Source organism: Eucyclogobius newberryi, unplaced genomic scaffold, assembly GCF_026437365.1.
Source record: "Eucyclogobius newberryi isolate DKJ021-1_F unplaced genomic scaffold, fEucNew1.0.hap1 SCAF_16, whole genome shotgun sequence".
NCBI classification, from domain to species: Eukaryota; Metazoa; Chordata; class Actinopteri; order Gobiiformes; family Gobiidae; genus Eucyclogobius; species Eucyclogobius newberryi.
In genome coordinates this window covers 26368209-26440297 of record NW_027315790.1, presented here as the reverse complement: position 1 = coordinate 26440297, position 72089 = coordinate 26368209, and the positions used below count along the sequence as shown (strand labels likewise).

Genomic DNA, 72089 nt, shown 5'->3' with positions numbered 1-72089 from the left:
CTAATCATATTCTCATTGATTTTATTTTTCAATGGAAAATAAATCATCATTAAAATTAAAATTGCATTAATTGTGTTTATATTGGCATCCATATAAACAGCTGATGATGGTAGAAGTATTTTTGACTGACATAAATGTCTCTGGTCAGACTTTTTCTACAGGAGGGACTTCAGCCCGGCCCCCCTGCCGCTCCTGCACATCCCGATGCCCTCTCCGTTCGTACACTTCCTGTACGAGGGCCGACTGTTCCCACTGATGATGCCACCTTACGTCACTGTACCGCTGTACCCCCCTCACCCTGAACAAGAACCTGCGGTGAGTCCTGCACATCCCACACGACCTAATGATCAAACACTTTCTCTGTCGCTGGTCCCAGACTCTGAGACCCCCGACACGCTCCACAGACTTTAGACTTTTAAATCTCGGCTCAAATCATATTATTCAGACTGACTGTTAACACTCAGTAATGTAACAAGTTTGTTTTTACAGTCACATATTTTCTCCTTATCAGTTCATTGTGTTTGTGATCAATATTTTGTAAACTGGTTTAAGAATGGCCATGAGTCCTTATCTTTAGTTGTGCATCCTAGGCAAGGCAAATGTATTTATTTACTTATTTCATTTCATACACAAGGCAATTCAAAGTGCTTCACACAACAGGAAAAAAATATTAAAATCACAAAGAAATTACAGACCACATACATAGCATTCCAGACACTCTTTCCCATATTTATTTGACATTGCCGGCATGACATGTGTCTCCGGGATGGACACATCTAATACACTATATGTTGTTCTGCTCTCTAACATTTATGTCTTTATCAGTATTATACAATGGACAACATTGACCTGATAAAAGAGATGATCATCCTTGTGGAGGAATAATATGAGTCAGGTTACATGGGCAACAGGAGAGTGATGGAAACCAATGTTTTGACTGTTTTGTAGTCCCAAATTGTGATAAATGGTTTTATATTTATTTTTTGCAGAACTCAAGACGTGTTTTTCGGCCTCCTGCATCTCCAGAGTCCCACCACCAGGAGGCGCCACACGCACAGGAGGATTCAGACGTTTAATTAAAAAGCATCTTCAGATACTTTAAAACTTGAATTTGTGTTTGTGTTTATCTCCATGTTTATTTACACCAAGTTCAGTGGCTGTTTTATTAAATATGAACATTTAAAGTTTATTTCTAGATAAAACTGTCTAGAAATATTGTTGTTGTTTTATGCATTTAATTATCTGCACAATAAAAATCTTAGTTGAGAATATCTGTAGTGGAATAAGAGTTGTCATTTGCCTTGAACCAGTTTGTCCACCAGGGGGAGTAAAAAAGCCAGACTTATTTACAAAACATGGCTAGTCACAAACAAAGCTTTCTAAATATAGCACATTTTTTGGTCTAAACCTATTGCTCAGAAAAAAAAAATAGAAGTAAATTAGCATGTATGGTTTACAGTTTTACAGTCATTACAACTTTATAATTGACTGATTTAGTGTTTTCAGTGTTGTCAATAGGTGGGCAATGTGTAAAATGGAGATATTATCGTTTATGTTGTTTTGAACAAATGCAAAAAGAGTGTCATACAAAAAAAGATGATTAAAAATTATGAAAAATTGCACTTTTGTGATTAATTTGACAGACATTTCTCATTTATCTGATGATCAAACCTGAACTAATGTGTTTGAGGACATGTTTGAACACATTTTGGTTGGTTTGACATAATATCGTCTGGAGAGAATGACTGTCTTACTGTGGAAGAGTGATATGTTGCATCTCCATGTCCGTCCGACTTCCCTCTGACCTCACTCTGACTTCCCTCTGACCTCCCTCTGACTTCCCTCTGACCTCCCTCTGACCTCCCTCTGACTTCCCTCTGACCTCCGTCCAACCTCCCTCTGACCTCAATCTGACCTCCCTCTGACCTCCGTCTGACCTCCGTCTGACCTCCGTCTGACCTCCCTCTGACTTCCCTCTGACCTCACTCTGACCTCCCTCTGACTTCCCTCTGACCTCCCTCTGACCTCCGTCCGACCTCCCTCTGACCTCCCTCTGACCTCCCTCTGACCTCCCTCTGACCTCCGTCCAACCTCCTTCTGACCTCCGTCTGACCTCTGACACTGAGGTGGTCCAGTTTTGGAAAAGCCCGGCCTAAACAAGAGGGGATAAGAGAAGAAAAAGTGGTGACACAAAGAGGGAAAAGTGTGAACACAGAATTAATCATTCTCAAATTAAATTAACACGAGCAATAATAAAAATTAAAAACAAAAAAGCAATTATATGAACTAACTGTTTTATTAATTGTATTTATTTTAAGCCCCTTATAGTTCTATTCTAAAATTGACCCCAATAAAAATGGAAAGTGTTTCTAAACTCTTTGAGTCCAAACAAATGGTTTGACTCTTTGTGAAGCTGACATTTTTTACAATGCCTGACGTGCATTTATGGATTTATCCATGTGAAATCTAATTTGTACAGATATATTTGTGAATAATACATATTTGAGTTTTTTTAATCTGTGCTTTTGCATGCCAGGATTTGAATCTTGTACAATTGTATTTGTGGGTCATAAAATGTTTCATTCGTCACCTCTGTGGATGTGGATATTTATGAGACAAACGTTACACATTTAGTGAAAAATCTTTGCACAGTTTTGAATCACCAACATCCAGATTCATTCAGAGCGACAAAAGTGCTCTTTTATAAACATGAAGTATTTGTGCGTTACAAAACTACATTGAATCAAACTGAATTTTACAAGATTCATTCTTCAACAACGCCGCCGCCGCCGACTACTACTACTACTAATACTACTACTACTACTGTCACTACTACTACTGTCACTACAGCAACGTAACTGTTTATTGTGTGCATAGAACAAAAGGCAACAAAACGAGCGTTAGAATGTTTTGTTTCATAAACAGATCTGAAGTTGGTCAGGAGTAACAGGAGGATTAGCCTTTTGTCATGCTTTATTGAAGGTGAAAAAGGAAATAAACTCACTGACAAAGAAAGACTGACGTCCAAGAAGTGAAATCTGGACCTATCTGCTAAAAACAAGCTCCGACAAACAAACAAAGCTGTGATCTTCAGAGGTTTAAATGTGTCTTTACAAAAACAATTAGACACATTTTATCATAGTTTTGCCTTAACGAGAGGTAAATTGTTTCTCTGGAAAGTGCAGATCAAAAAATAATAAGGAAATAATGAATAATGAAAACAATGGGGTGTTTTAATACGTCTTCCAGAGAACTGCATCGTGTTACTCTTGCACATACCTGTCAAGTCAAGTTAGTTTTGTAACGCCCAAACACAGGCTCTAATAATAATAATGATAAGAGTAATAAAACCACCTAAATGTAACAATGGCCCTGCTAAATTCACACTCAACTCGTACTCGTGATGCCTCAGTCGGGTCCGGTCACTCCCTGCATGCCATTTCTGTACTTCCAATGAAATGATGCTCCTTTGACTGTAATATTATATAAATTATTCATCACCACAGAGAACGTTCCAAAGTACGGTTTTAACATTGTATTTCTACAGAATACTTACAGAAATGTACGCACTGTTGCTTTAAATTTGCATTCGACTGTCGTTTTGTGGCGTCTCGTCTCCATGGAGATGTTAAACACTTCATGCATTCATTCAATTACAGGCGCTTTCCTTGCTCAAAATCAACCAATCAAACCAAAAATGTGTTTTCAGCGTTGTAATCAGGTGGGTAATGCATAAAATGGACATGTTATCGTTTATGTTGTTTGGAACTAATGCAAAATGTCAATATTGAGTGTAATACAAAAAGAGCTGATTAAAAAGAATGAAAAATTGCACTTTTGTGATTCATTTGACAGACATTTCACATCTATCTGATAATCAAACCTCAACTAATACCATATTTTCCGGACTATAAGTCGCACCTTTTTTCATAGTTTTGGCCGGGGTGTGACTTATATTTATATTTATACTTATATTCTTATACTTACATTCCAGAGCGACTTATATGTGATATGATTTGTGATTTTCACACTTCATACTCCAGTTCTCTATTATGCATTTTTTGGCTGGTGCGACTTATAGTCGGGAAAATACGGTATGTTTAAAAACATGTTTGAACACATTTCTGTTGGTTTGACATAGTATTGTCTGTATATCGTTGTAGAAGAGTGATATGTTGCATCTCCAGGTCTGAGCAGGTCAACATGGGAGTGACACTAGTGAGTGACATCACTTCAGTCAATGCTTCAGTGAGTTTAGTTTGTTTCGTGACACATTCTATCTATGGAGCCCTCTTTATAATTTATAACAGCACAAGTGTGAACAATCAGAAATACATCTGATTCCTCACATCAGATCAGAAATCAGATTATTATCAGACCGTTGCTGTGCAGACCATCGTCTGTGTCGTGTCACGTGGACACGCTCAGGTCCTTAAATGTATCAAACATTGCAGGTGGTCGCGTCTAGAGAACTGTGAGGTTGATGGTTCTCACGGTGTCGTTGGGAAAGCCCCGCCTTCTTCACAAAAATGATACATTTGAGTGGGGCCATAAGAGGTCAGCCTGATCTCACATTTGGGGCCAGTATTTTGTCCTTGTCCCAGTTTGAGTCATGTCTTCATCCAAGGAAAATTACAAAAGGGCCAATGAAAAGAAGGCCCTATGTGACAACTTTGTGGCTATTGTTTTATTCATTTGATTTTAACTTGTTTACTCTTCCTAACTTGTAGTAGAAATCTGTGTTTTGAGTTGTTTAGTCTATAACCTCTGTCTGACTTCTGTCTGACCTCTGACACTGAGCTGCCTGAGGTGGTCCAGTTTTGGAAAAGCCCGGCCTAAACAAGAGTGGATTTGAGAAGAAGAAACACAAAGAGGGAAAAGTGTAAAAACAGAATTAATAATTTTCAAATTCTCAAATTAAATTAACACAAGGAATAAAAACAACAACGAGAAAGCAATTATATGAAGTAACGCTTTAGAATTTGAAACTTTTTCGATCATGGACTATTTCAACTACACTGAATCTTACAAAATAATTTTCGACACAAATTATTTCTTATTTTAAGCCCCTTATTGTTCTAGTCTCAAATTGACCCCAATGAAAATGGAAAGTGTTTCTAAACTCTTTGAGTCCAAACAAATGGATGCCAGGATTTGAATCTTGTACAATTGTATTTGTGGGTCATAAAATGATTAATTCGTCACCTCTGAGGATGTGGATATTTATGAGACAAACGTTGCACATTTAGTGAAAAGTCTTTGCACAGTTTTGAATCCACAACATCCAGATTCATTCAGAGCGACTTTAAAGGTTGAATGGACGAGTCTTATTTCCTCGTGGCCGATTAGTCCTGCCACGTATCAATCATAAAACGCACCTACCGCTCACCTGCAGCCGCGTGCGGCTCATTCCCACGAGCAGCACGTGTCTAAGCGTATGGATCTATCATAATATAGTTCCCTCAGTGTACGGGACAAAATGAAGACGGAGAAAGACAGTTCGAGCTGACTCAGAAGAAGACGGAAATCTACGGGAGACGAGAGATGCGATGCGATCCGTCGACCTAATAAACAAACGCACGTGTGTGTTGTATCAGTCCGCACGGGGGAGTGGCATGAGCACGGGGGAGTGGCATGAGCACGGGGGAGTGGCATGAGCACGGGGGAGTGGCATGAGCACGGGGGAGTGGCAGGAGCACGGGGGAGTGGCATGAGCACGGAGGAGTGGCATGAGCACGGGGGAGTGGCAGGAGCACGGAGGAGTGGCATGAGCACGGGGGAGTGGCAGGAGCACGGAGGAGTGGCATGAGCACGGGGGAGTGGCATGAGCACGGGGGAGTGGCATGAGCACGGGGGAGTGGCATGAGCACGGGGGAGTGGCATGAGCACGGGGGAGTGGCAGGAGCACGGGGGAGTGGCATGAGCACGGGGGAGTGGCAGGAGCACGGGGGAGTGGCATGAGCACGGGGGAGTGGCATGAGCACTTCCGCCTGAGTTCTCAAATCGCCGAAAAATCATCCATTGCGCCTTTAAGTGTTATAAAACTACATTGAATCAAACTGAATTTTACAAGATTCATTCAACAGCAACAACAACGACGACGACGACGACGACGACGACGACGACGACGACGACGACGACTGATACTACTATTGTCACTACAGCAACGTAACTCTTTTATTGTGTGCATAGAACAAAAGTCAACAAAACCTGCGTTTGAATGTTTTGTTTCATAAGGCCTTAGTTATTTTATTACTTGGTTTACAGATCCGCCGCACTTAGATTATTGATTTCTACAATATAAATAAAATAAATTATTTTCATTTTTTTTTATAAAATACTGCCGAAAACGCAAAATAGATGAATATATAAAATATAAATGAAATATAAATGAAATATAAAAAAGCGAGAATTAAGTCAAAAGACAAGAACGCTGTTCAACAATTACCTAAAAAAGGATGAAGCAGAACAGAGTTTGTCTTTCTCAAAAGGTGGATCTTCATTTACTCGTGCACAGTAAATAATCTGTCCTTAACAATGGAATCCGTCCCTAACCCCAGAACAAATGACAAGACACATGCTTTTAAAGGCAGTGGCATAAACTGCCACGTACGCACAAAACCCCATCAAATCAGCTCCAAAGGAGATAAGTGAAAGCATCACTGATGTGACGATTCCAGCTTCTTATTCAGAGGTCCATCGAAGATGTTTTCACACATCATCAAGTCCTGATGCATTAATTGGCCTTAACCTGGATGATTAAGAGGCGCCGGACCGCATTTATCACTAACTCATATTCTTATATCATGTGTACACAGGAAAACAACATAGATAGGTTTGACATGACATGTCATGACCTATTTTTCCACAAAAACGCGTGAAGCAATTTTTCGTCAAGCTCCTGTGAGAGTCTGGGACGAAGCGGCTCCGTGTCTGGGACGAAGCGGCTCCGTCCCTGCGCGGCCCCGGGAGAGCATGAGTCAGACCTCCCTCCATCTGACTTCTGTCTGAGCTCCGACACTGAGCCACAAGTGTAAAACAGAATTAATCATTTTCAAGTTCTCAAATTAAATTAACACAAGGAACGAGAAAGCAATTATAGGAAGTAACGCTTTAAAATTTGAAACTTTTTCGATCATGGACTATTTCAACTACACTGAATCTTACAAAATAATTTTAAACACAAATTATTTCTTATTTTAAGCCCCTTATTGTTCTAGTCTCAAATTGACCCCAATAAAAATTGAAAGTGTTTCTAAACTCTTTGAGTCCAAACAGATGGTTGGACTCTTTGTGACATTTTTTCAAAATACCTGACTTGCATTTATGGATTTATCCTTGTAAAATCTAATTTGTACATATCTATTTGTGAATAAAACATATATGTATTTTTTTAAATCTGTGATTTTGCATAACAGGATTTTAATATGTATTTGTGGGTCATAAAATGTTTCATTCTTCACCTCTGTGGATGTGGATATTTATGAGACAAACGTTACACATTTAGTGAAAAATCTTTGCACAGTTTTGAATCCACGCCCCTGACCCTCTTGTGAAGCTACACTCACACCAGCCCGACACGCCCCTGACCCTCTTGTGATGCCGCACTCACACCAGCCCGACACGCCCCTGACCCTCTTGTGATGCCGCACTCACACCAGCCCGACACGCCCCTGACCCTCTTGTGAAGCTACACTCACACCAGCCCGACACGCCCCTGACCCTCTTGTGATGCCGCACTCACACCAGCCCGACACGCCCCTGACCCTCTTGTGAAGCCGCACTCACACCAGCCCGACACGCCCCTGACCCTCTTGTGAAGACACTCACACCAGCCCGACACGCCCCTGACCCTCTTGTGATGCCGCACTCACACCAGCCCGACACGCCCCTGACCCTCTTGTGAAGCCGCACTCACACCAGCCCGACACGCCCCTGACCCTCTTGTGAAGCCACACTCACACCAGCCCGACACGCCCCTGACCCTCTTGTGATGCCGCACTCACACCAGCCCGACACGCCCCTGACCCTCTTGTGATGCCGCACTCACACCAGCCCGACACGCCCCTGACCCTCTTGTGATGCCGCACTCACACCAGCCCGACACGCCCCTGACCCTCTTGTGATGCCGCACTCACACCAGCCCGACACGCCCCTGACCCTCTTGTGATGCCGCACTCACACCAGCCCGACACGCCCCTGACCCTCTTGTGAAGCTACACTCACACCAGCCCGACACGCCCCTGACCCTCTTGTGATGCCGCACTCACACCAGCCCGACACGCCCCTGACCCTCTTGTGAAGCCGCACTCACACCAGCCCGACACGCCCCTGACCCTCTTGTGAAGACACTCACACCAGCCCGACACGCCCCTGACCCTCTTGTGATGCCGCACTCACACCAGCCCGACACGCCCCTGACCCTCTTGTGAAGCTACACTCACACCAGCCCGACACGCCCCTGACCCTCTTGTGAAGCCGCACTCACACCAGCCCGACACGCCCCTGACCCTCTTGTGAAGCTACACTCACACCAGCCCGACACGCCCCTGACCCTCTTGTGAAGACACTCACACCAGCCCGACACGCCCCTGACCCTCTTGTGATGCCGCACTCACACCAGCCCGACACGCCCCTGACCCTCTTGTGAAGCCGCACTCACACCAGCCCGACACGCCCCTGACCCTCTTGTGAAGACACTCACACCAGCCCGACACGCCCCTGACCCTCTTGTGATGCCGCACTCACACCAGCCCGACACGCCCCTGACCCTCTTGTGAAGCCACACTCACACCAGCCCGACACTTCCCTGACCCTCTTGTGATGCCGCACTCACACCAGCCCGACACGCCCCTGACCCTCTTGTGATGCCGCACTCACACCAGCCCGACACGCCCCTGACCCTCTTGTGATGCCGCACTCACACCAGCCCGACACGCCCCTGACCCTCTTGTGATGCCGCACTCACACCAGCCCGACACGCCCCTGACCCTCTTGTGAAGCCACACTCACACCAGCCCGACACGCCCCTGACCCTCTTGTGAAGACACTCACACCAGCCTGACACGCCCCTGACCCTCTTGTGAAGACACTCACACCAGCCTGACTCCTCCAGTTGTTGAAGTCGCGTCGAGGAAGAGAAATGGCCGGGTTGGAGTGCACCGCCAGAGGCTCCCTGTTCTCCAGGTACGCCCACTGCACCCACCAGTCTGTGATCTGACAAACATAAACGAGATTCAGTCACAGAGAAGAGATAAAGCATCGCCGATCTTTACAGATCTTCAACCAGGGTAAGAAAATTAATTGATGAAAGGGTCTACAATGACATATCATGTTATAGTTGTGGTTCTACTAATGCGGGGAATCTTTCACAACATTTAACTCCTATTTTGAATTATTAATTAATAATGAAAATGTATATTCACCCTAGTACGTATATATTCCCCGGTACCTGTGTTCCCTGGTAACTATGTTTCCCCTTTTCAATGAACGGGGAACTATACTACCATAGTCTATTGGTTCAGGTTCCACATCCCCAATAGTTGTGCATAAATGTATGGTTTTACAGCATAAAGATATGTCGGTGTAGTCCCTCATTCATCCAAGAGTGTTCCATTGTAGAAAAAGGTTCAGTTGTTTTCTATCAAGCTAGCCTCTTGTTCACTATCAGTCCTGGCCTCTCCAAGGGTTCAAAATTCCATTATAAACCACAGGAAGGTTGTAACCCTCCATTCCTGTTTAAAGAATATGCAAGACATGTGATTAATCTGCTCATTGTGACATTTGTTCGATTTATACCGCAGGGTTTTAACTGATAAAAATATGGATTTATAGTATCTTATTCCTACGGTGATACTGATATTAAAGTTTGGTTTCTTAATTTTGAAAACAGTTTTTTATTTTGCTGGTCAGTTGCATGTCTGTAACAAAACAAATATATGCAAAAGTAAATTATTAAAGTATTCTCTAGTTTCTACTTACCCAGTGTACGTGACCTCACGTGACTGTACGTGACCGCGTAGATCTTGAAGATTATTTTGTTTAGAGTTGGACGGATTACTTTAAACTCATTTCACTCTGAAATACTCGTCAAATAAACATCAAACATGTAGTTTGTCCTGTATTTATATTTATTTCTACATTTATTTCTACTACAAGTTAGGAGGAGTAAAGAAGGTAAAATAAAATAGATAAAACAATAACCACAAAGTTGTTACATAGGGCCTTCTTTTCATTTGCCCATAAACGAGAGCTATTTTAAACAGAAGCTTCAAGGTTTGGCTCTAATCTGATTACTTGGATGTATTTAAAAGACAAAATGGACCTACAATATATTTCAAACATATCCACTTTTTTCTTTGCCACATAAATTTGCCCTATTTATAATTTATAGAGGCACATGTGTGAACTATCAGAAATAAATCTGATTCCTCACATCAGATCAGAAATCAGACCGTTGCTGTGAACATCGTCTGTGTCGTGTCACGTGGACACGCTCAGGTCGTTAAATGTATCAAAAATTGCAGGTGGTCGTGTCTAGAGAACTGTGAGGTTGTTGTTGTTGTTGTTGTTTTATGGCGGTTGGCATCCGAGTGTTGCATTACCGCCAGACTTTATTCCCTAGACTTTGTCGTAGTCCTAAAAGTTCCTCTTCCAGTGCCTTGTTTCATGGCGGCTGGTATGACTTTATTCTTCTGACTTTATTCTTCAGAGTTTATTCTTCTGACTTTATTCTTCTGACTTTATTTTTCAGACTTTATTCTTCTGACTTTATTCTTCAGATTTTATTCTTCAGACTTTATTCTTCAGACTTTATTCTTCAGGTTGATGGTTCTCACGGTGTCGTTGGGAAAACCCCGCCTTCTTCACAAAAACGGTACATTTGAGTGGGGCCATAAGAGGTCAGCCTGATCTCACATTTGGGGCCAGTATTTTGTCCTTGTCCCAGTCTGAGTCATGTCTTCATCCAAGGAAAAGGCCGAGGGCCCTTATCACCTCAAGTGCTCGCGCTGCCAGAATCACGGGCTCGTGGTGCCATGGAAGGGCCACGCAAAGACGTGTCCGTTCATCAAGTGCCCCTGCTGGAAGTGTGAACACATCACGGAGCGGAGCCGCATCAGGGCGAATTGGAAGAAGCAGCTCCGGGACACCGCAGGGCCCAGCACCACGGGACAGACGCCGCACACCAGTAACATAGGGGCCCCGCAGTCAGGACGAGTGCACCCCAGGCCCTCTCACATGTCTGAGCACTGGGCCGAGAGACCGACACCCGGGCCCAGTTCTGCGTCCTCCTCCGCCTTCGTCAGGTAAGTCTGAATGACATGAAAACAAGAGGGAAAGAAGGAACCAGTCCTCTTTTTACAAGGTTACAAATGGTGCTATATATGGTGCGTCTTTTATTAATAGTTTATACCAGCAGCGGCTGGTCCATTAAGGGCGCTGGGGCGCCGCCCCCCCTGTCAATCTGCCAACTACGTCAATTTCTTTTTTGTCTAAAAACAGTATAATTTATTCAAAAATATCTTATATTCTTATTAGTGTAAATGTGTAAAATAATAATATATATCTATACATATATATCTATAAATAGATATGGTTGTATAAGATAAGATAAGATAAGATAAGATAAGATATTCCTTTATTGTCCCACATGGGGAAATTTCATTGGTGCAACGCAGGTAGATACAGAGGTAGATACAGAAGAACAGATCACTTATAGGAAGTCTGAAAAACACTTTCAGTAGAAGATCTCCTATAGATAAATAAAAACTCCCATAGACAAATAAATAAATAAATACATAAGTACCATTGCATGTGATCACGACAGTAATTGCACATGAATATGTGTCACGACAGCACATAGATTGCACATGAATTTCACAGTAATTGCACATGAATTGCTTATGAATTCCAACAGCAATTGCACATATGACAGAATTGCACATCAGTATTAAGTTAGGTCAGTATTGCGAGTGTTCAGGACTAACAGTGTTTGTTATAAAGTCTGACAGCAGCAGGAAGGAAAGACCTGCGAAACCTCGCAGGGTGGATCAGTCTCTCACAGAAGCTGCTCTCCAGAGCGGACAGAGTGTCCTGCAGGGGGTGACACTCATGGTCCAGCATAGATGTGAATCTAGCCAGGACCCTCCTGTCCCCCACCTCCTGTACCGAGTCCAGAGCACAGCCCAGGACGGAGCTGGACTTCTTGATGACTCTGTCCAGCCTCCTCCTCTCCCTCTCTGTGATGCTGCTGCTCCAGCAGGCCACACCGTACAGGAGGGCTGATGCCACCACAGAGTCGTAGAAGGTCTTCAGGAGTGGCCCTGTCACTCCAAAAGACCTGAGTCTCCTCAGGAGGTAGAGCCGACTCTGGCTCTTCCTGTACAGTGCGTCTGGTTTGTGAGTCCAGTCCAGTTTGTGGTTCAGATGAACACCCAAGTACTTGTATGAGTCCACTCTCTCAATGTCCTGTCCCTGGATGTTCATTGGTGAGGGGGCAGTGGGGGGGCGTCTGCGGAAATCCACCACCATCTCCTTGGTCTTCCCCGCGTTGATGAGGAGGTGGTTCCGCTGACACCAGTCCACAAAGTCCTGCGCCAGTCCTCTGTACTCCGCGTCATCGTCGTCCGTGATGAGTCCGATGATGGCAGAGTCATCAGAGAACTTCTGCAGGACACAGCTGTCCGTGTCATGTCTGAAGTCTGCAGTGTAAAGGGTGAAGAGAAAGGGCGCGAGGACAGTGCCCTGGGGCGCCCCCACACTGCAGGTCTGAGTGTCAGACACACAGTTCCGGGCTCTCACAAACTGGGGTCGGTCTGTGAGGTAGTCCAGGATCCACTCTGCCAGGTCATACTCCACACCAGCCGTCTCCAGCTTGTCCCTCAGGAGCAGCGGCTGGATGGTGTTGAAGGCGCTGGAAAGATCGAAGAACAGAATCCTCACAGAGCTGCCAGGCTTTTCCAGGTGAGAGAGAGAGCGGTGCAGCAGGGAGATGACGGCGTCCTCCACTCCGATGCCAGGCCGATATGCAAACTGCAGCGGGTCCATGGCTGAGCTCACGGTGGAGCGGAGGTGGTCCAGGACTAGCCGCTCCAGTGTCTTCATCAGGTGGGACGTGAGAGCCACTGGCCTGAAGCTGTTGAGGTCTTTGGGGCGCGGTGTCTTAGGCACAGGTACCAGACAGGAGGTCTTCCAGACCTGTGGTACCACCCTCAGCTTCAGCTGATGCTGTCAGGTCCTGCTGCCTTCCTCACTTTAATCCTCTTCAGCTCACTCCTCACCTGTGCTGCTGTGACAGTCAGTGGTTGGCAGGGGGACCGTGTGCTGGGAGTATGGGTGAGTCCAGGCGAAGTGGGGAGCTGATGGTCTGGGGCAGATAAGCGAAGAGGAACAGATGCAGGGCATTGTCCAGCTGTGGAAGAGGGAGCATGCAGCTGTGCAGGGGGAGGGGCGGGTGACCGATCAAACCTCAAGAAGTGAGCGTTTAAATCATTCACCCACTGTAGATCCCCCTCTGTCTGGGCAGGGGGGATTTTGAAGCCCGAGATGGTTTTCAGGCTCCTCCACACTCCTTGAATGTTCTTCTGCTGCAGCTGCTCCTCCATCCTCCTCTTGTAGCCGGCCTCAGCCTGCATGATCTTCCTCCTCAGCTCCTTTTGCACAGTCCTCAGCTCCTCCTTGTTCCCTGACCTGAAGGCTCTCTTCTTCTCCTTCAGCAGAGCCTTCAGTTCACGGTTAATCCATGGCTTGTTGTTTGGAAAACACCGCACCGTCCGGGAGGGAACAATGTTCTCAAAACAGAAGTTGATGTAGTCCGTGGTGCACTCTGTGATGGTGTTGATGTCCTCCCCATGTGGGTCATAAAGCTCAGTCCAGACAGTGGTGCTGAAGCAGTCCCTCAGAGCCTCCTCGCTCTCAGCAGACCACATCTTCACCTCACGGGACACCACAGGCTGCCTGCGCACGATGGGTTCATAGCCCAGGGGAGGGAGGGGGGAAGAGGAATAAGCCTCCTTGGTGTTGGCAAAAAACAAGTCCAATGTTCTATTGTTCCTGGTGGGGCAGGTAACGTACGTATGTTGGTAGAACAGAAGAGGGAAAAACCGTGGTTAAAGTCACCAGAGACGAGGAAGAGAGCCTGTGGGTGCTGTGTTTGCAGCCTACAAGTGCAGGAGAGCAGTGCTTCACAAGCATTTTCAGCATTGGCAGACGGGGCCACATAGACTGCGATCAAAATCACATGTGAGAACTCCCGGGGCAGATAATATGGCCTCATGCCAATAGCCAATAGATCAATATCCCTGTTACATAGCTGCTCCTTCACCGTGCAGTGTTCGGGTTTGGACCAGCTCGTGTTCACATACACCGCCATACCTCCACCTCTTTTCTTCCCACATTCTCTTGTATACTTTGTGCGCTGCGTGGTCTGCTGCGCAGCCTGCGTAACTTTTCTACGTACCCGTGGGGTGGTTTGAAAAGCGCCCCAGAGCCCCATAGAAAAGCGATGGGGATTTTTAGCCAATCAAATCACAATCAAAAGTGACTACGTCACTATGTCTTTCTCCATAGGAAAATAGACGTTGGGGCGCTCCAGAAAGCGCCCTTTTGAACGTAGTAGTTACGCCATGGAGCTACACTTTTTACGCTAGAGACTGAGGCCTGTGCGCGCGCCTAAGCGGAAGTGCCACACACGCCGTGTTTTCCGTGTTTACGTCTTAAAACTGCATCTACAGACGTCTGTGACAAAAGGTACGTCCAAAACGACTCAGAATGAGCTGCTCAACTGTTTGCTGCTTTATTCGTGTTGAAAGCGGCTGATTTCGTATCAATCCGAGCCGAGACATGTGTCTGTCAAACTCCGTGCTATAGTTTTTTTTTGTTTATTACTTGCATAAGGTTAACGCTAAGCATTAAGTATCGCTTAACTTCTAACTTATCATTAACAAAAGTGGAAATAAAGTGTGTTTACTTAATTAATTCAGATGTAAATGTGTATTTAAAATATGTATCCATACAGTTAATGTTAGAAATTTCTATTTTGGACATTCAAAAAAAACAAAAACACGGTCATGTCAAAAAGCCCCCCCTATAATTTGTACCACCAGCCGCCACTGGTTTATACATTAAACTAGTGATGGGAAAGAGCTATCGATATTAAAAGAGATTTTCTACCTTGTGAAGTGATTAAATTAACAGCACAAGCTCTGATATGATCAACCTTAGACTATTGTCCAACTGTTTGGTCTAATACTACAGCAGAAAACATAAGAAAATGACAAACTACTGAACAGGGCTGAACGGCTGGTTCTCCACTGTGACTATTATAATTATACTAAGTTCATGCGTCAGAAATTATACTTCTTATATTCACTGCTTAAATGATTGTCACAAAAATGCCAGATTATTTTGAATGACATAATGTTTAGTGCAGAAATGTTACGAGACATGTTTAAAGTAACTACATTAAAATAACTGCTAATTACAGAGGAATGTCTGAATGGAACCAGCTCCTAAGCATTAACAACAATTAACAATGATTATAAAGTCAAAGTGTCACTGAAAGACAACCAGGCTGTTGACATTAAACTGTTGAAATAATAATGTTATTGCTTTATTTGACCCCAAAAAGAACAACAGCTTTACTGGAGCTAATGGGGATCCTAATAAAAAATGCAAAATCATAAATTGTTAATTATGAGACATATTCATGTCTTCTAATCATATTCTCATTGATTTTATTTTTCAATGGAAAATAAATCATCATTAAAATTAAAATTGCATTAATTGTGTTTATATTGCCATCCATATAAACAGCTGATGATGGTGGAAGTATTTTTGACTGACATAAATGTCTCTGGTCAGACTTTTTCTACAGGAGGGACTTCAGCCCGGCCCCCCTGCCGCTCCTGCACATCCCGATGCCCTCCCCGTTCGTACACTTCCTGTACACCCACTGATGATGCCACCTAACACCACTCCACCGCCGTACCCCCCTTACCCTGAACAAGAACCTCCGGTGAGTCCTGCACATCCCACACGACCTAATGCTTCACATTATCGTCACATTATCATCACAAACCAAATATTTTAGAATAAGAGGCACAATCATGTGTCATTTATGACCAGTTCCTTGAGTAAATCCATCAGTTATTGCTCTATTTTATGACATTACCAGTTATTGGATCAAACACTTTCTCTGTCGTTGGTCCCAGACTCTGAGACCCCCGACACGCCCCAGTAACACAGGGGCCCTGCAGTCAGGACGAGTGCACCCCAGGCCCTCTCACATGTCTGAGCCCTGGGCTGAGAGACCGACACACGGGCCCAGTTCTGCGATCTCCTCCGCCTTCGTCAGGTAAGTCTGAATGACATGAAAACAAGAGGGAAAGAAGGAACCAGTCCTCTTTTTACAAGGTTACAAATGGTGCCATTCGTCTTTTATTAATAGTTTATATAATAAACTAGTGATAGTGAAGAGCTATCGATATTATAAGAGATTTTCTACCTTGTGAAGTGATTAAATTAACAGCACAAGCTCTGATATGATCAACCTTAGACTATTGTCCAACTGTTTGGTCTAATACTACAGCAGAAAACATAAGAAAATGACAAACTACTGAACAGGGCTGAACGGCTGGTTCTCCACTGTGACTATTATAATTATACTAAGTTCATGCGTCAGAAATTATACTTCTTATATTCACTGCTTAAATGATTGTCACAAAAATGCCAGATTATTTTGAATGACATAATGTTTAGTGCAGAAATGTTACGAGACATGTTTCTTTGAATAAATGCACATGTTTAAAGTAACTACATTAAAATAACTGCTAATTACAGAGGAATGTCTGAATGGAACTAGCTCCTAAGCATTAACAACAATTAACAATGATTTTAAAGTCAAAGTGTTACTCAAAGACAACCAGGCTGTTGAAATTAAACTGTTGAAATAATAATGTTATTGTATTATTTGACCCCAAGAAGAACAACAGCTTTACTGGAGCTAATGGGGATCCAAATAAAAAATACAAAATCATAAATTGTCAATTATGAGACATATTCATGTCTTCTAATCATATTCTCATTGATTTTATTTTTCAATGGAAAATAAATCATCATTAAAATTAAAATTGCATTAATTGTGTTTATATTGGCATCCATATAAACAGCTGATGATGGTTGAAGTATTTTTGACTGACATAAATGTCTCTGGTCAGTTTTTTTCTACAGGTGGGACTTCAGCCCGGCCCCCCTGCCGCTCCTGCACATCCCGATGCCCTCCCCGTTCGTACACTTCCTGTACACCCACTGATGATGCCACCTAACACCACTGCACCGCTGTACCCCCCTCACCCTGAACCAGAACCTCCGGTGAGTCCTGCACATCCCACACGACCTAATGCTTCACATTATCGTCACATTATCGTCACAAACCAAATATTTTAGAATAAGAGGCACAATCATGTGTCATTTATGACCAGTTCCTTGAGTAAATCCATCTCATTATTGGATCAAACACTTTCTCTGTCGCTGGTCCCAGACTCTGAGACCCCCGACACGCTCCACAGACTTTAGACTTTTAAATCTCGGCTCAAATCATATTATTCAGACTGACTGTTAACACTCAGTAATGTAACATGTTTGTTTTTACAGTCACATATTTTCTCCTTATCAGTTCATTGTGTTTGTGATCAATATTTTGTAAACTGGTTTAAGAATGGCCATGAGTCCTTATCTTTTATTGTGCATCCTAATAAACTATATAGTTGCTCTGCTATGTCTTTATCAGTATTATACAATCGACAACATTGACCTGATAAAAGAGATGATCATCCTTGTGGAGGAACAATATGAGTCAGGTTACATGGGCAGCAGGAGAATGATGGGAACCAATGTTTTGACTGGTTTGTGGACCCAAATTGTGATAAATGTTTTTATATTAATTTTTTCCAGAACGTTTTTTGGCCTCCTGCATCTCCTGAGTCCCACCACCAGGAGGCGCCACACGCACAGGAGGATTCAGACGTTTAATTAAAAAGCATCTTCAGATACTTTAAAACTTGAATTTGTGTTTGTGTTTATCTCCATGTTTATTTACACCAAGTTCAGTGGCTGTTTTATTAAATATGAACATTTAAAGTTTATTTCTAGATAAAACTGTCCAGAAATATTGTTTTTGTTTTATGCATTTAATTATCTGCACAATAAAAATCTTAGTTGAGAATATCTGTAGTGGAATAAGAGTTGTCATTCACCTTGAACCAGTTTGTCCACTAGGGGGAGTAAAAAAGCCAGACTTATTTACAAAACATGGCTAGTCACAAACAAAGCTTTCTAAATATAGCACATTTTTTGGTTTAAACCTATTGTTCAGAAAAAGAAAAAAAAAAGAAGTAAATTAGCATGTATGGTTTACAGTTTTACAGTCATTACAACTTTATAATTGACTGATTTAGTGTTTTCAGTGTTGTCAATAGGTGGGCAATGTGTAAAATGGAGATATTATCGTTTATGTTGTTTTGAACAAATGCAAAAAGAGTTGATTAAAAATTATGAAAAATTGCACTTTTGTGATTAATTTGACAGACATTTCTCATTTATCTGATAATCAAACCTGAACTAATGTGTTTGAAGACATGTTTGAACACATTTTGGTTGGTTTGACATAATATCGTCTGGAGAGAATGACTGTCTTACTGTAGAAGAGTGATATGTTGCATCTCCAGGTCCGTCCGACCTCCCTCTGACCTCACTCTGACCTCCTTCTGATCTCCCTCTGACCTCCCTCTAACCTCCCTCTGACTTCCCTCTGACCTCCCTCTGACCTGCCTCTAACCTCCCTCTGACCTCCCTCTGACCTCCTTCTGACCTCCCTCTGACCTCCCTCTGACCTCCCTCTGACTTCCCTCTGACCTCCCTCTGACTTCCCTCTGACCTCCCTCTGACCTCCCTCTGACCTCCCTCTGACCTCCCTCTGACTTCCCTCTGATTTCCCTCTGACCTCCCTCGGACCTCCATCTGACCTCCCCCTGACCTCCCTCTGACTTCCCTCTGACCTCCTTCTGACCTCCCTCTGACTTCCCTCTGACCTCCCTCTGACCTCCTTCTGAACTCCCTCTGACCTCCCTCTGACTTCCCTCTGACCTCCCTCTGACCTCCCTCTGACCTCCCTCTGACCTCCCTCTGACTTCCCTCTGATTTCCCTCTGACCTCCCTCGGACCTCCCTCTGACCTCCCTCTGACCTCCTTCTGACCTCCCTCTGACTTCCCTCTGACTTCCCTCTGACCTCCTTCTGACCTCCCTCTGACTTCCCTCTGACCTCCCTCTGACTTCCCTCTGACCTCCCTCTGACTTCCCTCTGACCTCCCTCTGACCTCCCTCTGACCTCCCTCTGACCTCCCTCTGACTTCCCTCTGACCTCCCTCTGACCTCCATCTGACCTCCCTCTGACCTCCCTCTGACCTCCCTCTGACTTCCCTCTGATTTCCCTCTGACCTCCCTCGAACCTCCATCTGACCTCCTTCTGACCTCCCCCTGACCTCCCTCTGACTTCCCTCTGACCTCCTTCTGACCTCCCTCTGACCTCCCTCTGACTTCCCTCTGATTTCCCTCTGACCTCCCTCTGACCTCCCTCTGACTTCCCTCTGACCTCCCTCTGACCTCCCTCTGACCTCCTTCTGAACTCCCTCTGACCTCCCTCTGACTTCCCTCTGACCTCCCTCTGACCTCCCTCTGACCTCCCTCTGACCTCCCTCTGACTTCCCTCTGATTTCCCTCTGACCTCCCTCGGACCTCCATCTGACTTCCCTCTGACCTCCCCCTGACCTCCCTCTGACTTCCCTCTGACCTCCCTCTGACCTCATTCAAACCTCCTTCTGACATCCATCTGACCTCCCTCTGACCTCCCTCTGACTTCCCTCTGACCTCCCTCTGACCTCCTTCTGACCTCCCTCTGACTTCCCTCTGATTTCCCTCTGACCTCCCTCTGACCTCCCTCTGACCTCCATCTGACCTCCCTCTGACCTCCCTCTGACCTCCCTCTGACTTCCCTCTGACCTCCCTCTGACCTCCCTCTGACTTCCCTCTGACCTCCCTCTGACCTCCTTCTGACCTCCATCTGACCTCCCTCTGACCTCCCTCTGACTTCCCTCTGACCTCCCTCTGACTTCCCTCTGATTTCCCTCTGACCTCCCTCTGACCTCCCTCTGACTTCCCTCTGACCTCCCTCTGACCTCCCTCTGACCTCCTTCTGAACTCCCTCTGACCTCCCTCTGACTTCCCTCTGACCTCCCTCTGACCTCCCTCTGACCTCCTTCTGACCTCCATCTGACCTCCCTCTGACCTCCCTCTGACTTCCCTCTGACCTCCCTCTGACCTCCCTCTGACCTCCATCTGACCTCCCTCTGACCTCCCTCTGACTTCCCTCTGACCTCCCTCTGACCTCCATCTGACCTCCCTCTGACCTCCCTCTGACCTCTCTCTGACCTCCATCTGACCTCCCTCTGACCTCCGGATAAGAGAAGAAAAAGTGGTGACACAAAGAGGGAAAAGTGTGAACACAGAATTAATCATTCTCAAATTAAATCAACACAAGCAATAATAAAAATTAAAAACAAAAAAGCAATTGTATGAACTAACACTTGAAACTTTTTCAATCATGGACTATTTCAACTACACTGAATCTTACAATATAATTTTTATAGTGTATTTATTTTAAGCCCCTTATAGTTCTATTCTAAAATTGACCCCAATAAAAATGGAAAGTGTTTCTAAACTCTTTGAGTCCAAACAAATGGTTTGACTCTTTGTGAAGCTGACATTTTTTACAATGCCTGACGTGCATTTATGGATTTATCCATGTGAAATCTAATTTGTACAGATATATTTGTGAATAATACATATTTGAGTTTTTTTAATCTGTGCTTTTGCATGCCAGGATTTGAATCTTGTACAATTGTATTTGTAGGTCATAAAATGTTTCATTCGTCACCTCTGTGGATGTGGATATTTATGAGACAAACGTTACACATTTAGTGAAAAATCTTTGCACAGTTTTGAATCACCAACATCCAGATTCATTCAGAGCGACAAAAGTGCTCTTTTATAAACATGAAGTGTTTGTGCGTTACAAAACTACATTGAATCAAACTGAATTTTACAAGATTCATTCTTCAACAACGCCGCCGCCGCCGACTACTACTACTACTAATACTACTACTACTACTGTCACTACTACTACTGTCACTACAGCAACGTAACTGTTTATTGTGTGCATAGAACAAAAGGCAACAAAACGAGCGTTAGAATGTTTTGTTTCATAAACAGATCTGAAGTTGGTCAGGAGTAACAGGAGGATTAGCCTTTTGTCATGCTTTAGCTTGAAGGTGAAAAAGGAAATAAACTCACTGACAAAGAAAGACTGACGTCCAAGAAGTGAAATCTGGACCTATTTGCTAAAAACAAGCTCCGACAAACAAACAAAGCTGTGATCTTCAGAGGTTTAAATGTGTCTTTACAAAAACAATTAGACACATTTTATCATAGTTTTGCCTTAACGAGAGGTAAATTGTTTCTCTGGAAAGTGCAGATCAAAAAATGATAAGGAAATAATGAATAATGAAAACAATGGGGTGTTTTAATTTGTCTTCCAGAGAACTGCATCGTGTTACTCTTGCACATACCTGTCAAGTCAAGTTAGTTTTGTAACGCCCAAACACAGGCTCTAATAATAATAATGATAATAATAATAATAATGATAAGAGTAATAAAACCACCTAAATGTAACAATGGCCCTGCTAAATTCACACTCAACTCGTACTCGTGATGCCTCAGTCGGGTCCGGTCACTCCCTGCATGCCATTTCTGTACTTCCAATGAAATGATGCTCCTTTGACTGTAATATTATATAAATTATTCATCACCACAGAGAACGTTCCAAAGTACGGTTTTAACATTGTATTTCTACAGAATACTTACAGAAATGTACGCACTGTTGCTTTAAATTTGCATTCGACTGTCGTTTTGTGGCGTCTCGTCTCCATGGAGATGTTAAACACTTCATGCATTCATTCAATTACAGGCGCTTTCCTTGCTCAAAATCAACCAATCAAACCAAAAATGTGTTTTCAGCGTTGTAATCAGGTGGGTAATGCATAAAATGGACATGTTATCGTTTATGTTGTTTGGAACTAATGCAAAATGTCAATATTGAGTGTAATACAAAAAGAGCTGATTAAAAAGAATGAAAAATTGCACTTTTGTGATTCATTTGACAGACATTTCACATCTATCTGATAATCAAACCTCAACTAATACCATATTTTCCGGACTATAAGTCGCACCTTTTTTCATAGTTTTGGCCGGGGTGTGACTTATATTTATATTTATACTTATATTCTTATACTTACATTCCAGAGCGACTTATATGTGATATGATTTGTGATTTTCACACTTCATACTCCAGTTCTCTATTATGCATTTTTTGGCTGGTGCGACTTATAGTCGGGAAAATACGGTATGTTTAAAAACATGTTTGAACACATTTCTGTTGGTTTGACATAGTATTGTCTGTATATCGTTGTAGAAGAGTGATATGTTGCATCTCCAGGTCTGAGCAGGTCAACATGGGAGTGACACTAGTGAGTGACATCACTTCAGTCAATGCTTCAGTGAGTTTAGTTTGTTTCGTGACACATTCTATCTATGGAGCCCTCTTTATAATTTATAACAGCACAAGTGTGAACAATCAGAAATACATCTGATTCCTCACATCAGATCAGAAATCAGATTATTATCAGACCGTTGCTGTGCAGACCATCGTCTGTGTCGTGTCACGTGGACACGCTCAGGTCCTTAAATGTATCAAACATTGCAGGTGGTCGCGTCTAGAGAACTGTGAGGTTGATGGTTCTCACGGTGTCGTTGGGAAAGCCCCGCCTTCTTCACAAAAATGATACATTTGAGTGGGGCCATAAGAGGTCAGCCTGATCTCACATTTGGGGCCAGTATTTTGTCCTTGTCCCAGTCTGAGTCATGTCTTCATCCAAGGAAAATTACAAAAGGGCCAATGAAAAGAAGGCCCTATGTGACAACTTTGTGGCTATTGTTTTATTCATTTAATTTTAACTTGTTTACTCTTCCTAACTTGTAGTAGAAATCTGTGTTTTGAGTTGTTTAGTCTATAACCTCTGTCTGACTTCTGTCTGACCTCTGACACTGAGCTGCCTGAGGTGGTCCAGTTTTGGAAAAGCCCGGCCTAAACAAGAGTGGATTTGAGAAGAAGAAACACAAAGAGGGAAAAGTGTAAAAACAGAATTAATAATTTTCAAATTCTCAAATTAAATTAACACAAGGAATAAAAACAACAACGAGAAAGCAATTATATGAAGTAACGCTTTAGAATTTGAAACTTTTTCGATCATGGACTATTTCAACTACACTGAATCTTACAAAATAATTTTCGACACAAATTATTTCTTATTTTAAGCCCCTTATTGTTCTAGTCTCAAATTGACCCCAATGAAAATGGAAAGTGTTTCTAAACTCTTTGAGTCCAAACAAATGGATGCCAGGATTTGAATCTTGTACAATTGTATTTGTGGGTCATAAAATGATTAATTCGTCACCTCTGAGGATGTGGATATTTATGAGACAAACGTTGCACATTTAGTGAAAAGTCTTTGCACAGTTTTGAATCCACAACATCCAGATTCATTCAGAGCGACTTTAAAGGTTGAATGGACGAGTCTTATTTCCTCGTCCACGTATCAATCATAAAACGCACCTACCGCTCACCTGCAGCCGCGTGCGGCTCATTCCCACGAGCAGCACGTGTCTAAGCGCATGGATCTATCATAATATAGTTCCCTCAGTGTACGGGACAAAATGAAGACGGAGAAAGACAGTTCGAGCTGACTCAGAAGAAGACGGAAATCTACGGGAGACGAGAGATGCGATGCGATCCGTCGCGCTAATAAACAAACGCACGTGTGTGTTGTATCAGTCCGCACGGGGGAGTGGCATGAGCACGGGGGAGTGGTATGAGCACGGGGGAGTGGCATGAGCACGGGGGAGTGGTATGAGCACGGGGGAGTGGCATGAGCACGGGGGAGTGGCATGAGCACGGGGGAGTGGCATGAGCACGGGGGAGTGGCATGAGCACGGGGGAGTGGCATGAGCACTTCCGCCTGAGTTCTCAAATCGCCGAAAAATCATCCATTGCGCCTTTAAGTGTTATAAAACTACATTGAATCAAACTGAATTTTACAAGATTCATTCAACAGCAACAACGACGACGACGACGACGACGACGACGACGACTGATACTACTATTGTCACTACAGCAACGTAACTCTTTTATTGTGTGCATAGAACAAAAGGCAACAAAACCTGCGTTTGAATGTTTTGTTTCATAAGGCCTTAGTTATTTTATTACTTGGTTTACAGATCCGCCGCACTTAGATTATTGATTTCTACAATATAAATAAAATAAATTATCTTTTTTTTTTTTTTTTTATAAAATACCGCCGAAAACGCAAAATAGATGAATATATAAAATATAAATGAAATATAAATGAAATATAAAAAGCGAGAATTAAGTCAAAAGACAAGAACGCTGTTCAACAATTACCTAAAAAAGGATGAAGCAGAACAGAGTTTGTCTTTCTCAAAAGGTGGATCTTCATTTACTCGTGCACAGTAAATAATCTGTCCTTAACAATGGAATCTGTCCCTAACCCCAGAACAAATGACAAGACACATGCTTTTAAAGGCAGTGGCATAAACTGCCACGTACGCACAAAACCCCATCAAATCAGCTCCAAAGGAGATAAGTGAAAGCATCACTGATGTGACGATTCCAGCTTCTTATTCAGAGGTCCATCGAAGATGTTTTCACACATCATCAAGTCCTGATGCATTAATTGGCCTTAACCTGGATGATTAAGAGGCGCCGGACCGCATTTATCACTAACTCATATTCTTATATCATGTGTACACAGGAAAACAACATAGATAGGTTTGACATGACATGTCATGACCTATTTTTCCACAAAAACGCGTGAAGCAATTTTTCGTCAAGCTCCTGTGAGAGTCTGGGACGAAGCGGCTCCGTGTCTGGGACGAAGCGGCTCCGTCCCTGCGCGGCCCCGGGAGAGCATGAGTCAGACCTCCCTCCATCTGACTTCTGTCTGAGCTCCGACACTGAGCCACAAGTGTAAAACAGAATTAATCATTTTCAAGTTCTCAAATTAAATTAACACAAGGAACGAGAAAGCAATTATGGGAAGTAACGCTTTAAAATTTGAAACTTTTTCGATCATGGACTATTTCAACTACACTGAATCTTACAAAATAATTTTAAACACAAATTATTTCTTATTTTAAGCCCCTTATAGTTCTAGTCTCAAATTGATCCCAATGGAAATTGAAAGTGTTTCTAAACTCTTTGAGTCCAAACAAATGGTTGGACTCTTTTTTTTTCAAATTACATTTATGGATTTATCCGTTTTTTAAAAATCTGTGCTTTTGCATGCCAGGATTTTAATCTTGTACAATTGTATTTGTGGGTCATAAAATGTTTCATTCTTCACCTCTGTGGATGTGGATATTTATGAGACAAACGTTACACATTTAGTGAAAAATCTTTGCACAGTTTTGAATCCACAACATCCAGATTCATTCAGAGCGAGTGTTGTGCGTTACAAAACTACCTTTTTCATTCATTTTTCAAGATTCATTCAACAAACACAACAACTACTGTCACTACAACAACATTGTACAAACGATTTTATTGTGTGCATGTCTCATTTACTCCTCAGTCTCACCTGACTATTGGGGCAGAAACACAAAACCCATCAAAACGGGCGTTTGAATGTTTTATTTCATAAACAGTGTGGCACTGATCAGACTTGCTATTGGCTGGCAGTGACGTTGTTGTCATGGGCCTGCACTTTCTGCTGTGACGCGCTGGCTGTGTGCCGCCCGTTATGCCGGCTATCGGGCGTGTTATTGTCTGCCGTCTGTCCAGTCCTCCGTCGCACTTGTTCAGCTACAAATGCAGATCTGAGCCATGGAGCTTGTGTGCACTGTCGCCTTGCCTTGCTTTGCCTGGCCGTTCTTTTACCCTGTTCCAGTCCAATAATCTGAGCTCTGGATTTTGTGAATGACATGAACTGTCTGTGAAATGAACGTCCAACAATGAACTGTGCTTAAAGGAATAATAAAGCGACTTACTTTTTGAAAAGTGCGCATGCGCGCACTCACCCTCGTGTGTAAGCCCCGCTCCTATACGTGTGTTTGTTTATTAGCGCGACAGATCGCATCTCTCGTCTCCGCAGATTTCCATCTCTTTTGAGCTCGAACACAGTCTTTCTCTGTCTCATTTTGCTTTGTTCACTGGAGGATCTCGCTAAACACACACCGGCTTATCAACCACGCATGCCCAGCCAGGGAAACATGCTGCTCTCCTGGGGACGAGCCAGAACGAGGCCTCAGGTGAGCAGTAGGTGAGTCCTATGATTGACATGTGAATGAACTACTTGGCTGTCCACGCCACGAGGAAATGAGACTCAGACAAACAAAGGTGTGATCTTCATAGGTTTAAATGTGTCTTTACAAAAACAATTAGACACATTTTATTATAGTATTTATTTAACGAGAGGTAAATTGTTTCTCTGGAAAGTGCAGATCAAAAAATAATAAGGAAATAATGAATAATGAAAACAATGGGGTGTTTTAATTTGTCTTCCAGAGAACTGCATCGTGTTACTCTTGCACATACCTGTCAAGTCAAGTTAGTTTTGTAACGCCCAAACACAGGCTCTAATAATAATAATGATAAGAGTAATAAAACCACCTAAATGTAACAATGGCCCTGCTCAATTCACACTCAACTTGTACTCGTGATGCCTCAGTCGGGTCCGGTCACTCCCTGCATGCCATTTCTGTACTTCCAATGAAATGATGCTCCTTTGACTGCAACATTATATAAATTATTCATCACCACAGAGAACGAACCTAATATTAATGTTCCAAGTCTTATTAATGGTGTGGAGGTTCATCGAAACTATGTCTAATGCAAAATTTTGAATGATTCACTTTGCATTTGACAAATTCATCATTTTCAGGTTGTTTGTGGCACTTTGCTCGAAATAAGTTTCAAAAAGTAGCCCTCAGGTAAAAGGTTTGGACAGCCCTGCCTTACATTCTTCAAACGCTCTAATGAGGAGCGCACTAAGATAATAGTTTGAATTGGACTTGCATTATTTACTTGACTTACATTCCTCTCCTTCATTCAGTCATCGCACCTTTTCATCACAGTTGATTTTGCCTGTGCCGTGTCAAAATCGAAAGCGACAGCTGTTGGCACGACGTGTGAAGTAGTGACAGTACTTTTACTTGAATATAAGTGTTTTTTCTCTTCTCGCTGTGAGTAAATGTACAAGTGACAAAAGCTTTATGTTGACAATATTTAAAACGCCAAAGGATTTTGTGTATTATCTAATGCTTTGTCCTGCAAATTACATAAACTTCAAATTATAAATCAGCCCAGACAGTTACTATCCTGCTCTCCTGGGGACGAGCCAGAACGAGGCCTCAGGCGAGCAGTGGGTGTGTCCTATGATTGACATGTGAATGAACTACTCGGCTGTCCACGCCACGAGGAAATGAGACTCAGATTTGGTGCCAAAAAATCCTCCATAATTCCTTTAAAGTTGTATTAAGACTGTCGTTTTGTGGGGTCTCGTCTCCATGGAGATGTTACACAGCCGCTCATTCATTCATTCTTTCAATTACAGGCGCTTTCCTTGCTCAAAATCATAACTTCTCACTCCACAGATCTGACCCGTGACTTGGCTGAGTGGCACCACCTGCTTGTCGACCCAAAGATATGTTATTTTATTTATTTTTTATCAGTTTTTAGTGGCTTTTTAATATCAATGGGTGAAATGGTTTCATTTGGGACGACATATAAACATTTTGAGCTACGACATATAAACGACATATAAACACTTTTCACAACAATGTCACAGTAAATGTTCCAGTCCAACACCCCGGGGCCTAACACTCCGGGGCCCAACACCCCGGGGCCCAACACCCTTGGGCCCAACACCCCGGGGCCCAACACCCCCAACGCCTAATTATTATTATCATTATTATTATTAGAGCCTGTGTTTGGGCGTTACAAAACTAACTTGACAGGTATGCGCTCTGAAGAACAGGAGTAACACGATGCAGTTCTCTGGAAGACGTATTAAAACACACCATTGTTTTCATTATTCATTATTATTTTGTGATCTGCACTTTCCAGAGAAACAATTTACCTCTCGTAAAAAAGTAAATGCTATAATAAAATGTGTCTAATTGTTTTTGTAAAGACACTTTTAAACCTCTGAAGATCACAGCTTTGTTTGTTTGTCGGAGCTTGTTTTTAGCAAAAAGGTCCAGATTTCACTTGGTGGACGTTTGTCTTTCTTTGTCAGTGAGTTTATTTCCTTTTTCACCTTCAAGCTAAAGCATGACAAAAGGCTAATCCTCCTGTTACTCCTGACCAACTTGACTTAAGATCTGGGGAAACGTTCCTCAAGCTCTGTTTATGAAATAAAATATTAAAATGCACATTTTGTTGGGTTTTGTTCAACTGTTTTTGTGTTTCTGCCCCAATAGTCAAGTGACTGAGGAGTAAATGAGATATGCACACAATAAAACAGTTAAGTTGTTGTTGCTGTAGTGACAGTAGTTGTTGTGTTTGATGTTGTTGAATTAATCTTGTAAAAGTGCTGTAATTTTAAAGTAAACCACTCAAAATCATTATTGTGTGTAGCACATTTCTTGCTTGAGACCACACAAGTATCAGCTAAATCTATTCTACAAATGTACTTGAAAAACAAGACTAGATTTAAACAGAACTAAGACTAAGAAATTCCTGCTCCAATGTAAACAGTGTTAAAGTTTATTCCACTTTGTCAATCAATCACTGATTGCAAGTGCAATAGTTTTGATCCATAAATTGCTACCCTGTGGGACGCAAGGTCCTGGGCCTTTACCACAGATTGTCCCCGGCATTTGACCCATAATATGCGGTGGAAATTGTGTCATATTAATTTATTGATACGGAAAGAACAATTAATAAAAAAAAAAAGTTTTTTTCACAATACTTGACATTTATAGATTCATCCATGTAACATCTAATTTCTACATATCTATTGGTATATAAAACACATTTTGTTCTTTTAATCTGTGCTTTTGCATGACAGGATTTGAATCTTTGCGGGTCATCAAAATGTGGCATTCTTCACCTTTGTGGATGTGGATATTTATGAGACAAACATCAAACATGTGAAAAATCATTGCACAGTTTTGAATCCTCAAACATTTAAACTGGTTGAGGCGGTTGCAACATCCCTGATCCCTCGTTACACTTGTCAAATCAAGAAAAATAGATAAATAATGATGATAATATTTGAGAATATTGATAGGTTTAATGCCATGTACTGAAAAACATTCCAGGCAGAGGCGTAACTACCCAACAGACAAGACAGGCAATTGCTGGGGGCCCCTTGATCACCAGGGAGTGTTGTTTTCTAATGCAAGCCATTTTCATATGTGATGCTAAATCCAACCTTGAATTACTAGAAAAGACGGAAATTGACAGAACATTCATTAAAACTCTTGCCAGACAACAGTAGTGAAGACAGAAAGTGCCAATAAAGTGAGCTGAGTGAACTGATATTCAGGGAAAGAAAGTGTGTTTGATGATTAAATATCAACTTTAGCCTTTTTGAAGGTGAAAGATAAAGACGACTCTTTATACAGTAGTATTTATATATTGACAAATGATGCTCACTCACCAATATAATAGAGAAGTTGAATTCTGGACATTCATCTTGTTTTTCATAACTTCTTTAGTTTATTTACTATTATCCCAAAGTCAGGTTATTTTAATATTTTTTGTTGGGTTCACACACATTTGTTTTCTGAATTGAGAATTGAGACCTGCAATGTGACCTCAGCTTTTATCCGTCCGTGTTTGTCTCTGTTTCTGGCGCTGTCTCCGTTTGCCGTAGTATTATGATCGTCACATTCAGACATCTGAGTAATGCGCGTGACATAATGATGACAAAAGCAAGTGTTTAGCTCAAAAGTGGACGATGCTTAAAGGTGCCATATCATGCTTTTTTCACGTTTCGTAGTCTATCCCAAGTGTATAATTGATAATAATAAGGGTTGTGCAACACCCTTAACATAATAGTTAAGAAATATCACAGGGTGCTTGCCCTTACGACGCGGTCTTGCCCCACCGCCCGTCAGTTTGGAGATTCGAGGAAAGGAGATAGTCTGTAATATAGCTAAACACTGCGGGAATCATTAAAAAAACACTCTGGGTACATAAATGAAGCACAAATAGCAATGTAAGAAGGTTAAAAGCTCTGAAAAGTCGATTTTGCATGTTATGGGACCTTTAAGTTTCCACTCGCGTTGATCACTTCAGAGGAAGACGAACTGGTTTTTATCACGCTCCAATTCGACTCGGATAACAAGGTGATAATAAAGCATTGTTTAAAGTATCTAATCAATACAGTTACATTCTTGAGTACTTTTAACATGTCACGCCCAATAAAAGGCAGATCAACGGTGAATCCTTGAGTCAAATTCTGCAGGTGGTTTGGGACAGAAAGTAAACTTGTGTTCAGAGTTGTCGGGTTTGGTGGATCAGTATTTTAACAAAACCAAAATTGATCTTTCAGTGAATATATTTGACAAGGAGGAGCAGTTCCAAGAAGATTTGGTTATGTACACTGTCCGAAAAAACAAGTCACCACAGGAAAGAATTGTCACACGCTCTAATATTTCATAGGAAGCCTTTGGCTTTGATTACAGCAGAGTTTCACGAAGCCTCTGCAGTATTAAAAGATTTATTTCCATCAGTGTTGTATCGTTTTTCACTAATTGATCTTGTATTGATGATGGGAGAGAGAGACCACTGCACAAAGCCTTCTCCAGCTCGTCTCAAACACTCTCACTGGGGTTCAGACTGGGTTCAAATACCGTGAAGCAGCTGAAAGATCAGCGTCAATAAAGTACAAAGTGATTCAAATATTATAAAAGCCAAATTTGTCCTGAAACATGTCAATAGTTTTTCCACTGAACCTTAGAATTTGATGTGTTACAAGCACAAACGAACAAGAGTGAGAGACTATTGCACCATTAATGTCTTTAAGTCTCTCAGGATTCAGATCAGCACGGTTAAATGAGCCATAATGTGCTTTTAATGTAGAATTAATGTTACTCATTACACTTTAAAATCAATGTGGTGTCGTGCAGTACTTTAAAATGGCTCAATATCTTGACTCTTCTTGTTTTTGCGCACAATAGACAGAAACTTTAGAAGAAGTCTGCAGGAATCTGTGGCATCCTGGACACAAACGTGTGGGGCTGAGGGGAGGAGGGCGTTACCGGGACGCGTGGGACGTCCCAACTTCTGCCCTTATTTAAGAGAGAGAGAGCAGAACACGCAGCGGGCATCTCCTCACTAATCCCAGCACCGCTTCAAACAGAAGTGTGTCGAGCCGGATAGAAACAGGTAAGACGACTTATTTTAACAAGCTATAAAAAGTTGTGAGTGCAGTAAAGATTATTATCAAAGTGAAGATTTTGTGAAAAAATATTGAAAGACGGCTCAGTAGCGCCACCTCAAAAATCAATTAACATGGGGCCAATGGGAGCCCAACGCCAAAAAAAAGTCGCCGTAAAAATATGACTCCCCAAATAATACAGGCCATATTGGGTCAAACATGGCACTGACAAAAGTGCACCTCAGAATCAGAATAGGTTTATTGCCATTGTCAATGAATAAAATTCAAAAACATAGGAGTTTGTCTTGGTGGTTCGATGCAACACAATGATGGACGACTTGAAGTAGGCTGGGGCATGGCATGACTCCAGGGAGATGTTAAAAATGCCAGTGAAGACAGGGGCCAGCTCACCTGCACAGTGTCTTAAGGTGGCCGGCGTGACACCGTCTGGTCCAGCAACTTTTCGAGGGTTAGATTTCCGAAATAGTCTGCTTACATCCTGCTCCTGAACTGTGAGAGTGGTGGGGGGAGGTGGGGTGACCGGGGTTGGGTTGGCAGAGGTGGCCACAGTGGGAGAGGGGATGGGCCAGTTTTCTATCATCTGCGGAAGGGGGGGCTCTCGGCTTGTAGTTGGTGAGAAGCCGTAGCACACTCCACACAGAAGCAGGGTTGTTGTTGGAGAACTGCTGCTTCATATTGTGCTCTCGACACGTCCCTGCTAAACCCGTACTTTGCATCTTTATAGCGCTCTCTTTCGCCGGCCCTATGCGCTGCCTCCTTCCTGCAGTCTCAACAGCCTCAGTTTGGGTGTGAACCAGGGTTTGTCATTGTTGAAGGTGACTTTGGTGTGTGTTGGTATAATGCTGTCCTCACAGAATCAAATGTATGACGTCACAGTGTCCATGTACTCATCCAAACTATCTGTGGCAGCTCTGAAAACCTCCCAGTCTGTAATGTCCAAACACGTACGTAGCTCCTCCACTGCCTCATTGGTCCACTTCTCAGAAGTCCTCACTACAGGTTTGGAGAGCTTCAGACTCTGTCTGTACGTGGGGGTCAGGTGAACCATGACGTGGTCTGACAAGCCCAGTGCGGCTCGGGCCACGGCGTGGAAGCCATTGCTGACTGTTGTGTAACAGTGATCCAGTGTGTTCTGCTCTCAGGTCAGGACTTTAATAAACTGTCTGTACTTTGGTAGTTTGTGTCTGAGATTCCCCTTGTTAAAATCTCCCAGGATAATACACATGGAGTCTGGGAAGGTCCGTGGTTCACGTGGAGAGTAGAATGGTTTGCAGTTGGTGAAGAGATATTCCAGATCAGGAGAGCAGCATTTGGAGATCACTGTCACGTCTGAAGAGCAGGCGTTGTTAATGCAGAAACAGACCCCGCCGCCTCGTTGTTTTCCGGTGAGAGCTCTAAGCCGGTCAGAGCGGAACAGTTGGAATCTCTCCTGCTTCTGCCGAAATTTCCCCCAATTACCGCTAAAAGACAATGAGAAGTTGCTGTGATGTCATCCAAAAATATTATGTAATTGTTCTGTTTATTGTTCTGTTTCAACCAGTGGCTTTTTCTGACGTGCAGCACTAAAACATATGTATTTGATAAAAACAACTACAGTATTATAGTTGTTTTGGTAATCTTCACACAAAATCCTGAAGCAGACGTATTTTAAATGTCTGTAAAAAAAACACTAAATTGTCCCAACAATGAAATTATTTATAGATATAATATTCAATAATTTGAAAAAAATGGTTGTAAGCAAATAACTTTGTCCTCTAAACTCACAAAATGTTCTATAATTGGCATTTGAATTTGTGATATACCAAAGAGACTGGCCCAATCAAATAACCCTCTGTTACTTTCCACTACTGAATGAACATAATGAAGGATTGCATTACATCGTAGAGAACTTACAAAACTTCAAATGTATGCTCAAGCCCATTTAAACGTCCATTCCATTGATTTTTGCCCCACTATTGTCTTTTCACTTTGTTTCTCGTATTGTAAAGCGTCTGTGAGTTTGATGTTTGAGTATTATTTTTATTAAAGCCACAAAAGATCTGCTAGGGGTCTTTCATATAAATACAAGCTCTTCAGGCAAGTTTCTGTCATGTCACTGATTTATGCATTAATTAGTGCACCTGTGCTGTCATTTATGTGTCTCCACCAAAAAACTGCAGGACCAGCCAGTGGTTTGGGGAAAACAAACATGTCAAAGAAGACAGAAATGATCAGACCGAGCCGCATCGACCACATTGACCTTTGACCATTATTACCCTTTGTAATTATGAGATCTAGTGTGCTGTGGGTGGGCCCACTCACATGCTGAGGAAGAAGGTTTCAAGGAGCGTTTCTGTCGCAAATATTATCAACATGCACATTGAAATCACCTGTAATGACCAAACCATCAAAGTCTGTGCATACGACTGAAAGCATCTCAGTAAAATCATCAATAAAACGTTTGCTGTGATGGGGAGGCTTGTATAAGACGATGAAGAGAATGGATGGAGACTGTTTTAGCTCCATTTTAAAGGATACATACTCAAATGATTAAAACACCCCAAAAGACAACCTGTGGGTAATTATTTCCTCTCTAAAGATTGCACAGACTCCGCCCCCCCCCTTTTTTTCTCTTGTTTCAGATTCAAACTTAAAGTTAGGTGGAGCAGATTCTATTAGGACTACATTTCCTGTGTTTCTGTCAAAGCCATGTATCCGTTAAAAACATAAAATCAAGATTGTAAGAAGAAGAAAAAATGATTAATTAAGAGTGATCTGTTACATAAAAGGATCTGACGTTTAGCACAGCAAGTTTCAGTGGGCCTGGGCGTTATCTTTTCACAGGGAATATGAATCAAATTTCTTAGATTGGGCAGCCTGACTCGCATTTTGTTTTCCCATCTGTATGATGTGACTACAGAAACTAGGGTTGGCATTTTTTTTACTACCTCTAAACTAAAAACAAATATGTGTCCAGACAGATATGAGCTATTAAGTAAAAAAAAAAAAGAAATCTACTCTACCAGAGAGAGCTTTACAATTGTCAAAAAAAAAAGTGTCTAGTACATAAATTAAACAGCCTCGATAACGATTGACGAACTTGTGTTTCTTTATCAAAGCTGAAAACAAAACAATTAATTTGTGTCAAGCAGAGTGACACACCACAGAGTTCACAGCTAATTCCTAATAACAAGTGTCTCCAGTATGCGGCTTTGACACAACACAGACGACTGCCAAAACAAATAGAAACCCTATGTAGCCATAAAAGATTTTCCGACAGTGCTACCTGGTGGTCAAATGGTTAAGTCACAGCACACTTATGTCAGGCTCCAAGTGCAGTTGGCCGCAGAGTCATGTGTTTAATCCTGACGACTGTTGATTTACTGCATGTCTTCCCCTCTCTCTCATTCCCATTTCACCCTGTCCTCTCATGTCTAATAAAGCCTTCAGGCAACAAAATCCTTCAAAAATAAAATGTATTAAATCAATTTCATATAGTTAATTATATTTTTTTTTTCACAGTACGGCCACAGGAAGAACGGACACACTTGAGAACATGCATCAAGACAAAACATGTAGCGCTTAAACAGAAATATGTGTCTCGGCCTATAACAGATACAAGTTTTTCCTATGACATCTGGGTACATTGCTTTAAGCCATGTATGATGGGAAAAATGTATTGTATATAGTGAGTCGAACTAAAAATGTATCATGAATCAATTATTTTACTCAAGCAATTGATTAAACAACTTAAATGTAAGACATTTAAGACCATACATCAGGCTGGGAGTACACAACTGCTCACTTTTTCTTACTCCTTTTGAGAACCTAAAAGTCATACACTGCTGAAATGAGAAAATGCTGTATGCAGCAAATGAATCTGCTAGAATAAATGAAATTGCAGTAACCTAATCTGTTTTTCTGATTTTTAGCTCAAGATGGCCTCCACCAACCATGACACTAACATGAAATCAAATGGCTATGCACACATCCAAGGTCCTGTGGCGGGTGTTTATCTCAACAAGGCCAAAGAGAAGATCTCGATTTATCAAGCCATGAAGAGACGTTTGCTCAAACCGTCAACAGCTTTAGCTCTGCTCGAAGCACAGGCCGCTACAGTCGGTATAGTTGACCCGGTAACAAACAAAACACTCCCTATTTCTGAGGCACTCAAAGAAGGAATAGTTGGGCCAGAGATGAGAGAGATACTCATAGCAGCAGAGAACGCCCTCAAAGGATACAAAGACCCCTACTCTGACCAAAAAATATCCTTATTTCAGGCCATGCAAAAACAAATAGTGACAAAAGAGTATGGGCTGAGGCTACTTGAAGCACAGACTGCCACTAAAGGCCTGTTCGATCCCATTGAGAAAACATGGATGTCAATTGATGACGCTGTCAAAAAAGGCTTTTACGAAAAAGGTTTTCTCAACGACCAGATGTTAGAGCTCAAAGTGATTTACAACCCAAACTCACAAGAAAACGTCAACTATCAAAGTATAATGGAACAGTGCATTGTGGACCCAAACACAAGCCTGTTGCTGTTTCCAGTTTACATAACCTTTAAAGGTCTCAGAAAAGGTATAACGTGTACAGAACTGCTAGAGTCCAAGATTATTGACAAAGAAACATTTGATGATCTACAAAAAGGCAAAACCACAACTCAGGATGTCATGTTACTTGAGTCAGTGAAGGAGTACCTGGAAGGAAAGGGCTGTATTGCTGGAATTGCAGTACTTTCCAACAACAAAAGATTGAGCATCTATCAAGCCATGAAACAAGGTGTACTAATGCCTGGGACTGCCTTGGTTTTGCTGGAGGCCCAAGCTGCTACTGGCTTCATGATCGATCCTGTGGAAAACAAAAGATACACAGTGGACCAGGCTATTAAAAACAAACTGGTGGGTCCAGAGTTTCATGCCAAACTGAGATCAGCAGAGCGAGCAGTAACAGGATACAAAGACCCATACACAGGCGAGATCATTTCCCTGTTCCAAGCCCTGTCTAAGGATCTCATTGTGAAAGATCATGGGATTCGTCTACTTGAAGCTCAAATCGCAACAGGCGGGATAGTCGATCCAATCAACAGCCACAGACTCCCAACTGAAGTTGCGTTTAAAAGAGGCTATTTCGATGAAGACATGAAATCCATCTTGGACAATTCAGGAGATGACACTAAAGGATTTTTCGATCCTAACACAGAAGACAACCTTACTTACCTCCAGTTGTTGGAAAGGTGTGTAATAGATCCCATTACTGGACTGTGCCTCCTTCCTCTCCATGATAAAAAAGGTGTCAACAACTTCATCTTTATTGAGTATAATGTAAAACTGGCCTTCAAACAGGAGATGGTAAAAGTGACCATCGGCAAATATGCAGGCCTGACTGTGTCTCTATGGGAACTGCTGATGTCCGAATACTTTGATGAACACCAGCGACGGGAATTCATCAAGAAATACAAAGATGGGACACTCAACATCAAGACAATTGTAACGATGGTTTTAGAAGTTATCGAGAAGTCTGTGAAAACAAAAGAATTTGTTTTTGAGGGCATCAGGGAAACAGTCACTGGAAAACAACTTGTAGAAGCAGATATTATAAGTGAAGAAGTATTAGAAGATTTGAAAAAGGGTAAAACATCTGTCAAGGAATTAACAGAGGATGAAACTGTCCATGGGTACCTACAGGGAAAAGACTGCATCGCCGGTGTTCTTCTCCCCAACTCCCAAATAATGAGAATATATCAGGCAAGAGAGGCTGGACTGCTGATGCCCGGAACGGCTCTGATTTTACTGGAGGCTCAGGCAGCTACAGGATTCATCATTGATCCCATTAGAAATAAAAAGTTCTCAGTAGATTATGCTGTTAAAGCTCGGATTGTGGGCCCTGATGTTTATCAAAAACTATGTTCAGCGGAAAGAGCGGTCACCGGATATTTAAATCCTTATGATGGTAAAAAGATTTCTCTGTTTCAAGCCATGCAGAAAGACCTAATAGTAAAAGATCATGGTATCCGTCTTCTCGAGGCACAAATTGCCACAGGGGGCATTATTGACCCTGTTAACAGTCTTCGTATTCCTGTTCACATGGCATACAAAAGAGGATACTTCAATGAGGAAATGAACCAGATCCTCCTTGACCCAAGTGATGACACCAAGGGATTTTTTGATCCCAACACCCACGAAAATCTGACATACCTGCAGCTCCTGGCCAGGTGCGTTACAGATCCTCTGACAGGTATGTGCCTACTGCCGCTCAAAGACAAAGGAAAAATAATTAACATTGATGACAGCATAAGGGGAATCTTCACAACAACTATTGTGACCGTCCGATATGGGCGTTTTAGAGGTCAGCACACAACACTTTGGGAGCTGATCAATTCAGAGTACATCTCAGAAGAGAAAAGACAAGAGTATTTCAGGCTCTTCAGATCCAAGAAAATCACAGTTGAGCAGCTACGTACATTAATATTGGAGATTATCCACACTAAAGAGCTAAAACAGCAAGAAGGAATGACCTTTGATTGTCTTAGAGGAAAGGTTTCTGTTGTGGACCTATTGGATCTGGAAATTGTGGATGAAAAGACATACAGCTGTTTAGTTGAAGGAAAGATCTCAACGAAAGATGTTACTGACAAGGTGAGGTGTTATCTTCAAGGAAAAAGTTGTGTTGCTGGTGTGGTTCTTGAACAATCTAAGAAGAAGTTGAGTATCTATGAGGCACAAAAAACTGGCCTACTTACACCTGGCACTGCCCTCTGTCTTCTGGAAGCCCAGGCAGCTACAGGCTTCATTGTTGACCCTTTGCAAAACCAAAAGTTAACAGTTGAGCAGGCCCTCAAAGAAAAGATAATTGGCCCACAGATGTATGAAAAGCTGTTGTCTGCAGAAAGGGCAGTGACTGGTTACACCGATCCTTACTCCGGACAAAAGATTTCCCTCTTCCAAGCCCTAAAAAAGGATCTAATTGTAAAGCAGCATGGCATTCGTTTGCTAGAGGCCCAGATTGCGACCGGAGGCATCATTGACCCTTTGAAATGTCTTCACCTGCCTCTTGATGTTGCATACAGGAAAGGGTATTTTGATAAAGAAATGAATCAAATACTGAATGAGCCAAATGATGAAACAAAGGGATTTTTCTTCCCAAAGACAACAGAGAACCTCACCTACCTGGAGATGTTGAACAGATGTATCAAAGATGAGGACACTGGGCTATACCTGCTTCCACTGAGTGACAAGCCCAAAGCAAAAGAGCCTAAAGTTTACACCCTAGAAGAAATTAAGACAGAATTGGAAAAAATAGCTGTGAATTTGAAAGTCGGACGTTATGCTGGAAAATCAGTGTCACTGTGGGACTTGATTCACTCAGGGTACTTGACCGAAGACCAACGCAACGAGCTCATTGAAAAATACAGGACAGGAACAATGACCTCACAGATCATTATCACAACAGTAATCTCTATCATTGAAAAACTAGAGAACAGTGAAACTGTTCTCTAGATACATTTAAAAAGATACAAGAGGGAAAGCTCACCTTTCATGCAGTAACGATGTGGGAATCTGTGATGACATACCTAAGGGGAACTGGAGTCATTGCTGGGATAAAAATGCATCCATCGCAGAAAGTTATGAGCTTTTATGAAGCAAAAAAGAAGGAACTGTTGACCCCTGGCATTGCACTGCTCCTACTTGAAGCTCAGGCAGCAACAGGTTGGATTATTGATCCTATCAGGAATAAAATCTTGACCGTTGATGGCGCTTCAAGAGAAGAAGTGATTGGACCTGACATGCACGAGCAGCTTCTCTCAGCTGAAAGAGCAGCCATTGGTTACAACGATCCATACACAGACACCACTATATCACTCTTTGAAGCAATGAAAGAAGAACTCATTCAGAAAAGTGATGGTACTCGTCTTCTTGAAGCACAGATGGCAACTGGAGGAATTATCGACCCAATACACAGTCACCGGTTACCCCTTAAAGTTGCCATTAAAAGGGGATATTTTGATGAAGGAACTAACAAAACCGTTCTAAACCCAGATGAGAACACAAAGGGATACTTTGAACCAAATACAAAAGACAAAGTGACATACCATGAGCTGAGGAAGAAGTGTGAAAAAGATACTGAGACTGGCCTCCTTCTGTTGCCTCTATATGAAAAGCAGGATCAGGAATTCCACACTAACGAGCAAATAGAGCTTGCATTTGAAAACACAACGGTCAACATTGATGCAGGAAAATTTAGGAACAAATCCACAACCCTATGGGAGGTTTTAATCTCTGCGTATATATCAGAGCAGAATCGCAAGCAACTCCTGGATCAATACAAGACAAAGACAATAACAATCGAGGAGATGATTGAAATACTTACTGTTATAGTCACAGAAGTCTCATCAAAAGAAAGAAAATTCAAAGGTCTGAGAAAACAAGTGTCTATCAGTGAGCTTTATGAATCCAAAATTATTTCTAAGGAGCTTTTTACACAGATTATTCAAGGAGAAGTGACTGAGGAGACTATCAACAAAATGGAATCAATCCAGAAGTATCTTGGAGCCACAAACTGCATTGCCGGAGTAAGAGTGGAGTCCTCAAAGAAAATCATGAGCATTTATGAAGCAAAGAGTAAAGGCTTGCTAACCCCTGGAACATCTCTAGTTTTGCTAGAGGTTCAAGCTGCTACTGGCTTTATCATTGACCCAGTGAAGAATAAGAAACTTTCAGTGGAGGAAGCTGTGGCTCAGGGAGTTGTTTGCAGTGAATGGGAAAATAAATTGTTGTCTGCAGAAAGAGCAGTCACAGGGTATAAAGACCCCTACACTGGAAATACAATATCTTTGTTCCAATCTCTCCAGATGGACCTCATAGTCAAAGACCATGGCATCCGTCTGCTTGAAGCTCAGATCGCCACAGGGGGCATCATAGACCCAGTACACAGTCACAGAGTGCCTGTGCAGGTGGCCTACCAAAGAGGATACTTTGATGAAGAAATGAACCAAATACTGTCTGTTGCTGATGATGACACTAAAGGCTTTTTTGACCCTAACAATCAAGAAAACCTCACCTACCTACAACTAATTGAGAGGTGTGTCATAGATCAAGACAGTGGTCTCGTTTTACTCCCCATTGTGAAGAAAGGAGAATTTTACTTCTTTGTTGACGAGGCAACTAAACTCATTCTGAAATCAAAAACAACAAACAAAGCAGATGGTAAATACAAAGACCTCACTGTGTCAGGATGGGAGCTGCTCTACTCCAGTTACATCACAGAAAAGAAGAGGAGGGAGCTGGTTCAACAGTTCAAGTCTGGAGAAATATCCATTGACCAATTATTAGAGATCCTCTTGACAATAATCCAACAGAAGACTACTACCACAACGACCACAACCATCACCACCACAACAATGATGGAGACAAGTCAAGCCAATAAATTTCATGGGATCAGAAAGGACGTCAGTGTTACTGAGTTGTTTGAGTCAAAGATCATAAACGAGGACCTTTATAAAGACATTAATGCAGGAAAACTGACCGTGGATGAAGTTAGCGAGATGGAGTCGGTCCGAAAGTATCTTGAAGGAACCAACAGCATCGCAGGGGTTTATCTGCAGTCCACTAAAGAAACCCTGAGCATCTATGAGGCCAAACAAAGGCGCCTTCTAACTCCTGGCACTTCGTTAGTTTTACTGGAAGCACAGGCTGCTACCGGCTTTGTCATTGACCCAGTGAAGAACATGAAGCTTTCAGTGGAAGAAGCTGTGGCTCAAGGGGTTGTTGACAACGAGTGGAAAAACAAACTGTTGTCTGCAGAAAGAGCAGTGACGGGGTACAAAGACCCCTACACTGAAAAAATGATATCATTGTTCCAAGCTCTCCAGAAGGACCTCATAGTCAAAAACCATGGCATCCGTCTGCTTGAAGCTCAGATCGCCACAGGGGGCATCATAGACCCAGTACACAGTCACAGAGTGCCTGTGCAGGTGGCCTACCAAAGAGGATACTTTGATGAAGAAATGAACCAAATACTGTCTGATGCTGATGACGACACTAAAGGCTTTTTTGACCCAAACACACAAGAGAACCTGACATATCTACAGCTGGTAGAGCGATGCTTCACAGACCCACAAACTGGTCTAAGCTTGTTGGTGATTGCAAAGAAAGGAGAATTTTACTTCTTTGTTGATGAGGCAACGAAACATATTCTGAAATCAAAAACAACCAACAAAGCAGATGGTAAATACAAAGACCTCACTGTGTCAATGTGGGAGCTGCTCTACTCCAGTTACATCACAGAAGAGAAGAGGAGGGAGCTGGTTCAACAGGTCAAGTCTGGAGCAATAAATATTGACCAATTATTAGAGATCCTCTTGACAATAATCCAACAGAAGACTACTACCACAACGACCACAACCATCACCGCCACAACAATGATGGAGACAAGCCAAGCCCATAAATTTCATGGGATCAGAAAGGATGTCAGTGTTACTGAGTTGTTTGAGTCAAAGATCATAAACGAGGACCTTTATGAAGACATCAATGCAGGAAAACTGACCGTGGATGAAGTTAGCGAGATGGAGTCGGTCCGAAAGTATCTTGAAGGAACCAACAGCATTGCAGGGGTTTATCTGCAGTCCACTAAAGAAACCCTGAGCATCTATGAGGCCAAACAAAAGGGCCTCCTAACTCCTGGCACTTCTTTAGTTTTACTGGAAGCACAGGCTGCTACCGGCTTTGTCATTGACCCAGTGAAGAACAAGAAACTTTCAGTGGAAGAAGCTGTGGCTCAAGGAGTTGTTGGCAGCGAGTGGAAAAACAAACTGTTGTCCGCAGAAAGAGCAGTGACGGGGTACAAAGACCCCTACACTGACAAAATGATATAATTGTTCCAAGCTCTCCAGAAGGACCTCATCGTCAAAGACCATGGCATTCGTCTGCTTGAAGCTCAGATCGCCACAGGGGGCATCATAGACCCAGTACACAGTCACAGAGTGCCTGTGCAGGTGGCCTACCAGAGAGGATACTTTGATGAAGAAATGAACCAAATACTGTCTGATGCTGATGATGACACTAAAGGCTTTTTTGATCCAAACACACAAGAAAACCTGACGTATCTACAGCTGGTAGAGCGATGCTTCACAGACCCACAAACTGGTCTAAGCTTGTTGGTGATTGCAAAGAAAGGAGAATTTTACTTCTTTGTTGATGAGGCAACTAAACATATTCTGAAATCAAAAACAACCAACAAAGCAGATGGAAATTACAAAGACCTCAATGTGTCAGGGTGGGAGCTGCTCTACTCCAGTTACATCACAGAAGAGAAGAGGAGAGAGCTGGTACAACAGGTCAAGTCTGGAACCATATCCATTGACCAATTATTAGAGATCCTCTTGACAATAATCCAACAGAAGACTACTACCACAACGACCACAACCATCACCGCCACAACAATGATGGAGACAAGCCAAGCCCATAAATTTCATGGGATCAGAAAGGATGTCAGTGTTACTGAGTTGTTTGAGTCAAAGATCATAAATGAGGACCTTTATGAAGACATCAATGCAGGAAAACTGACCGTGGATGAAGTTAGCGAGATGGAGTTGGTCCGAAAGTATCTTGAAGGAACCAACAGCATCGCAGGGGTTTATCTGCAGTCCACCAAAGAAACCCTGAGCATTTATGAGGCCAAACAAAGGCACCTTCTGACTCCTGGCACTTCGTTAGTTTTACTGGAAGCACAGGCTGCTACCGGCTTTGTCATTGACCCAGTGAAGAACATGAAGCTTTCAGTGGAAGAAGCTGTGGCTCAAGGGGTTGTTGGCAACGAGTGGAAAAACAAACTGTTGTCTGCAGAAAGAGCAGTGACGGGGTACAAAGACCCCTACACTGAAAAAATGATATCATTGTTCCAAGCTCTCCAGAAGGACCTCATAGTCAAAAACCATGGCATCCGTCTGCTTGAAGCTCAGATCGCCACAGGGGGCATCATAGACCCAGTACACAGTCACAGAATGCCTGTGCAGGTGGCCTACCAAAGAGGATACTTTGATGAAGAAATGAACCAAATACTGTCTGATGCTGATGACGACACTAAAGGCTTTTTTGACCCAAACACACAAGAGAACCTGACATATCTACAGCTGGTAGAGCGATGCTTCACAGACCCACAAACTGGTCTAAGCTTGTTGGTGATTGCAAAGAAAGGAGAATTTTACTTCTTTGTTGATGAGGCAACGAAACATATTCTGAAATCAAAAACAACCAACAAAGCAGATGGTAAATACAAAGACCTCACTGTGTCAATGTGGGAGCTGCTCTACTCCAGTTACATCACAGAAGAGAAGAGGAGGGAGCTGGTTCAACAGGTCAAGTCTGGAGCAATAAATATTGACCAATTATTAGAGATCCTCTTGACAATAATCCAACAGAAGACTACTACCACAACGACCACAACCATCACCGCCACAACAATGATGGAGACAAGCCAAGCCCATAAATTTCATGGGATCAGAAAGGATGTCAGTGTTACTGAGTTGTTTGAGTCAAAGATCATAAACGAGGACCTTTATGAAGACATCAATGCAGGAAAACTGACCGTGGATGAAGTTAGCGAGATGGAGTCGGTCCGAAAGTATCTTGAAGGAACCAACAGCATCGCAGGGGTTTATCTGCAGTCCACTAAAGAAACCCTGAGCATCTATGAGGCCAAACAAAGGCGCCTTCTAACTCCTGGCACTTCGTTAGTTTTACTGGAAGCACAGGCTGCTACCGGCTTTGTCATTGACCCAGTGAAGAACATGAAGCTTTCAGTGGAAGAAGCTGTGGCTCAAGGGGTTGTTGGCAACGAGTGGAAAAACAAACTGTTGTTTGCAGAAAGAGCAGTGACGGGGTACAAAGACCCCTACACTGAAAAAATGATATCATTGTTCCAAGCTCTCCAGAAGGACCTCATAGTCAAAAACCATGGCATCCGTCTGCTTGAAGCTCAGATCGCCACAGGGGGCATCATAGACCCAGTACACAGTCACAGAGCGCCTGTGCAGGTGGCCTACCAAAGAGGATACTTTGATGAAGAAATGAACCAAATACTGTCTGATGCTGATGACGACACTAAAGGCTTTTTTGACCCAAACACACAAGAGAACCTGACATATCTACAGCTGGTAGAGCGATGCTTCACAGACCCACAAACTGGTCTAAGCTTGTTGGTGATTGCAAAGAAAGGAGAATTTTACTTCTTTGTTGATGAGGCAACGAAACATATTCTGAAATCAAAAACAACCAACAAAGCAGATGGTAAATACAAAGACCTCACTGTGTCAATGTGGGAGCTGCTCTACTCCAGTTACATCACAGAAGAGAAGAGGAGGGAGCTGGTTCAACAGGTCAAGTCTGGAGCAATAAATATTGACCAATTATTAGAGATCCTCTTGACAATAATCCAACAGAAGACTACTACCACAACGACCACAACCATCACCGCCACAACAATGATGGAGACAAGCCAAGCCCATAAATTTCATGGGATCAGAAAGGATGTCAGTGTTACTGAGTTGTTTGAGTCAAAGATCATAAACGAGGACCTTTATGAAGACATCAATGCAGGAAAACTGACCGTGGATGAAGTTAGCGAGATGGAGTCGGTCCGAAAGTATCTTGAAGGAACCAACAGCATCGCAGGGGTTTATCTGCAGTCCACTAAAGAAACCCTGAGCATCTATGAGGCCAAACAAAAGGGCCTCCTAACTCCTGGCACTTCTTTAGTTTTACTGGAAGCACAGGCTGCTACCGGCTTTGTCATTGACCCAGTGAAGAACAAGAAACTTTCAGTGGAAGAAGCTGTGGCTCAAGGAGTTGTTGGCAGCGAGTGGAAAAACAAACTGTTGTCCGCAGAAAGAGCAGTGACGGGGTACAAAGACCCCTACACTGACAAAATGATATCATTGTTCCAAGCTCTCCAGAAGGACCTCATCGTCAAAGACCATGGCATTCGTCTGCTTGAAGCTCAGATCGCCACAGGGGGATCATAGACCCAGTACACAGTCACAGAGTGCCTGTGCAGGTGGCCTACCAGAGAGGATACTTTGATGAAGAAATTAACCAAATACTGTCTGATGCTGATGATGACACTAAAGGCTTTTTTGATCCAAACACACAAGAAAACTTGACGTATTTACAGTTGGTTCAAAGATGCATAATTGATCCAAAAACTGGACTAAGCTTGCTTCCACTAAATAAGAAAACATAAGACTATCGCATTGAAAAACGTTGATATAAAAATTGTGACTAACTATTTAAAAATATAGGTGATATTGATGAAGTATTAACATTTTGATTATTTTTCTGCCTCACACTGTCTTGTTTTTGTAACATGTACACTGGAAGCCGTTTAACATTTGTTTCCATGTCATTTGTATTTTCTTCTTCTTCCAGCCGTTGGTATTGATTATATAAATTATCCTGAGATTTTGAATAAATTCATTTCCACACACTACATGCCTTCTTTTATTTTCTGAGTGGAGTCTTTTTTTCCAAATTAGTGGCAAATTCATATAGCTTCATCTAAAGAAGAGTCTAGTCTCTAAATTACTCTTCATGACTCAGAATTATGAAATATTGGAATGGTACAAGATGTCTGACTCCAGTGTGCCACATGTGTGTCTGGCCCTGTCACCAGCTCATCAGGCTAAGGATCTCAGCCCAATGACCAAAAAATTGACCTCTCTGACTGATTGGCAACTCACTGAAATGACTCAGGTCTTTCTTTCTGTCTCTTTTAATGACTCTGTTTTGGAGAACCTCCAGATTCCACATCACCTTGGCCGTGAATTGACTAATTATGAAGATGCAGCAGCCATGCACAATTATTACCTGGCGGCCTGTGGGCTACTTCTCCTTACGATTTGGGCCTCTGTCATTTGACATGGACATGACCAGGGTGGTGCAGATACCTCAATGGCATATCAAACCTCAAGCCATTCAGGGCATCAATGAGACCTGGTCTGGACTGTGGGAGGCTGACGTGCTTGAATCTTACTCTAAATAGAATACACCCATTTTATCAGTACCAAAGAAAGACCCAACTCAATTCAGACCAGCTCACGATTTGGGAAAAATCAATTATCTTGTCACGGACCTTTGCCCACCCGTACCTGACTCTTACAGGATGCTGCAGACATTGGAAAAATCATACATGGTTTACTGCAATCGACCTGGCTAACGCTTTCTTTTGCATCCCACTTGCTCCTGAGGTCCGACATGTCTTTGCTTTTACTCAGAAGGGTGTGGAATTGCAATACATTAAATTAAGTCCTGGAATCTTTAACCAGGTGCTGAAGAAAGTGCTTTTCACTGTACAGCTGCCAGAGGGTGTCGACCTGATGCAGTATGTGGATGATCTCCTGCTCCCACCGTCTCAACGTGTCTGTCTGCCACCAAAGAAGTACTCTTATGTCTTATGGACAAACCACAGACGGAGAGTCGAGTTCATGACTTGTGACGTTTACCTGTCGATCGTGGCTTTGAAGTCCAAGACGGCAGCGATGAGTTTGGACGCAAACCTGAAAACGGAAAGGACACAGAGAGAAGTTCAGAAACGAGATGTGGACAGAGCGCCAAAAACTGTAAACGTAAAAGCAGTGATGCGAGGAATCATTGTGTTTAAAAAGGTGCTTTGTGTATCTTTACTTTGAATGTTCCACAGTACGGCATTAACCAGGGCGGCAGATGATACCGCGATCGAATCAAAATCGCAATTTTAGTGGTCGCAGTTCTGTATAAAACGTGCTGAACCTGAAGTCTAGACTTCGATAAAGTGAAAACTGTTCTGAAATGTGTGGGTTTTTTGTGTAACAATTCCTTCGTAACACGTTTAAAATATGAACTTTTTACTGCTCATAACGACAATTGCAATTCCACATTTTTCTCACACAACATTTTTTGATAAATGTTCAGCCCAAGCATTTGCCTTATTGAAATTGCAGAGAGTTAAGACGTGCATTTGAGGAAAATACTATAAATAATATCACACCAGCCCGACACGCCCCTGACCCTCTCGTGAAGCCACACTCACACCAGCCCGACACGCCCCTGACCCTCTTGTGAAGCCACACTCACACCAGCCCGACACGCCCCTGACCCTCTCGTGAAGCCACACTCACACCAGCCCGACACGCCCCTGACCCTCTTGCGAAGCCGCACTCACACCAGCCCGACACGCCCCTGACCCTCTTGCGAAGCCGCACTCACACCAGCCCGACACGCCCCTGACCCTCTTGTGAAGCCGCACTCACACCAGCCCGACACGCCCCTGACCCTCTTGTGAAGCCGCACTCACACCAGCCCGACACGCCCCTGACTCTCTTGTGAAGCCGCACTCACACCAGCCCGACACGCCCCTGACCCTCTTGTGAAGCCACACTCACACCAGCCCGACACGCCCCTGACCCTCTTGTGAAGCCACACTCACACCAGCCCGACATGCCCCTGACCCTCTTGTGAAGCCACACTCACACCAGCTCGACACACCCCTGACCCTCTTGTGAAGACACTCACACCAGCTGACTCCTCCAGTCGTTGAAGTCGCGTCGAGGAAGAGAAATGACCAAGTTGGAGTGCACCGCCAGAGGCTCCCTGTTCTCCAGGTACGCCCACTGCACCCACCAGTCTGTGATCTGACAAACGTTAACGAGATTCAGTCACAGAGAAGAGATAAAGCATCGCCGATCTTTACAGATCTTCAACCAGGGTAAGAAAATTAATAAGATAAGATATTCCTTTATTGTCCCAAATGGGGAAATTTCATTGGTGCAACGCAGGTAGATACAGAGGTAGATCCAGAAGAACAGATCACTTATAGGAAGTCTGAAAAACACTTTCAGTAGAAGATCTCCTATAAATAAATAAAAACTCCCATAGACAAATAAATAAATAAATACATAAATACCATTGCATGTGATCACGACAGTAATTGCACATGAATATGTGTCACGACAGCACATAGATTGCCCATGAATTTCACAGTAATTGCACAGTAATTGCACATGAATTCCAACAGCAATTGCACATATGACAGAATTGCACATCAGTATTAGGTTAGGTCCGTATTGCGAGTGTTCAGTACTAACAGTTTTTGTTATAAAGTCTGACAGCAGCAGGAAGGAAAGACCTACGAAACCTTTCCTTCCCACAGCGAGGGTGGATCAGTCTCTCACTGAAGCAGCTCTCCAGAGCGGACAGAGTGTCCTGCAGGGGGTGACACTCATGGTCCAGCATAGATGTGAATCTAGCCAGGACCCTTCTGTCCCCCACCTCCTGCACCGAGTCCAGAGCACAGCCCAGGACGGAGCTGAACTTCTTGATGACTCTGTCCAGCCTCCTCCTCTCCCTCTCTGTGATGCTGCTGCTCCAGCAGGCCACACCGTACAGGAGGGCTGATGCCACCACAGAGTCATAGAAGGTCTTCAGGAGTGGCCCTGTCACTCCAAAAGACCTGAGTCTCCTCAGGAGGTAGAGCCGACTCTGGCTCTTCCTGTACAGTGCGTCTGTGTTGTGAGTCCAGTCCAGTTTGTGGTTCAGATGAACACCCAGGTACTTGTATGAGTCCACTCTCTCAATGTCCCGTCCCTGGATGTTCACTGGTGAGGGGGCAGTGGGGTGGCGTCTGCGGAAATCCACCACCATCTCCTTGGTCTTCCCCGCGTTGATGAGGAGGTGGTTCCGCTGACACCAGTCCACAAAGTCCTGCACCAGTCCTCTGTACTCCGCGTCATCGTCGTCCGTGATGAGTCCGATGATGGCAGAGTCATCAGAGAACTTCTGCAGGACACAGCTGTCCGTGTCATGTCTGAAGTCTGCAGTGTAAAGGGTGAAGAGAAAGGGCGCGAGGACAGTGCCCTGGGGCGCCCCCACACTGCAGGTCCGAGTGTCAGACACACAGTTCCGGGCTCTCACAAACTGGGGTCGGTCTGTGAGGTAGTCCAGGATCCACTCTGCCAGGTCATACTCCACATCAGCCGTCTCCAGCTTGTCCCTTAGGAGCAATGGCTGGATGGTGTTGAAGGCGCTGAATGAAAGGGTCTACAATGACATATCATGTTATAGTTGTGGTTCTACTAATGCGGGGAATCTTTCACAACATTTAACTCTTTAATTAATTAATAATGAAAATGCATATTCACCCTAGTACGTATATATTCCCCGGTACCTGTGTTCCCTGGTACCTATGTTTCCCCTTTTCAATGAACGGGGAACTATACTACCATAGTCTATTGGTTCAGGTTCCACATCCCCAATAGTTGTGCATAAATGTATGGTTTTACAGCATAAAGATATGTCGGTGTAGTCCCTCATTCATCCAAGAGTGTTCCTTTGTAGAAAAAGGTTCAGTTGTTTTCTATCAAGCTAGCCTCTTGTTCTGGGAGGAGTTCGGGGAGGCCATGGAGGAGGACTATCGGTCGGCACCAAAGAAATTCTGGCAAACCGTCCGGCGCCTCAGGAGGGGGAAGCAGTGTCTCACAACACTCCGGGGGTGGACGAGATCCGCCCTGAGTACCTAAAGTACCTGGATGTTGTAGGACTGTCTTGGCTGACACGTCTCTGCAACATCGCGTGGCGTTCGGGGACCGTGCCTCTGGACTAGCAGACCGGAGTGGTCGTCCCTCTGTTCAAGAAGGGGGACCGGAGAGTGTGTTCCAACTACAGAGGGATCACACTCCTCAGCCTCCCGGGTAAGGTCTATTCCAAGGTACTGGAGAGGAGAATCCGACCGATAGTCGAACCTCGGATTCAGGAGGAGCAGAGTGGTTTTTGTCCCGGTCGTGGAACACTGGACCAGCTCTATACCCTCCATCGGGTGCTCGAGGGTTCATGGGAGTTTGCCCAACCAGTCCACATGTGCTTTGTGGATCTGGAGAAGGCTTTCGACCGTGTCCCTCGGGGTGTCCTTTGGGGGGTGCTCCGGGAGTACGGGGTACGGGGCCCTTTGCTCAGGGCTGTCCGGTCCCTGTATGACCGGAGCAGGAGCTGTGTCCGCATTGCCGGCAGTAAGTCAGACCTGTTCTCAGTGCATGTTGGACTCCGCCAGAGCTGCCCTTTGTCACCGGTTCTGTTCAAAATTTTTATGGACAGAATTTCTAGGCGCAGTCAGGGGTCGGAGGGTGTCCGGTTTGGGGACCAGAGGATTCCATCTCTGCTGTTTGCAGACGATGTTGTCCTGATGGCTCCATCAAACCCGGACCTGCAACATGCACTGGGACGGTTTGCAGCCGAGTGTGAAGCGGCTGGGATGAGAATCAGCACCTCCAAATCCGAGGCCATGGTTCTCGACCGGAAAAAGGTGGCTTGCCCTCTCCAGGTGGGTGGGGTGTCCTTGCCCCAAGTGGAGGAGTTCAAGTATCTCGGGGTCTTGTTCACGAGTGAGGGAAGGATGGAGCGTGAGATCGACAGGCGGATCGGTGCAGCGGCTGCAGTGATGCAGTCGCTGCATCGGACCGTTGTGGTAAAGAGGGAGCTGAGCCGAAAGGCAAAGCTCTCTATTTACCGGTCGGTCTACGTTCCTACCCTCACCTATGGTCATGAGCTTTGGGTAGTGACCGAAAGAACAAGATCGCGGATACAAGCGGTCGAAATGAGTTTACTCCGCCGTGTGGCTGGGCGCTCCCTTAGAGATAAGGTGAGGAGCTCGGGCACACGGGGGGAGCTCGGAGTAGAGCCGCTGCTCCTCCACGTCGAGAGGAGCCAGCTGAGGTGGCTCGGGCATCTGTTCCGGATGCCTCCTGGGCGCCTCCCTCGGGAGGTGTTTCAGGCATGTCCCACCGGGAAGAGGCCCCGGGGAAGACCCAGGACACGCTGGAGAGACTATGTCCCTCGGCTGGCCTGGGAACGCCTCGGGACCCCCCCGGAGGAGTTAGAGGAAGTGTCTGGGGAGAGGAAGTCTGGGAGTCCCTGCTCAGACTGCTGCCCCCGCGACCCGGCCCCGGATAAAGCGGCAGAAGATGGATGGATGGATAGCCTCTTGTTCACTATCAGTCCTTTAGTGGTCTAAGTAGTCCCCCTTTTGTTTATTTGTTATTTTGTTTTTTGTGTGTCCCTGGCTCACTCTCTTTCTCTTTCCCTGAGCACCTGATTAGCAACCAAATGCCCTGGCCTCTCCAAGGGTTCAAAATTCCATTATAAACCACAGGAAGGTTGTAACCCTCCATTCCTGTTTAAAGACTATGCAAGACATGTGATTAATCTGCTCATTGTGACATTTGTTCGATTTATACCGCAGGGTTTTAACTGATAAAAATATGGATTTATAGTATCTTATTCCTACGGTGATACTGATATTGAAGTTTGGTTTCTTAATTTTGAAAACAGTTTTTTATTTTGCTGGTCAGTTGCATGTCTGTAACAAAACAAATATATGCAAAAGTAAATTATTAAAGTATTTAAGAGATTAAAAAGTTCAGTTCTTGAGTAGAATTCACAACATGGCTGCTCAAACTGGACGTCAGTAACTGTAGGTTGCCATGGCGATTTTTTCTCTAGTTTCTACTTACCCAGTGTACGTGACCTCACGTGACTGTACGTGACCGCGTAGATCTTGAAGATTATTTTGTTTAGAGTTGGACGGATTACTTTCAACTCATTTCACTCTGAAATACTCGTCAAATAAACATCAAACATGTAGTTTGTCTTGAAGAAATGACGTGAGATTATTTTCTCCTTTTGGTTTTATGGATCTGATCAAATACGAGTTAAAGAAAAGCACGTGGACCTAAAACTGTCCACAAGAGGGCGCTAATGCCCCATGAACTGACAATGGAAATACAATGTGCGCGGTCCTGTATCTATATTTATTTCTGCATTTATTTCTACAACAAGTTAGGAGGAGTAAAGAAGGTAAAATAAAATAGATAAAACAATAACCACAAAGTTGTTACATAAGGCCTTCTATTCATTTGCCCATAAACGAGAGCTAATTTAAACAGAAGCTTCAAGGTTTGGCTCTAATCTGATTACTTGGATGTATTTAAAAGACAAAATGGACCTACAATATATTTCAAACATATCCACTTTTTTCTTTGCCACATAAATTTGCCCTATTTATAATTTATAGAGGCACATGTGTGAACTATCAGAAATAAATCTGATTCCTCACATCAGATCAGAAATCAGATCGTTGCTGTGAACATCGTCTGTGTCGTGTCACGTGGACACGCTCAGGTCGTTAAATGTATCAAAAATTGCAGGTGGTCGTGTCTAGAGAACTGTGAGGTTGTTGTTGTTGTTTTATGGCGGTTGGCATCCGAGTGTTGCATTACCGCCAGACTTTATTCCCTAGACTTTGTCGTAGTCCTAAAAGTTCCTCTTCCAGTGCCTTGTTTCATGGCGGCTGGTATGACTTTATTCTTCTGACTTTATTCTTCAGAGTTTATTCTTCTGACTTTATTCTTCAGATTTTATTCTTCATACTTTATTCTTCAGACTTTATTCTTCAGACTTTATTCTTCTGACTTTATTCTTCAGATTTTATTCTTCAGACTTTATTCTTCAGACGTTATTCTTCAGGTTGATGGTTCTCACGGTGTCGTTGGGAAAACCCCGCCTTCTTCACAAGAACGATACATTTGAGTGGAGCCATAAGAGGTCAGCCTGATCTCACATTTGGGGCCAGTATTTTGTCCTTGTCCCAGTCTGAGTCATGTCTTCATCCAAGGAAAAGGCCGAGGGCCCTTATCCCAAGTGCGTGCGCTGCCCGAATCACGGGCTCGTGGTGCCACTAAAGGGCCACGCAAAGACATGTCGGTTCATCAAGTGCCGCTGCTGGAAGTGTGAACTCATCACGGAGCGGAGCCGCAACATGGCGAATTGGAAGAAGCAGCTCCGGGACACCGAGGCCCAGTGCGCCGCAGGGCCCAGCACCGCGGGACAGACGCCGCACACCAGTAACATAGGGGCCCCGCAGTCAGGACGAGTGCACCCCAGGCCCTCTCGCATGTCTGAGCACTGGGCCGAGAGACCGACACCCGGGCCCAGTTCTGCGTCCTCCTCCGCCTTCGTCAGGTAAGTCTGAATGACATGAAAGCAAGAGGGAAAGAAGGAACCAGTCCTCTTTTTACAAGGTTACAAATGGTGCTATATATGGTGCGTCTTTTATTAATAGTTTATACATGTCATAAGGCGCTGGTACAGCTAGCAGCCCGGTGTAAACGCTCTCTCTTCTTTCTCACACTTATTGTGCTTTATCTCCTATATTTTGTAAATATAGTTAGTATATTTTTTCTATTTTACTGTACGATAGGGACACGCGCTGGAATAGTTTTTTAATTCAACTGTTTTTGACTTTTTTCGGCTGGATTTGAGCGTTTTTCGTTGCGTTCGTTGTGTTGTTGTGATGTGAGCTAGCTCCGAGCGAGCCCACCAGCCCCCCCCCCCCGCACCCTCCGGCCGCGCTAAAGTACGGCGTGTCGTCGGTACACGTTTATATACATGTTTATATGAAAGAGGAACTTCACGAACGATCGGGACACGCACTGGAATCGCTTTAAATTAACTTGTTTTGACTTTATTCGGCTGGATTGAGTGTTTTCGTCGTGTCGTTGCGATGTGTCTTGGCTCTGAGTCCCCCGGCTCCGGCCCCGCCCCCCGGCTCCGGCCCCGCCCCCCGGCCGGCGCCGTACCGCGTTTCCACAAAGGAGGAACTAATGAAACTGTGGAGAACAGTCGTCTTACCCGGAGATCGTCACGTTATCCCGTCGCAATACTGACCTAACCTAATACTGATGTGCAATTCTGTCGTATGTGCAATTGCTGTTGGAATTCATGTGCAATTACTGTGCAATTACTGTGAAATTCATGTGCAATCTATGTGCTGTCGTGACATATATTCATGTGCAATTACTGTCGGGATCACATGCAATGGTATTTATTTATTTATTTATTTGTCTATGGGAGTTTTTATTTATTTATAGGAGATCTTCTACTGAAAGTGTTTTTCAGACTTCCTATAAGTGATCTGTTCTTCTGTATCTACCTCTGTATCTACCTGCGTTGCACCAATGAAATTTCCCCATGTGGGACAATAAAGGAATATCTTATCTTATACCAGCAGCGGCTGGTCCACTAAGGGCGCTGGGGCGCCGCCCCCCCTGTCAATCTGCCAACTACGTCAATTTCTTTTTTGTCTAAAAACAGTATAATTTATTCAAAAATATCTTATATTCTTATTAGTGCAAATGTGTAAAAAAATAATATATATATCTATACATATATATCTATAAATAGATATAGTTGTATAAGATAAGATAAGATAAGATATTCCTTTATTGTCCCACATGGGGAAATTTCATTGGTGCAACGCAGGTAGATACAGAGGTAGATACAGAAGAACAGATCACTTATAGGAAGTCTGAAAAACACTTTCAGTAGAAGATCTCCTATAAATAGATAAAAACTCCCATAGACAAATAAATAAATAAATACATAAGTACCATTGCATGTGATCACGACAGTAATTGCACATGAATATGTGTCACGACAGCACATAGATTGCACATGAATTTCACAATAATTGCACATGAATTGCACATGAATTCCAACAGCAATTGCACATATGACAGAATTGCACATCAGTATTAGGTTAGGTCAGTATTGCGAGTGTTCAGGACTAACAGTGTTTGTTATAAAGTCTGACAGCAGCAGGAAGGAAAGACCTGCGAAACCTCTCCTTCACACAGCGAGGGTGGATCAGTCTCTCACAGAAGCTGCTCTCCAGAGCGGACAGAGTGTCCTGCAGGGGGTGACACTCATGGTCCAGCATAGATGTGAATCTAGCCAAGACCCTCCTGTCCCCCACCTCCTGTACCGAGTCCAGAGCACAGCCCAGGACGGAGCTGGACTTCTTGATGACTCTGTCCAGCCTCTTCCTCTCCCTCTCTGTGATGCTGCTGCTCCAGCAGGCCACACCGTACAGGAGGGCTGATGCCACCACAGAGTCATAGAAGATCTTCAGGAGTGGCCCTGTCACTCCAAAAGACCTGAGTCTCCTCAGGAGGTAGAGCCGACTCTGGCTCTTCCTGTACAGTGCGTCTGTGTTGTGAGTCCAGTCCAGTTTGTGGTTCAGATGAACACCCAGGTACTTGTATGAGTCCACTCTCTCAATGTCCTGTCCCTGGATGTTCACTGGTGAGGGGGCAGTGGGGTGGCGTCTGCGGAAATCCACCACCATCTCCTTGGTCTTCCCCGCGTTGATGACGAGGTGGTTCCGCTGACACCAGTCCACAAAGTCCTGCGCCAGTCCTCTGTACTCCGCGTCATCGTCGTCCGTGATGAGTCCGATGATGGCAGAGAACTTCTGCAGGACACAGCTGTCCGTGTCATGTCTGAAGTCTGCAGTGTAAAGGGTGAAGAGAAAGGGCGCGAGGACAGTGCCCTGGGGCGCCCCCACACTGCAGGTCCGAGTGTCAGACACACAGTTCCAGGCTCTCACAAACTGGGGTCGGTCTGTGAGGTAGTCCAGGATCCACTCTGCCAGGTCATACTCCACACCAGCCGTCTCCAGCTTGTCCCTCAGGAGAAGCGGCTGGATGGTGTTGAAGGCGCTGGAAAGATCGAAGAACAGAATCCTCACAGAGCTGCCAGGCTTTTCCAGGTGAGAGAGAGAGCGGTGCAGCAGGGAGATGACGGCGTCCTCCACTCCGATGCCAGGCCGATATGCAAACTGCAGCGGGTCCATGGCTGAGCTCACGGTGGAGCGGAGGTGGTCCAGGACTAGCCGCTCCAGTGTCTTCATCAGGTGGGACGTGAGAGCCACTGGCCTGAAGCTGTTGAGGTCTTTGGGGCGCGGTGTCTTAGGCACAGGTACCAGACAGGAGGTCTTCCAGACCTGTGGTACCACCCTCAGCTTCAGCTGATGCTGTCAGGTCCTGCTGCCTTCCTCACTTTAATCCTCTTCAGCTCACTCCTCACCTGTGCTGCTGTGACAGTCAGTGGTTGGCAGGGGGACCGTGTGCTGGGAGTATGGGTGAGTCCAGGCGAAGTGGGGAGCTGATGGTCCGGGGCAGATAAGCGAAGAGGAACAGATGCAGGGCATTGTCCAAGTGTGGAAGAGGGAGCATGCAGCTGTGCAGGGGGAGGGGCGGGTGACCGATCAAACCTCAAGAAGTGAGCATTTAAATCATTCACCCACTGTAGATCCCCCTCTGTCTGGGCAGGGGGGATTTTGAAGCCCGAGATGGTTTTCAGGCTCCTCCACACTCCCTGAATGTTCTTTTGCGGCAGCTGCTCCTCCATCCTCCTCTTGTAGCCGGCCTCAGCCTGCCTGATCTTCCTCCTCAGCTCCTTCTGCACAGTCCTCAGCTCCTCCTTGTTCCCTGACCTGAAGGCTCTCTTCTTCTCCTTCAGCAGAGCCTTCAGTTCACGGTTAATCCATGGCTTGTTGTTTGGAAAACACCGCACCGTCCGGGAGGGAACAATGTTCTCAAAACAGAAGTTGATGTAGTCCGTGATGCACTCTGTGATGGTGTTGATGTCCTCCCCATGTGGGTCATAAAGCTCAGTCCAGACAGTGGTGCTGAAGCAGTCCCTCAGAGCCTCCTCGCTCTCAGCAGACCACATCCTCACCTCACGGGACACCACAGGCTGCCTGCGCACGATGGGTTCATACACAGGCCTCAGATGTACAAGGTTGTGGTCCGAGCTGCCCAGGGGTGGGAGGGGGGACGAGGAATAATTCTCCTTGGTGTTGGCAAAAAACAAGTCCAATGTTCTATTGTTCCTGGTGGGGCAGGTAACGTACTGGGTGTATGTTGGTAGAACAGAAGAGGGAAAAACGTGGTTAAAGTCACCAGAGACGAGGAAGAGAGCCTGTGGGTGCAGTGTTTGCAGCCTACAAGTGCAGGAGAGCAGTGCTTCACAAGCATTTTCAGCATTGGCAGACGGGGCCACATAGACTGCGATCAAAATCACATGTGAGAACTCCCGGGGCAGATAATATGGCCTCATGCCAATAGCAAATAGATCAATATCCCTGTTACATAGCTGCTCCTTCACCGTGCAGTGTTCGGGTTTGGACCAGCTCGTGTTCACATACACCGCCAGACCTCCACCTCTTTTCTTCCCGCATTCTCTCGTATACTTTGTGCGCCGCGTGGTCTGCTGCGCAGCCTGCGTAACTTTTCTACGTACCCGTGGGGTGGTTTGAAAAGCGCCCCAGAGCCCCATAAAAAAGCAATGGGGATTTTTAGCCAATCAAATCACAATCAAAAGTGACTACGTCACTATGTCTTTCTCCATAGGAAAATAGACTTTGGGGCGCTCCAGAAAGCGCCCTTTTGAACGTAGTAGTTACGCCATGGAGCTACACTTTTTACGCTAGAGACTGAGGCCTGTGCGCGCGCCTAAGCGGAAGTGCCACACACGCCGTGTTTTCCGTGTTTACGTCTTAAAACTGCATCTACAGACGTCTGTGACAAAAGGTACGTCCAAAACGACTCAGAATAAGCTGCTCAACTGTTTGCTGCTTTATTCGTGTTGAAAGCGGCTGATTTCGTATCAATCCGAGCCGAGACGTGTGTCTGTCAAACTCCGTGCTATAGTTTTTTTTAGTTTATTACTTGCATAAGGTTAACGCTAAGTATTAAGTATCGCTTAACTTCTAACTTATCATTAACAACAGTGGAAATAAAGTGTTTTTACTTAATTAATTCAGATGTAAATGTGTATTTAAAATATGTATCCATACAGTTAATGTTAGAAATTTCTATTTTGGACATTTAAAAAAAAAAAAAACACGGTCATGTCAAAAAGCCCCCCCTATAATTTGTACCACCAGCCGCCACTGGTTTATACATTAAACTAGTGATGGGAAAGAGCTATCGATATTATAAGAGATTTTCTACCTTGTGAAGTGATTAAATTAACAGCACAAGCTCTGATATGATCAACCTTAGACTATTGTCCAACTGTTTGGTCTAATACTACAGCAGAAAACATAAGAAAATGACAAACTACTGAACAGGGCTGAACGGCTGGTTCTCCACTGTGACTATTATAATTATACTAAGTTCATGCGTCAGAAATTATACTTCTTATATTCACTGCTTAAATGATTGTCACAAAAATGCCAGACTATTTTGAATGACATAATGTTTAGTGCAGAAATGTTACGAGACATGTTTCTTTGAATAAATGCACATGTTTAAAGTAACTACATTAAAATAACTGCTAATTACAGAGGAATGTCTGAATGGAACCAGCTCCTAAGCATTAACAACAATTAACAATGATTTTAAAGTCAAAGTGTCACTGAAAGACAATCAAGCTGTTGACATTAAACTACATTAATTAAAGCAAGTGTGTAGAACATGTGCATGGCAATGTTCTCTTTTTATATTAAATAGGTTTTATTTGTCTGAAATAATAATGTTATTGTATTATTTGACCCCAAGAAGAACAACAGCTTTACTGGAGCTAATGGGGATCCAAATAAAAAATGCAAAATCATAAATTGTCAATTATGAGACATATTCATGTTTTCTAATCATATTCTCATTGATTTTATTTTTTAATGGAAAATAAATCATTAAAATTGCATTAATTGTGTTTATATTGGCATCCATATAAACAGCTGATGATGGTAGAAGTATTTTTGACTGACATAAATGTCTTTGGTCAGACTTTTTCTTCAGGAGGGACTTCAGCCCGGCCCCCCTGCCGCTCCTGCACATCCCGATGCCCTCTCCGTTCGTACACTTCCTGTACACCCACTGATGATGCCACCTAACACCACTGCACCGCTGTACCCCCCTCACCCTGAACCAGAACCTCCGGTGAGTCCTGCACATCCCACACGACCTAATGCTTCACATTATCGTCACATTATCATCACAAACCAAATATTTTAGAAAAAGAGGCACAATCATGTGTCATTTATGACCAGTTCCTTGAGTAAATCCATCAGTTATTGCTCTATTTTATGACATTACCAGTTATTGGATCAAACACTTTCTCTGTCGTTGGTCCCAGACTCTGAGACCCCCGACATGCCCCAGTAACACAGGGGCCCTGCAGTCAGGACGAGTGCACCCCAGGCCCTCTCACATGTCTGAGCCCTGGGCTGAGAGACCGACACCCGGGCCCAGTTCTGCGTCCTCCTCCGCCTTCGTCAGGTAAGTCTGAATGACATGAAAACAAGAGGGAAAGAAGGAACCAGTCCTCTTTTTACAAGGTTACAAATGGTGCTATTCGTCTTTTATTAATAGTTTATATAATAAACTAGTGATAGTGAAGAGCTATCGATATTATAAGAGATTTTCCACCTTGTGAAGTGATTAAATTAACAGCACAAGCTCTGATATGATCAACCTTAGACTATTGTCCAACTGTTTGGTCTAATACTACAGCAGAAAACATAAGAAAATGACAAACTACTGAACAGGGCTGAACGGCTGGTTCTCCACTGTGACTATTATAATTATTCTAAGTTCATGCGTCAGAAATTATACTTCTTATATTCACTGCTTAAATGATTGTCACAAAAATGCCAGATTATTTTGAATGACATAATGTTTAGTGCAGAAATGTTACGAGACATGTTTTTTTTTAATAAATGCACATGTTTAAAGTAACTACATTAAAATAACTGCTAATTACAGAGGAATGTCTGAATGGAACCAGCTCCTAAGCATTAACAACAATTAACAATGATTTTAAAGTCAAAGTGTTACTCAAAGACAACCAGGCTGTTGAAATTAAACTGTTGAAATAATAATGTTATTGTATTATTTGACCCCAAGAAGAACAACAGCTTTACTGGAGCTAATGGGGATCCAAATAAAAAATACAAAATCATAAATTGTCAATTATGAGACATATTCGTGTCTTCTAATCATATTCTCACTGATTTTATTTTTTAATGGAAAATAAATCATCATTAAAATTAAAATTGCATTAATTGTGTTTATATTGGCATCCATATAAACAGCTGATGATGGTGGAAGTATTTTTAACTGACATAAATGTCTCTGGTCAGACTTTTTCTACAGGAGGGACTTCAGCCCGGCCCCCCTGCCGCTCCTGCACATCCCGATGCCCTCCCCGTTCGTACACTTCCTGTACACCCACTGATGATGCCACCTAACACCACTCCACCGCCGTACCCCCCTCACCCTGAACCAGAACCTCCGGTGAGTCCTGCACATCCCACACGACCTAATGCTTCACATTATCGTCACATTATCGTCACAAACCAAATATTTTAGAATAAGAGGCACAATCATGTGTCATTTATGACCAGTTCCTTGAGTAAATCCATCTCATTATTGGATCAAACACTTTCTCTGTCGCTGGTCCCAGACCCCCGACACGCTCCACAGACTTTAGAGTTTTAAATCTCGGCTCAAATCATATTATTCAGACTGACTGTTAACACTCAGTAATGTAACTTGTTTGTTTTTACAGTCACATATTGTCTCCTTATCAGTTCATTATGTTTGTGATCAATATTTTGTAAACTGGTTTAAGAATGGCCATGAGTCCTTATCTTTTATTGTGCATCCTAATAAACTATATAGTTGCTCTGCTATGTCTTTATCAGTATTATACAATCGACAACATTGACCTGATAAAAGAGATGATCATCCTTGTGGAGGAACAATATGAGTCAGGTTACATGGGCAGCAGGAGAATGATGGGAACCAATGTTTTGACTGGTTTGTGGACCCAAATTGTGATAAATGGTTTTATATAATTTTTTTCCAGAACGTTTTTCGGCCTCCTGCATCTCCTGAGTCCCACCACCAGGAGGCGCCACACGCACAGGATTCAGACGTTTAATTAAAGAGCATCTTCATATATACTTAGATACTTTAATACTTGAATTTTTCAGTTTTTGAGTTTGTGTTCATCTCCGTGTTTATTTCCATCAAGTTCGGTGGCTCTGTTCTATTATAAATAAACATTTGAATGTAAAAAGTTTATTTTGAGATAAAACTTTGATTTTTTTTTTTGCCCTTGATCTGTACCATAAAAAAACTCTGTTGAGAATATCAATAGTGTAATTCTATAGAGCAGTATTAAGTAAAAGATGAGTTGTCTTTTGTATTGAACCTTTCACAGTTTGTCCACCAGGGGGAGTACAATCAGTATTTCTGGAAATACTGCAGACTTATTTACAAAAAATGGATAGTCACAAACAAAACTTTCTAAATATAATTACATTTTTCGTCTAAACCCATTGCTCAGAAATAAAATAGCAGAAAAGTAAAATAGCATGTATGGTTTACAGTTTTACAGTCATAACTTTATAACTGACTGATTTAGTGCTTTAGTGTTGTTAATAGGTGGGCCACGTTTATGTTTTTTTGAACATATGTAAAATGTCAATTTGCAATAAGTGTTATGCAAAAAGAGATGATTAAAAATAATGAAAAATGTCACTTTTGTGGTTAATTTGACAGACATTTCACATTCATCTGATAATCAAACCTCAACTAATGTGTTTAAAGACATGTTTTTACACATTCCTGTTGGTTTGACATAGTATTGTCTGGATATCGTTGTAGAAGAGTGATATGTTACCTGCGTTGCATCAATGGAATTTCCCCATGTGGGACAATAAAGGATTATCTTATCTTATCTTATGTTGCATCTCCAGGTCTGAGCAGGTCAACATGGGAGTGACACTAGTGAATGACATCACTTCAGTCAATGCTTCAGTGAGTTTAGTTTGTTTCGTGACACATTCCATCTTTATGTTTTGCGTTGTTGAGCCTCTGACCTCCATCTGACCTCTGTCTGACCTCCGTCTGACTGACCTTCGACAGTGTTACGACCACCTGGCTCAACGGCAGCCAAACAAAGAGGGGAGTCCACACAGCACTTACAATAATTAATAATATCTTTTATTATTAATTATAAATAATCAGGCCCTGACAAAAGAAACTAAGTATCAGTGTAGATGGCAACTTACTAAGTGTAGTGTGATATGTATCATTGAAATGAAAATGTGCAAAAATAAACAGAAGTAAAACTGTGCTGCCACAAAGCACAGCAACCAGTCTTGGGGCGCGGCGAGAGAGGGGGAGACTGCTCCCACCAGCCTCCCTTATATCCAGGCTGGCTCCATTCAGGCCAAACGATCCTCAGGTGTGTTAGGAGGGACCTGCAGTGGAGAGAAACACCTGGCAACCAGGAGAGGGTGCTGACTCCCACTGCCCAGGGAGCTGACACCCCTACAGAACCCCTAGGTTCGTAACAACAGTGATTCAGTTTTGGAAAAGCCTAAACAAGAGGGGATTTGAGAAGAAGAAACACAGAGAGGGAAAAGTGTGAACACAGAATTAATCATTTTCAAATGAATTAGTTAAATTAACACAAGAAAGAAAAAAACAAACGAGAAAGCAATTATATGAACTAATGCTTTAAAATTTGATGTCTTTCCAGACGACTTTGAAACTTTTGCGGTCGTCATCCCCATGTAAAGCGCTTGTTTAGTGCGCACTTTTGCACGGGCTTCGCCTGTTTACAACGGTAATGTTCCATTTTCCTACTACTAATTAGTCTGCACGGGGCGTGCATGAGTGCGTTAGTGAGTGTAGTGAGTGGGCGAGTGCTTCGCACTCGATTTTGTGCGCCCCTCGACAGCTTGTGGCGCTCAGGCCTTATAATAATGTATTAAATGTGCACAGTGTCATGAACCAAAGAGCTAACTACTCTGCCACTCCAGCCATGTTAAACCGACCACCTAAATGTAACAATGGCACTGCTAAATTCACACTCAACTCGTACTCGTGATGCCTCAGTCGGGTCCGGTCACTCCCTGCATTCCATTTCTGTACTTCTAATGAAATGATGCTCCTTTGACTGTAATATTATATAAAGGCCGTGGCTGGAGAGCCGCGGCGCGGGCAAATAGCCGCGCAGTTTCAGGGACCGCGGCATTTCCCTTATAGCCTCATGGCTAACACTAAACTTAACCCTAACCCTAACCTTAACCCTAACTTTAACGAACGAACCAAATTATGGTTTCAACATTGTATTTCTGCTGAATTCCGACAGCAATTTACGCAAAGTTGCTTTAAACTTGCATAAGGCAAGGCAAGTGTTTTTGTAGAGCACAATTCATTCACAAGGCAATTCAAAGTGCTTCATACAACAGGAAAAAAAATGAGATCACAGAAATCCCAGTTTAAGACATAAAAGACTGAAAAAAAAACAGTTTTTAGTTTATATTTGAACATTAGTCCTGACTCTGGCACCAGCAGGAGGCCGGTCCCTGAGGTCCTCAGAGTCTGAGATGGTTCATATGTCACTAACATGTCCGAGATGTACTTTGGTGCTAGGCCATGGAGAGACTTGTACACAAGCAGAGCTGCTTTAAAGTCTATTCTCTGAGCCACAGGAGCCAGTGCAGAGACCTGAGAACAGGACTAATGTGATGGTACTTCCTGGTTCTAGTCAGGACCCGAGCAGCAGCGTTCTGGATGAACTGCAGCTGTTTTACAGCTCGTTTGGAGAGGCCAGTGAGCAGGTCATTACAGTCTAATCTACTGGAGACAAACGCATGGATAAGTCTCTCCATGTCTGGTTTAGACACTATCATTTTGATTTATGCAATGTTTTTTAGATTGTAAAAAGCTGCTGATGTTATTGATTTGATGTGGCCGTTAAAGTTCAAGTCTGAGTCAATTATTACCCCCAGATTTCTAACTTGGTTTGTAGGTTTTAGAGCGAGACTCTGGAGGTGACCACTAACACTTTCTCTTTGTTTCTGTGACAAAGACGATGATTTCAGTCTTGTCTGAATTCAGCTGGAGAAAGTGGTTTTACATCCACAAACTGATCTGTTGGATGCAGTGACAGAGTGAATCCACTGGTCCAAATTCACCTGCGACAGTGAAACATAGATCTGACTCGTCTGCATAATTGTGATAGGACACATTTTCACTGTGTATCAACTGACCTAACGGCAGCATGTAGAGACTGAACAGAAGGGGTCCCAGGACTGACCCTTGGGGCACTCCACAGGTCAGGGGCATGTGGTCTCCATTAAGATGTTACACGGTCGCTCAAGCGTTCATTTAATTACAGCCGCTTTCCTTGCTCAAAAGTACCTTGAAAAAAACACAACTTCTCACTCCACAGATCTGACATGGGTCAAAAGGATGGGTCAAATGCAGTATTTTACTCACTTTAAATACCAACATGGCTTCACTAAACCTACACCAGCCTGTTTTTTTGTTTTACTGCGGGAGTATGAAGCTGAGAGGGCCATGAAACCTTACAGTCTTCAAATGCTCTAATGAGGAGCGCACTAAGATACTAGTTTGAATTGGACTTTGCATTATTCACTTTACTTACATTCCTCTCCTTCATTCAATCGTCGCACCTTTTCATCGAAGTGCCGTGTCAAAATCCAAAGCGACAGTTGTTGGCACGGCGAGTGAAGTGATGAGGAAAGGGTTCGGGGCGTGTCCGCGAGATAAGACGGGCTGATAACGAGAAACAAAAACCTGTAGCGCGTGGTCCAGGAATGCTCCGCTTGTCCTGGAGATTATGGAGCCCACACCTTTAATCCAGAGATAAAAGCTGCACAAATGAAACACAGAGCTTTGGCACAGGCCGAGGTCACAGTGTGAGAGAGAGAGAGTTGTGACACGTGCAAAAGACTAGGCTCATCAATCATTGTCAAGACCAGGGCAAAACCGCTCATCCTCCCACACGATTCCATTCCGATTAAGAGTTACAGCCCTCAAATACAACGTTACCCAATATACAATGAGCAAATACATGACAACTGCAAATACCTGGTATAGTCAGTCACTGTTGTCAAAGAAACTGTGGTTAGTTGTATTTATTTAGTTGTTTTTTATTCAACCTCCTTTGCTTGGGGCCTATTTTTTTTTTTTAAAACGCCTGAAAATCTGAAGCTGTTCCTGAAGCTCTGGAGCGTTTGTGAGAGTTTTGGACTCTGATGTCTGATTTACTCTAATTATGAGTAGAAACACGCTCTGCACAGAGGAAATCAGATTTTAAATTCCACCGAGATTGTCTTTGTTAAATATATGAATGAAGCTGGTTTCTGGAGGGATCGGCTGATTGACACTAACATGAGCCTCTGTTGGGTTTTGACGATTCTCGTGTAAAAGCTGAAGACAAATTCACTAAAAATGAGTTTTAGGGATTTGTAATAAAGCAAAAATGTAAAAATGTATGCGGAATCCATGTAAAGTTATATTTTCAATTTTATTCACAGGTAATTTTTCCATTTGTGGGTTTGGAGAACAAACTGAGCCTGATGCTTCCCAGAATGATTGATTTGACTGGAAATAAGAGGGTTTATGTTTATGTACAGCGTGTCAAGCAGCTTGAGAGTTCCCTTTTATCAGATGTGGACAAAATGGAATAAATAAAGTAAAATTCCAATGTGGAACGTCCTAAACATAATTTTAATCAGGTAAGAACCCGTTGAACCTTTTTCAAGTGTGGCCTGGGGCAAAGTAATGACATAACAGCACTCACATTTTATAACAGAACACATTTAAAAGACATTTAAGAAAAGAAAAATCTACATAAAAAAAAAAAATTCACACTCTTTGTCTTTTAAAATCGCCTAATTGAGACTTTTTCATGATTTACTCTAATTTACTTTTGAAGAAATTGTACTTTTTGGAGAAGTTTTCTAACACCAGACTTTTACTCCTTCTTGAGTAATATATTTGCCGGTGTAACAGTACTTTTACTTGAATAAAGTGTTGGTTCTCTCTCTGGGGGCCCCTCGATCACCAGGGGCCCCCCAGAGAGCGGTCCGTGGGCTACAACAGGCTCATTACAGTCGATCTATAGAATGTAGTTTTACACTTTGACCAAAGTTAAAGCGAAGAAGGGGTGGAGTCTGTCCGAAAAGCCCCTTGTGTTGTTTCCCGTCTCGCTCGGGGCCCCCCCGAGACGCCCTAGCAACGCCGCTGATTCCAGGTTACAGGGTGCACCTTTAACGTCGAGTGTCTCTCCATCTGCGCTTCGATCTCTCTCTCTTCTTCTTCTCCGTGTTCTTGTGGGAGTTTCTTATCAGGAAATGCGCTGAACAGACCCGTTCCTTCTTTACGGATCAGATAAGTGCACATGTGGCTTTAGGAGCAGGTTGCCGGGGGAGACGGGCGAGGCGGCGGGACTGTGGGGAACAATAGAATAATAACGTTCCTTCAGATAGAGTGCTGCGTCCGGTGTTTGGACAGATCTTTCCACGTTAGCAAGACAATGAAAGGAATTAAGTGGAATCAGGGAGAAGTGAGTGATCACAAAAGTAAATTCTAAACCAGTTTCCCAAACTGGGGCCCTGAAATCTGGACCTTTTTGCTAAAAACAAGCCATTAGCCCTGACAAAGAACTTTTGTAGGTGCGTTCACACTCGCAAACTGAGACTAAACCTGGAGTGATCCTGGACTAAACTTGTTCCCGTTTGGGGTTACAGGTGACTGGAGCCTATCCCAGTGAATTTGGGCCTTAGGCGGGGCACGCCCTGGACAGGGGCCAGCTCGTCACAGGGATAACACAGAGATAGAGACACACAGACAAACATTCACTCTCACATTAATTCATTAGGGCCAAATGATCGTCAGGAGCGTTCAGAGCGCGGCGTCCAATTCGCGGCCGACGCAGGAGTTGGACGCCTGTACATTTGAAGGCAGCAGCGCACATGTGCAGTGGAGGGGTCGTTGTGTTTCCCTCTGTTGCTGTGCAATGGCAGAATAAGTGAAGAAAGTGGCTTTGGTGCATTAACTTTACAAAGTCCAAAAACAGAGGCGATGGGCTCCGGGGCCCGTCTGGGACCCGCAGATACTTCAGAGCAGAGCAGAGTTTACTCAATATCATTATTTGCTCCAAGAGCTGCCTCTTGAGTATTTTTTTTTTTTATCGTTGCAGGGTTTGTTTTGGGTCTTCTTCCGGGTTGTGCGTAGCACGTCACTGGAGCGTCTGCAGAAGAGTTGAGCTTTGTTCAACTTTTCTGCGTCGCAGGCTTCGCTCCGCAAAAACGCTGGACGCGAAAGACGTCCACATAGACTTTGACTGTAAACCGGACGCTTGGGACGCGGCGGTGTTAACGGGCCTTAACACATGCATGTGCTTAGACAGTGGGAGGAAGTCAGAGAACCCAGAGAGAACACAGTAACACAGGAAGGACATGCAAACTCTACCAGAGAGAAACATGTGGTGTTGGTCTGGCCCGGGATTCGAACCCGTGAAACAATCCATAGGAGGCCTTGACATTCTTCAAACGCTCTGATTAGGAACACACTGAACTTTTATTTGGATTTGTGCCAGAGAAAGTCACACAGTTTGTTCTTGTCTCGTTACAGCCTGAATAAACTCATCTGCCACAGACAGAAATGCTAATTATATTAACTTAAAGTAAGTGTTTAAATGTCTGTTGTTATTTAACTATAACTTATTGAAAGTAGAATAGAAGAAGTATTACTTTTTGAATCCTTGTGCTGCCAAGCTAAAAAATACAATAGGAAATTACACAACAACAATTAGGTGTGAATACGTTCTCTGTTCATTGCATTAAGCCGGGATCACATTGTACAAATGGCTTTAGCCTGAACTCCATCTGATCCATTCACATTGGTGTAATCGTTTCCATTTCCACTGCTTCAGCACCACTGTCTGGACTGAGCTTTATGACCCACATGGGGAGGACATCAACACCATCACAGAGTGCATCACGGACTACATCAACTTCTGTTTTGAGAACCTTGTTCCCTCCCGGACGGTGCGGTGTTTTCCAAACAACAAGCCATGGATTAACCGTGAACTGAAGGCTCTGCTGAAGGAGAAGAAGAGAGCCTTCAGGTCAGGGAACAAGGAGGAGCTGAGGACTGTGCAGAAGGAGCTGAGGAGGAAGATCAGGCAGGCTGAAGCCGGCTACAAAAGGAGGATGGAGGAGCAGCTGCAGCAAAAGAACATTCAGGGAGTGTGGAGGAGCCTGAAAACCATCTCGGGCTTCAAAATCCCCCCTGCCCAGACAGAGGGGGATCTACAGTGGGTGAATGATTTAAATGCTCACTTCTTGAGGTTTGATCGGTCACCCGCCCCTCCCCCTGCACAGCTGCATGCTCCCTCTTCCACAGCTGGACAATGCCCTGCATCTGCTCCTCTTCGCTTATCTGCCCCGGACCATCAGCTCCCCACTTCGCCTGGACTCACCCATCCCCCCAGCACACGGTCCCCCTGCCAACCACAGACTGTCACAGCAGCACAGGTGAGGAGTGAGCTGAAGAGGATTAAAGTGAGGAAGGCAGCAGGACCTGATGGCATCAGCCCCAGGCTCCTTAAGTCCTGCGCAGATGAACTGTGTGGAGTTATGGAGCATGTCTTCAACATGAGCCTGAAGCTGAGGGTGGTACCACAGGTCTGGAAAACCTCCTGTCTGGTACCTGTGCCCAAGACACCGCGCCCCAAAGACCTCAACAGCTTCAGGCCAGTGGCTCTCACGTCCCACCTGATGAAGACACTGGAGCGGCTAGTCCTGGACCACCTCCGCTCCACCGTGAACTCAGCCATGGACCCGCTGCAGTTTGCATATCGGCCTGGCATTGGAGTGGAGGACGCCGTCATCTCCCTGCTGCACCGCTCTCTCTCTCACCTGGAAAAGCCTGGCAGCTCTGTGAGGATTCTGTTCTTCGATCTTTCCAGCGCCTTCAACACCATCCAGCCGCTGCTCCTGAGGGACAAGCTGGAGACGGCTGGTGTGGAGTATGACCTGGCAGAGTGGATCCTGGACTACCTCACAGACCGACCCCAGTTTGTGAGAGCCCGGAACTGTGTGTCTGACACTCGGACCTGCAGTGTGGGGGCGCCCCAGGGCACTGTCCTCGCGCTCTTTCTCTTCACCCTTTACACTGCAGACTTCAGACATGACACGGACAGCTGTGTCCTGCAGAAGTTCTCTGATGACTCTGCCATCATCGGACTCATCACGGACGACGATGACGAGGAGTACAGAGGACTGGTGCAGGACTTTGTGGACTGGTGTCAGCGGAACCACCTCCTCATCAACGCGGGGAAGACCAAGGAGATGGTGGTGGATTTCCGCAGACGCCACCCCACTGCCCCCTCACCAGTGAACATCCAGGGACGGGATATTGAGAGAGTGGACTCATACAAGTACCTGGGTGTTCATCTGAACCACAAACTGGACTGGACTCACAACACAGACGCACTGTACAGGAAGAGCCAGAGTCGGCTCTACCTCCTGAGGAGACTCAGGTCTTTTGGAGTGACAGGGCCACTCCTGAAGACCTTCTACGACTCTGTGGTGGCATCAGCCCTCCTGTACGGTGTGGCCTGCTGGAGCAGCAGCATCACAGAGAGGGAGAGGGAGAGGAAGAGGCTGGACAGAGTCATCAAGAAGTCCAGCTCCGTCCTGGGCTGTGCTCTGGACTCGGTGCAGGAGGTGGGGGACAGGAGGGTCCTGGCTAGATTCACATCTATGCTGGACCATGAGTGTCACCCCCTGCAGGACACTCTGTCCGCTCTGGAGAGCAGCTTCAGTGAGAGACTGATCCACCCTCGCTGTGTGAAGGAAAGGTTCCTTCCTGCTGCTGTCAGACTTTATAACAAAAACTGTTAGTACTGAACACTCGCAATACTGACCTAACCTAATACTGATGTGCAATTCTGTCATATGTGCAATTGCTGTTGGAATTCATGTGCAATTACTGTGCAATTACTGTGAAATTCATGTGCAATCTATGTGCTGTCGTGACACATATTCATGTGCAATTACTGTCGTGATCACATGCAATGGTATTTATCTATTTATTTGTCTATGGGAGTTTTTATTTATTTATAGGAGATCTTCTACTGAAAGTGTTTTTCAGACTTCCTATAAGTGATCTGTTCTTCTGTATCTACCTCTGTATCTACCTGCGTTGCACCAATGAAATTTCCCCATGTGGGACAATAAAGGAATATCTTATCTTATCTTATCTTATTTGCAGGTTTGAACAGGTTTCAGATGATGTCACCAGGTGTGTACTCACCTCAAAAGCAGGCACATAACATAAGGTACATTCTGTCTTAATCATTTGCACAACAAACAAAATAAAACGAACAGTTGTCACGGATGAATCAATGGAAAGTGCAGTTAGACGTTTTGCTGCTGTTTTCGGCCGCTGATGAATCAATGCAGAGAGAATGTGAAAGTGTGAACGTCTGAAGTGAAGCGCGGTAACCCTCCGGTAAAGACTGGATGTGAATGAGGATTTTTTGCTGATCAAATGGAGTATAATGTAGTGATTTATAGTGGTCTTTGTCATTTAATTTTGCTTTTATGAATCTCTACATGAGTTTTCCCAAGGACTACAGTGAAAAACAAAACTTCTGGAACAAAATATCTCTCTGAATGCCTATTGTGGCTTGTCCCTTTATCGATAAAAAATACATTGAATTAAAAAGAAAGTAAGAAAGAGAGAGAATAACATTGAGTATAGCTGTATACTCAATGTGTAGCTGGGAAACTGTTTTTGTTTTTTCTTGATTCCTTTTTTTTTTTGTTATAGGTGCAGATATTGTATTAGTGACTCAAAATGGCCCTTGAAAATATAAAAATATGTATATTTGATTGCCTGTCTTTTTCCACGGGCCTCCTTGAACCAAAGCTGAGTGGCACTTATTTGGTAAAAAAGTAAAGAAACTATAAACTATATTTAGATTTTTACAATATATTGCAAAAAGCATCGATATCGCAACAAACTAAATATTTCTCAGTAACATTGAGGTCCTCAATCTGAAAAAGGGCTTGATTTTAATCATTATTTTCCTTATTTGGTCAAAATTAGCCTTGATCTAGTCTTGGTTTTGTCTCTGTTTGACTAATACAATATGGGATTAACATTTGTTTTAATATAACTGAACGTATTGTCAAAAAGCATATATCGAAAATAGCACACAAATATCGATACCGCAGCACTTTAGGGCCATATGGCAATGATGTATATTATCGTAAAGTCCAAGTTATTACATGCACATTTTATAGATCATGTTGGTTGTGCTGTACAAATAAATGTGTCCGTGATGTCCATCCAAGCTTGATATTAGTGGCATAAACTTCCAAAATCCCAACATTCCCATATGTTTTAACGGTGGCACAGACATCATGAGTTTGCTTCCCGGATCACGTGCAGAGCTGCCAAGGCTTCTTTATGGGAACTTTTTATAATGGCTTCTGGAAAGTTGCTTACAAATTTTGGAGGCTTTCTCCTGAGCCGAAATTTCACGATGCAAAAGAGAGAATATTTAGCCCTTTTCAGGTCTGTTTTACGTTAATAGACCCCGTGCATATGACTGACATGATCTTCTTTGTATTCTTCTCTTTTAGCTCCGTGTGATTGTAATGCATGTGTTCCTGTTGTGTGAAGCTCTTTGAATTGCCTTGTGTATGAATTGTGCCCTACAAATAAACTTGACTTGCCACGTTTAGCTCTTACTCAACTGCATTTGTCTTTTCCAGGTAAGCTTTGGAAGAGAAATCACATT

General features: G+C 43.5%; 1 protein-coding gene across 1 annotated transcript; it reads left to right on the top strand.

The window, feature by feature from the left end:
* The first annotated feature begins 35507 nt into the window (after positions 1-35507).
* On the top strand, positions 35508-45849 carry LOC140362295 (epiplakin-like). The gene is given in 3 exon segments (XM_072448407.1): positions 35508-39051; positions 39084-45587; positions 45590-45849. Coding segments are annotated over 3 exon segments (10266 nt in total). The 5' UTR covers positions 35508-35513; the 3' UTR covers positions 45814-45849.
* The last annotated feature ends 26240 nt before the right edge of the window (positions 45850-72089 follow it).